The 72,089-nt window shown below is 41.5% G+C and overlaps 1 protein-coding gene across 1 annotated transcript; it reads right to left on the reverse strand.

Moving 5' to 3' along the window:
- Positions 1-5,299: 5,299 nt before the first annotated feature.
- On the reverse strand, positions 5,300-43,951 carry pcdh7a (protocadherin 7a). Its single transcript, XM_029432339.1, has 5 exons — positions 41,550-43,951; positions 38,841-40,017; positions 33,341-34,123; positions 8,024-8,225; positions 5,300-6,081 (listed from the first exon to the last, which is right to left on the reverse strand). The coding sequence occupies exons 1-5, from the start codon at positions 42,971-42,973 to the stop codon at positions 5,543-5,545; spliced, it is 4,125 nt and encodes a 1,374-aa protein (XP_029288199.1). The 5' UTR covers positions 42,974-43,951; the 3' UTR covers positions 5,300-5,542.
- Between the last annotated feature and the right edge of the window lie 28,138 nt (positions 43,952-72,089).

Here is a 72,089-nt window from a genome sequence, read left to right on the forward strand (position 1 = left end):
GGTTCTTTCCTGAAGACCTAATACTGCGGCTCGTGATTCATTATTGTCAGTTGAAAACAGACTTTTATTGGATGTGACACATGCTGGCATTTTATCACAAGTGATATACTAATTGCAAATAATGATACACAATTATGTTTCCTTGAAAGCCATGAATTTCAACTAAACTCCACCAGCTTAGAAAAACACAATTCAACTATTTCAAACCTTTCCTCAAACAATATAATTCGTTCAACCTGCGGTCTTGAATGTTAAGTTGGAATAGTTTGAAAAATCTAATTAGTAGGCAGGAGTGGATCTGCATTAAGCGATGGGCCTCTGGACAAGTACAAAGTGCGGACCAACTTCCTGGCCTGTTAAAATTGAAAACACTGTAGACCTTTTGGTAGATAAAAGGTAATTGCGCATTAAAATATGTTTGGTTTGTTGGAAGTCTTTGCAGTTTTGGTTTTGCTGTACATGAAATGAATGATTACCTTGCTTATTAACCTTTTTAATATGTTATCCCTATATGGTTGATGCATGCAGCATAACATCCAAACCAGCTCCCTCAATTCTTCTCAGATTTACACTTCATCCTCCACCTACTATCCATTTTTATATATCTGATATGACATATATTGTGAAATAAAAAGAGCCTTCTACTCATAAATGATTATTTTCCAGATTGCTATAAATTAAACTGACAGGTGTATCTTCCAGCTGTCAGCTCAAAAGAAATGGCCTTGAACTGAACATGCGAAGAAACATATTTATAGCTCTTCAATATTGGTTGTAGTTTCAAAATTATATTTAGATCAATTATTTCTTGTCATTCTGCTTTTCTCGTTCTATCCTTCCCTATGAACAAAATGAATTTGAAACAAAGGAGAACCGCTCATATCATGCTACAGAACGATCATGTGCACTGCCAGACATCTTATTAATACTGACTCATGGCCACATGGTGTCACTGTTGCTGAACAAAAGAAAATACAGATTGCGGGACTTCTTTGACATTTTTAGTCCTTCATACTAATCTTTGCAGCAGTTAACACCTCTGAAGCATTTCCCGATAAGTCTAAGTCCACATTGCCCAGTGCCCTTGCCTTCTTGCTGCAGGATCCAGTTCAGAAAATTCCCCTTTTCGAAGATAAAGTTGAGGGATTGCAACACATTTTAGTGATATTCTAGAAATATATTATAGTCAACACATGTATCAGACGGGTGCAAATTGACATTACACATTAAAATAAGAGTATCAAGGTGTCACTCTGCTAAATAGAAGGACTTCTGGTTCTGTTGATTGGGCATTACAACTGTTTTAAAAAATGAGCTTCACATTTCATTCTTGACCTTGGAAACAGAAGATGTCAATACGACCTCCACTCAGACGCTTGGTCTGAAGCTTTTTAACTGTATCCCATGGTCTTCATTGTCGGATGAAGTTTGTTCAGTTGTCATGGAAGTGTGAGTTTATACATCTACACTCAAAAGCTCCTGAAAAAGCGAGCAAGATGACCTTGAGCAGTTTTTTCACCAGCTCGGTACCACTTTCTAATAAGGCCCCCTTAGGTCACTTGCAATTACAAATGTCAAATATTAATAACGAGTTTCTTCAGCTATCCATCAAGTCTGCAGTTGAAAATACTAATGGCTTGCTAATAAATAGATTTTGGTCCAGGCGCCTGTAGAGGTTAGGTAAGGTAAGTGGTCGAAAGTTTTATGCTGGAAGACGATTTTCCACAACCTGGCAACCTAAAAGATTTTCTTATTAATGGGTTATAACATTTTCTATAAATCATTAATGAATAATTTATTAATCATTAATCGCAGCCTATAAACCCTTTTTAAATAGCGTTTCCCATTAGTGTGGAGACGCTACCAACAACTGATCCCTTGATTGATTCTTGAGGTAAGGTATTTGTCATAAGTGTCCCAATTATTGTTTTTTTCTCATGTGTAACTGTGTGAGACATTCTTTTCCAAAACAAACAGACAAACAAGAGTGTTTGAAGTTTTTAATGTCAAAGTCAAACTTTTACACGATTCATCTTCATACCAAACCATTCGTCGACAGCTCCTCTTCTTCCTCGTCATAGCAAATGCAATTAGTTCATTATGTAATTACAGGAAGGGAGCAGCAAAAAAACAGAGCCAGCCCCATAAGAAAAGAAAACAAAGAAGAAGAAAATAAAAAGAATTGTTTTTTTTTTCTCAAGTGCAGATTTGAAGACCTTAGGCATGCCATTGTCTGTTATGGTTTCCAGTTGTCTGTTCTACAGTGTAGTTTTATCTGTACATGGCTATAAGGGTAACAGCACGAGGGGGATGACAGGTACATGATGTGCGCTGAAGTGTCCGTTTTTAAAAATGTCCCGATTAGTAGGTGATAGATCTCACACGTTACGCTCTTCTCAGTTTGTCTCCCCTCTCTGTTTTGCAGTAGACTGAAAGATATTCATGTTTAAACGTGCAGTATAAAAAAAAGATACACACCCCACACAGATTCATGTACAGTAAGTTCCCTTAAATCTGGATGGGAGGGTTTGAAAAGTGCCATAATGGAACTGCCATAAAACAGCAGTTTGAAGAAATATCTGCCTCTTTGAAGATGCAGGGCTGTGTCGAGAGTCTCTTTCCAAAACTCACAAGATGAACGTTAGATCTTCAAGACCTTTCTGGCCTCCAAGGGATGGAGTCAAACTTATCTCAACTCTTTCTCCCAGAGAAAGAGCATGTGTCCTTCTGTCTCTCAGTGTACGCTCCGATTGTTTTCACCAATCCCTTTTCAACGCAAACTATCCATGAACAGATTAACTCCATGCGTTACGCCTTGAGTTCCTCAGCACAGTCCATTAATAACAGAGCTCAGTAAACAGCCATGTTGGGGATTTGGGAATAATGAAGGCTTAGGGAGTAAGTACATCAGTGGCCTAAAACAAGCTAAAGGGAGTCGGTCACAGAGTTGTAAAGTTCAAGGTATATACAGGTATACAAAGTGTAATCACAAACATGGAGCACACCCATTTCTCAGGACGATTACCATTGTAAAATTAATGTACAGGACTCACTACTTTACTGTTTCCACACGTTGAGTTACCTTTCAGTGAGGGGACAGTCAAACAGCAACAGTGTGTGGCAAAAACCACAAGTAGTTAGTTAACAAGTTGAACATTGTCGCACATCTTACCTGAGTGTTGCTCTACTTTCTGACTAACTCTATGCTCTACAAGGATCTATGAACTAAATTGTAACACATCAAGCACAAGCATGTCTTCTTCGCCTAGTCTGATCCATAACCCCCAGAAAAATGAAGAGACACAGTTACTGGCAATATCCAGCAGTGTTACATTCACCAATCCAGACATTAATGAGATCAGTGCAGATCAAGGGAGGAGAAGAGAAGAGAAAAGAAACTCATTAAGACCACAGGGACGACCTAACCCTATTATTCCTATCACACCACTGAACCACACACTGATGATGGGAATTAAGATGTGCTGGCCTCGATCCACACCCACTCTTCAGCCCAGTGCAGCAGAGTGTGTCTGAAGTCGTGCGGTAGCTGCTAGAAGGACGAATGTGAAGGAGTCTGTTATCTGTGCAGTTCAGCACAGCAGTATGGGCGTGTTCAGGTCGGCACTGTGCGGTGAAAAGAGTGCAGCAGAACTATGCGCTGCCACTACATTGTGTTCTTTTTTGTTGCAGCCTGCGGCACACTTTGTGCCAACTTCAGGCCGTGGAAACTGAGAGAAGGGCCCAAGGTTACCCTAAACTCACTTCATGATAAAGTAGGAACAGTTTAATCCACTGAAACTAACTCCCTTGCTGCCATCATTATCTCCATTTCCCCGTAAGCACACACATATAATACAGATGTATCCAAATAGGCGTGGTATCCAAAAGGCGTGTGGTTTAAAAAAGAGAGAAAAAAAGTTATTATCTTTCTTTCATGCAGAGTCCTTTTTTCTTTTCATTTTTTTCCTTACAGAAATTTGGTTTTTCTATGATTCCTACTTACAGTATCATTACATACAGTAGATGACGTGTCTGAAATTCCCTTTAATGGAGCCTACCACACATCAGTCAGAGAGATGAATAATTATTTAAATACATTTCATGTTTAAATAGTGTCTGGGGGAGCAGGCAAAATGCTACAGCTAGTTCAATGAGAGGCAATATGTTAAAAAAGTATGATTAAGAGCACATACACACATAGTGCATATGAATTGCGCATTGCGCAAATCTTAACATGGGTTTGTGTCTCTACTTATGTTTTATTATGCTGTATGTGTATGTGTGTGTGTGCCTAATGTTTTCAGTATGGAAGTTAATGTAAGTTATTATATACTTTATGTTACATGGCCACTGAATCATGTCATTAACTGTGGCCTGATGCATGTACACATTCTGCAAATGCACTGTATGAGTGTTTACATGCTTAGGTCTGTGTGTGTAAGTGCGTGCATGCGTGCATGTGTATAGATATGTCTGCATGTGTGTGTGTGTGTGTGTGTGAAAGAACATTTATGATACATGAACACTGTTAGGATACTGTAGGTGTGTAGTGAACTCAGCACCTCAGTCTACTCTGAAAAGATGGACAGTAGCAGAGTGATAACACTGCCGTCTTACCAAATACACACATACAATATATACATACAGACTGGGTGTGAAGGCAAAATAATAAACACATATTTTCACACACGCCGGAATTCTGTGGCACTACTGACACTATGAGAACCTTGTATTCTGAATGGTTACATTTGATTACTGTAAAAAAAAAAGTATTTTCACATTGTTGCAGTTTGTTTTTAAACATACCTGATTTTAGAGATCAGCACATTTTTTTCTACCGTGTAACTGTACAGTGACCAGACTTTTGTCAGTCCTTATGATACTCTGTTTATGACTTGTTAAGGTTCTCACAAGATTAGCAGTTTGATTGGTTAATATCCCCGTCTTGCGTTATAGAGTAGATTAGGCATGAGAAAGTTTGATTGGTTTGAATTAGATCCAAATAACTCAATCAAAGACCCGTTACTTCTTTTTATCTATTTTGACTGGATAAGACCTCGGTGGTTTTTCAGCAGATGGTTCACCAGATGAGTCCAAATCTTGCCTGCTGTAGCCTCAGTGAAAGTTTTTATATGCACCGAGGCATTTGTAGCATTAGGATTTACTCAGTCTCAATCTCTCTTCTTCACACAGATCCCTCTATGGCAGAGGGTCAGGCATGCATTGGATTCAGCTAAAAAGAAGACGAGAAGAAGTTGTCCTCCTCCACATGGACATAATAGGATTTTTGCCTGTAGGCAACTTTCAGTAGTAGTTAAAAAAGATTTTTCCTTTTTTTTTTTTTTTTTTTTGAAAGTACTCCTGGAAGGAGCTCTCGGAAGAGTTAATCCATTTACTTGCTTAAGTTTAGGTGCCTATAAATAATAGTCAGAATCCAAATGTTCCAATTTGATATACGGCTTTTGGGAAACATCTTTTCTTAACCCTCGCTGTTTTTCAGAAAATGGAGTGGTGTGGTGATGATTGATCCATTGCAAGGCTGTCACAGGTAGACCTCTCGGCGTGACAATGTGAGGCAGGACGTGGTCTTGTAGTCCCCTCCTGTCCGCGTCAGTGGTATCACCTCAGGTGGGTTCTGGCCTTCTCCTCCTTCTTCGTCTTGCTGGCGCCTCCCGAAGCCTGCACTGCTAAACGTGTCATAGGATGCCGAAGTCATCTTGCGGTTCAGAAGGTTGCGGTTGTGATCGCCCATGTTCCTGTTGCGGTCTCCACTACCCAGGCTGCCGAGAGGATCCCCGTTGGCTAAGGGTAATCTCTGACCTTCTCCGCCAACCACCACCCCGGGTTCTGAGCTCCCTGCACTGCCAGCGCTCTCGCTGTCACTCTCGTGGTCGTTACCACGGAGATTGTTATTATCGTCTCCGGGGGCGAAGGTGGAGAGTCGTGGTGGGTCGCTGCCGTGGCGCTGACGCTGGCGAGGCGAAGTGTGGACGGGCATCCAACAAGTGTCAGAGTGGCCGAACTCATCACACTCCCTGGTACACTTTCCTGTCAGAGCTACGTCTGGCAGCTGTCTGGCATCTGGACACAGGAAAGAGATACAAAAAGAGGAATTAATGGGTGTAAAGAAGAGAAAACATTAAAGGACAAAGGAGAGAGGGTTGATATGAAGCTAAGTTACACAAACAGGATCAAACTGGGAATGCTGCAATTATAAGGCATGTGTCCAAACCACTAGGACACACCACGAAGAGACAATTAAATAAGAAAAGTACATGGATAGAGAAAAAAAAAACAGATGAGTTAAAAATTGGAAGACAGGAAAAAGAAAAATGGTAACCCCCCCCCCCACCAAGAAACGAAGTAAGAAAAGGCAAATAATCGCTGTTGGAGCAAAATGGAAATTGCTGACTTCAAAAGAATGATTAAAAAGATTCCAGCTGCGCTCAGCATTACATGAAAGGTGAAAGGTGAGGTCAAAACAAACAACTATCGTGGCCCAATAGAAAACATTTCTCAATTTTTTTTAAGATTAAGTTATATATCGACCCTATTACATCCCATGAGTGTTGGTTCAAAGGATTAGTGAGGCCACCAGAGATGCTGATGAACAAGGGAACGTGTCAACAGTTCTGATTATTAACTGTGTAAATAAGTCATTTATGAATCAATACTGACATCATGTTAAACAGAGACAGGAGTTATAATGATGATCGATGATAGATGAGGTAATAACTACAGAAATTGTGCAGATGTCATGTTACAAACGGCAAAGTAATACATTGCAAAGAGGTTTTAGTGTACGCACATGCAAACATATTTTACAGGTGCTGGATCAACAAATCAAACTATGGCAAGAGTCAGACAAAATATCCACACTGTGATAAAAGCACGTCAATTTTAAATTTGCAACGTTTCGATCTCATAGAGATTTTCGTCGGGCAGTTAAATCACCATCACATAGCAGTCAATCTACTCTCAAATTGGACCAATCAGAGCAGAGCTGAACGACACTGTCTGATACTATATATAGACTTTTAATACAGTTTAATTGAATTTTTTCTTCGATTTTTGCCAAAGTAATACATTCCATAAACATCTATTGAGTACATTTAGAATAAATGTATTCACCGTCTGATTTTCTAAATTCTAATTTACTTGAATTAAACTCAAGAAATTAAATATTTCTCTTGCATTCTAAAAGCTAAATCCAGTTTTGTTGCCTACGTACAGCAGCAGCAGTACATTCATGTGCAACCAAACAAGCACATCATTATACCGTATAATTAGAACCAACACAACCAATTATCTGTTCAATTCCTCTCTCCATCTGACCGTGAAGGAAATTTATTAAACGCCACAATATCCTCAAGATTTCACACATCGGTAAAAAAGCAGCATTTAACCTCAGAAGTTCATGGTCATGTGACCTTGGTGTGTTGCTTTAGTTGTTCCAGCTCTTGCATGACCATATCTCCTTGACAAAGACCCGGAAGAAAAAAAGGTAAAAACACAATTATTTGGTGAATGGGAAGATTTGGGCTACTGACTGAAGGCGAGGCCATTGATTAGCATCTGGCACACCATACTGCTTTTCTAAGAAGCTCTTCACATAACACACACACACATTCACACAAACATAGGTGTAGCCCCATGCATACACACACACAGGACAATTGCTTTATTCTATAAAACACATTCCCATCACATGAAGAGAGGAAAGGCTCCTGAAACCTTGACACAAAGTCAAGTTTTCAAAGTGTTTGACTGTGTGTGTGTGTGTGTGTGTGTATAATCAAAACATGGCTAAACCTTTCACAGACTAGAGGGAGGCAATCTGAAAGTATATAAATCTGGTAACCTCTTGACTGCAAGTCTGAATGAATTCAATGCATTTTTGGCTGTTTACTGTGTGACGTGTGTGTGTGTGTGTGTGTGTGTGTGTGTGTGTGTGTGTGTGTGTGTGTGTGTGTGTGTGTGTGTGTGTGTGTGTGTGTGTGCGTGTGTGTGAGACTGCTCTGACCATTCTCCACATGCTCCTCCTCCCCCACGCTGCCCTCCGGTGTGGTGCGCTCGTAGCCTTCCTCGGGCAGCGGCAGGGCTCCCAGGCGCGGCCCTGATGAACTCTTGCTGCTCGGTGTCTCCGAGTCCTCCATGCCACTGTCATAGCAACCGCCGTCCTGGGGCTGGCTGACTACAGAGAAGGTCACCCGGCGAAGGGTCCCCTGCAGAGAACACACACACACAATATGGGATTAATCATCCTGGATTCCTAATCTGAGATTCTAAATCTGGGGATTAGACTGGTGGGCAGGGGTGTGCAAAAACATATTGAGATTATCTGATCGTGTTCGCCTTGATTATGAGTTTAGGAGCTACAATGCAGGGTAATGGTCATCAACCAATCACGGTAGTCTTTCAAAGTTTCCAGTTGCCGTTTAATCCCGGTAAGATTAATGCTGCTGGATATGGGGGATGTTTACAAACCTCTGGCCGGCCTGGAGACCCTTATTTTTCATCTGGATTGGTGCCCAGCAGTAGCAGCTGGGTAATATTAAATCCATTCTCAAAAACACTAATTTCGTGTAAAAAATAAATGAAGAATGTTAAATAATAAATCTGGGGATATTTTATATTTCTATTATTGGGGCTGTTGCGATATACCGGTATTGATGATAACCGTGATATTTGAACAATTTAAATATTGATATTGTGTTAATAATCCAGCGACTCTTAAATAAAATCATTTCTGTTTCCTTCTATTCTTGCTATGTCTCTCTCCACCGATGCTACACACACACAAATGAGTGTAATTCATTTCAAAACGCACAATAAACAAAGTCAAAGATGAATTTGACTGCTAGCATTATCATAATTCTTTGAATTTACTTATAGATATCGCAAAAATATCGTTATTTTGAATTCTTGTGGCCACGTTAATGTTGTAGTGAAAATCTGATATTGTGACAGCCCTATTTTCAACAAAACCATAAATGTATTGATCTTATTAACAAGTCTTAACACAAGGATCCAAAGCCTGATATACTGTAGCTCCATCCATCGTTGTCCATTCAACAAATCAATGAGCCAATGGGTGACATGTTCCTTTATAGCGAATAACATGGGTACTATGGTTTATTTTAAGTCAATCCCAACTATATCGCCCAGCTGTGTATACAGGATGCTTATATGTATAAATACTCACTAGTTGACAAAATGTGTATTAATTCGCAGCTCAATATAGTTCCCAACGAGAACACTATTTATTTATTTAAGTTTACCAAAAATAAAGCAAATGATGATAATTTAATCTTTTTTCAAAAGTTATTTATATTATGGCCTGTTTTTAAAGATTTACATCTCCAGAATGAACAAATGGGCTTTGGGCTGAGAGCCACAGGCGGGGAGGGAAGTTGGAAACTACTGAGAGGCGGATTAATGCATTGTTGGTTTGGGTCTTTTCATTGGATTTGTTAACAACAAAAAATCCAGACCATCATCAGCCTTATCCTTTCAGCTCTGTTTTTTGTTTTCAGTTTATAATTATTGTTTACTCTTTAGCAACCGTTTTTTCAAAGTTAATTGGAATCTGAAAAGAAAAAGTACTTTTATTTGTGAAAGCTTGAAGTGTAACGATGAGGCTTTGAAAAGCAGACTGCACCCATCACTATTAGCACAAACCAACAGGCCATCTACCACTGACAAATCTTCCAATCCTGCAGTGGAAGTGGTGGTGATTCAGCAACGAATCACATCATTCACTCAAACGGAGCATCACACCTGCTGCGATTTCAACGCACAAATCACCCCAGTCTCGTTAGCAGACCAGTTTGGAGAGGAAAAAAAGACTGTAATAAGTCCATGCTGAGAGAATATCAGAGGGAGTTAAATGACTCCGTCTGGCCTGAAGGGATCACTCTGCAACAGGAAACCCATTTCTATACAACACCCTTCCTATCTCCTCTCATACTCATTTATCTCCTCGCAAAATTACAACCCTTTCAATTTAGATCTGCTTTGAAACATGCAGCGTATAGCGAAGTAAGGGAACAGAGGGAAGACGAAGATTAGCGCGGGAAAACTTCAGATTGGAATGCCGCCTCAGGATAATATTTAGCGAAATGGATGGACGCCTGGCATAAAAGCCCAAACTCAACCAATTTTTTATTTTTATTTTTACAAAACACCCAAATAAAATAGAACATTTAAACATTTCACCTAATGAACATGCAAGACAAGAGGAGATAGGAACACAGCTTAATTAATTAAGCAGGAGGGGGAAATTAAAAGAGCACTTTCTTCTGCTATTCTCAAAACACTTAGATGAAAAAGGGATGAGAGAAAGTGACTCAGACAGCAGAGATTGTGAGCACAAGCAAGACTGAGTAAGATATATTAGATTCTAATGGAAAACAGCAGTTCTTGGATTCTCAGTGGTTCATCTTTACTCTCCACAGAGAGCGATGTATTTTTAGAGCATTAGTTTAGATGAAGCAGTCCAACCTCTTTTACACTCATTCAGACTAGGGGCAATGACACAGAGAGGAAAAAGTGGATTTATAGTATTGTTGGCCCCAGAGGGCATGGGGTTTTTTTTTCTTGTGAAGAGAAAGACGTTAATTTTGTAATCTCAACATAACTTTGTTTTTTGAGATCGGTGATGTCAGCATTAAAAGCATTTCCTTTATTTCTTGACTTAACAGGCTGTGAAAAACTGTTTTCTTAGGATCAAAAATGTTTAGGTAGTTTGTGTATTTCCATTTTATGGTACATTATACTTTTACTCCACTACAAATATTGTACTTTTTACTCCCATACATTTATTTGACAGTTTTAGTTACTAGTTACTTTGCAGATTTAAATTATTAATACAAAATAAATTGACTAATAAATGATTTTATTTATTATATATTATTGTAGGTTGAGGTACCTAGCAGTATATACACTCTAAAGCTCCATCTTTACCAGCTGCAACATTAAAGTGATGAACACATTATACATCAATAACAATAATCCAGTAATATAATATGTATACGTTTAGTGTGTAAGCATGCTAACATTTGCTAATTTGGCACTAAGCACGATGCACAATGTACAGCTGCGGCTGATGGGGATATCATTAGTATTAGTACTATACATATTGAATGTTGTCCTGATGATGCATCAGCATTGCTTAAAGGCGTCTTGATTTTATAAACATCACACATACAGTTGTGGTCAAAAGTTTACATACACTTGTAAAGAACATGTATGTCACATTTTTCTGTGATAGATTGATTGGAGTACATACTTCTTTGTCACAAAAAAAGATTTGGTTATTTTATCAATTTATTATGAGTCTACTGAACATGTGACCAAATCTGCTGGGTCAAAAATATACATACAGCAATGCTAATATTTGGTTATATGTCCCTTGGCCATTTTCACCTCAATTAGGCGCTTTCGGTAGCCATCCACAAGCTTCTGGTTGAATCTTACCACTCCTCTTGACAGAATCGGTGCAGTTCAGCTAAATTTGTTGACTTTCTGACATGGACTTGTTTCTTCAGCTCTGTCCACATGTTCTCGATGGGTTTAAGTCAGGACTTTGTGAAGGCCATTCTAAAACCTTCATTCTAGCTTGATTTAGCCTTCCTTTATCACTTTAGATGTGTGTTTGGGGTCTTTGTCCTGTTGGAACACCCAACTGCGCTCAAGACCCAACCTTCTGGCTGATGATTTTAGGTTCTCCTGAAGAATTTGGAGGTAATTCTTAATTCATCATTATTCCATTTACTTTCTGTAAAGCACCAGTTCCATTGGCAGCAAAACATGCTCAGAGCATAATACTACCACCACCATGCTTGACGGTAGGCATGGTGCTCTTGGGGTTAAAGGCCTCACCTTCTCTCCACCAAACATATTTCTGGTCATTGTGGCCAAAAAGCTAATTTTTAGTTTGATCTGACCACAGAACTTTCCTCCAGAAGGCCTTTTCTTTGTCCATGTGATCAGCAGCAAACTTCAGTCGAGCCTTAAGGTGCCGCTTCTGGAGCAAGAGCTCCCTACTTGCACGGCAGGCTCTCAGCCCATGCCGATGTAAAACACGCTTGACTGTGGACACTCACACCTGTGTTCCAGCAGCTTCTAGTTCATAGCAGATCTGCTTTTTGGTGGTTCTCGGTTGAATGTTTACCATCCTGACCAATTTTCTCTCAGCAGCAGGTGATCGCTTACGTTTTCTTCCTGATCGTGGAGGTGACACAATTGTGCCATGCACCTTATACTTACAAACAATTGTTTGCACAGTTGATCTTGGGAGTCAATGATCCACTTTTTCAGATCCGTGCTGAGCTCCTTTGACTTTCCCATTGTAGCGTTTGTGGCTGAGTCTAATGATTGTATCAAATGAGCCTTATTTAAATGGGCTCACCAGCTGTAGTCAATCATAATCACTCACAAGAAGTTAAGAGGCCATGCCACAACGCTAATTTGATTGACACAACTTTCTACATTACCAAAATTAATAATTCATGTTGCTGTATGTATATTTTTGACCCAGCAGATTTGGTCACATGTTCAGAAGACCCATAATAAATTGATAAAAATAACTTCAAAAATCTTTTTTGTGGCAAAGAAGTATGTACTCCAATCAATCTATCACAGAAAAATAAGAGTTTTAGAAATTATTGGAAACTCAAGACTGCCATGACATACATGTTGTATATATGTAAACTTTTGACCACAACTGTAAATATACATGTACTTGATTGACACAGAAGGAGCGAGATACTACTATTGGAAGCCTGCTGCTGGTTGCTCTCGTTGTGTGTGTGTGTGTGTTCTACAAATTTCATCTGTTCAGCCATGATTCCATCTAATTCAATTTCCCTCTAACCCTCTTTCTGCCCAGAGCTGCCCCCTTTCATTCCTTCATCCTGATAATGTTATTTTCTATTTCCCTCCTCTATCCACCGTTCCTTCGGACGATCCTGCAGTCAACTCTGCTTTTCACAGCTGTAACTCTCCCTCTTTACCCAAACCACCCCCGCCTCCCTCGTCCCTTCTTCTCTTGGCCGTCAGCTTTATGATGTGCCGATCGATGATGTGTCCTTGACCTCGTTATGAGTCCCTCTCCCCTTCCCCACAGCAGACTTTATTGACCCATAACTCCACAACACTCCCTAACCCCTTTTCCCCTCTTTTTCACCCTCCGTCTTCTCTACCTCAAAGTCTTCTGCTCATTGAAAAACCTCTCTTCTATTCTTTTGCCAAATTCCATATTTTGGCATCATTTATTCATTAAATTAAACTAATTGTGCAGTTCTACACATTCTGTCTCCATCTCTCTGGCCTCTTATTATTGTTGTCTCATTTTCTTTCATCTCTAATACGCCATTCATTTACATCTCGTCTTCTTCGCTCATACCTTAAAAAGTTCTCATTTTATATTCTGTCTGCTTTACCAGCTTCTACTGTACCTTCCTCGAAGAAAAAAACAACTCTCTGCATCCCATGTGCCCCTTGGTGTTTTCCAACTTGACTCACAAGGCACAAAGCATGTTTGTGCATGTGTTCTATTATTGCAATTGCAATAAAAGCTGATTACTCACCACCCCGAATATCAACCGAATGTCGACACACATTTATATATGTGAGCACACACACACACACTTTCGAACACAGACACATACGGATGAATTGGCTAAGGTCCAGAGTGGCCAATGAATTCATGCCTGATGGAATATTAATTGAGTTTGACGGAGGACATAAAAAACCTTCCCCTTAATCTGACACGGGCCATTACAGTTCAATACTGACATGGGAGCTTCACACTTTTGCAAAGCGCAGAGAGTGTGTTTGAGTGGGTGTGTCGAGTGTGTTTGTGTATGTGTGTGAATGCACTGCAACTGTACTGTACAGGACATGTAAGCATCCTGATACAGTGTGGGAATTACTGTGAAGTTATTTGCGGCAGATAGGTGTGAATCAAACAGATGCCTGATGGGTCTGAACTCAGAATAAACTTCTGATACCTTGCAGCTCTGAAGGAGCTGTGAATTTCTTTTTCCTAATATAGCTTTCATTTCAGGGCAAGACTGTGTTGTGCATTTGATTATGCGTATGAGTGAGACTTCGCACCTTTATGTTTGTGTTTTACGGCCATGTATGAGTGTGAGACTTTCAAAGCCTGCAAGATGTGTCAGCCTGTGAGAATACACGTGTGTGTGTTTGTGCGTGTGTGCGTGTGTTTGTGAGGAGGTGCATGCGTGTGTGCGTGCACAGGTTGGCTCAGCCATCAAGGTAATTAGTGTGTAAACCTCCTTGCTGTCGGTTCAAAGAGAATTAACGAGCTCTAGTTAATTAACAGTCTCCCTCCCTTCTCTATACATGTGTCTGCATATTCAACACGTGTGTATTTGTGTGTGCATGTGCAACATCTGCTCATCTGACTGTTTGTGCACGTGTGAGCACATTTGAATGTGAGTGTGTGTTTGTGTTTGCCTGCTGCACTCTGGTCTGCATAATGAATTGACAGGATGCGGCTTATGCATAAACCAAAACTACAAATATGGTTGTAGGACTAAAGCCACATTTCCCTTTTGCTCTCTGCTCAGTCTCATTTATTTTTGATATCATCTAGGTACTAGGGGAGAGCCCCCGTGTAATGGCTGATTGTATTATGCAGTTTGTTACGTATAAATTATATTGTTTAGTTCCTCTTTAGTACATAACCAGTATTTTGATCATAACAGAGCTCAGATAAGAGGTCAGATTCCCACTGCAGACAATTGTTGTTGATGTTTCATATATTCGCTAAAATCACGTTGGATGTCATGCATAATCCATAGCTGCTCCCATAGACCAACTATATATGCAATTTTAGATATACCACAACATACTGTATACTTTACATTCAGCATACTAAACGCAGACCAAGTACACTTATAATAATTCATTTTCTGCACCAAAATATAATTGACTGATATGACTTATTTAAGCTGATACCAACATTGTTTTACGATCAATATCCACTCACAGTGTGGGGTAGCTTTTTTCTTCTGAATTGATATTTGAAAGAAATGATTTAATCAAGGCTGTTCAATAATTACATTTGGATGAAACAGCTCTTAGATTTCAATTAGATAAGAGATGTGTTTTTTCTTTCCCGTTTGCTTTTCTTTATTCAAAATGTATCGCACTGTGGCAGAAAGATATACTAATATTTTCCCAATGTTCATCAGTTGCGATGCTGCTTGCTATTTTGATGGAATAGAATAGATTATGTGTTCACATTCTTCACCCACGTTACTCCTGCATGTTTGCATTTGTTACTGTGCTGAAATATGAAACAGGAGGCAGAAATTTTTTTTTTCTTCTTCCTGATGGTTATGTTTTTGTGTTCAAACAGGCAGAAGCCGGACAGTTGTATGAGCCAGATGTCAATCAAACAGACACCTGACATCCAATTTGTAATCACTCCCTCCAGACGCCTGAAATTTTCCTATCGTTGACTGAGGGGTGTAGCTTTGCGTGTTAATATCCCTGCCAGTTGTCTGTCAATGGAGATTTCAGCCTGTGGACACATGCAATTTAATGGCAAGCATCAATATTTCTAAATGTGATTATTTTCATGCAAGAAATGGGATTGACACTCATGGGATACTGAAAGTCTCAATTAAAAGGCCAAATGTATGGAATTCTTTAATTGGCTTAGCAGCTCAAGTGGGCAGGATGACCTATTGAATGATTAGAGCAACCCGGGCATTAAAACATAACATTTGTTTTTTTATGAAATAATTAGTTCACAGAAAATGGTTCTTAATACAAATATTAAGAGCATATCTATGATTGGGGGATTACCTCCACACGGCATCTAACATGGCGATTGCTAAACTGGCGGCTAGCAGCTAACAGTGCTAACAGCAAAAAGAAACAGTGCACACACCAGCAACAGAGTTGACAGATCTAACAGTGGTAACCTGAGGGGGAGCCAGAGGGTGGTCGTTACGCTACCGCAATGATGCCGTATGTCAGGATGGTGTTATCAGCGGAATGAGCGCACTGTAGAGTGGCGGCCATTGGCTAGCCAGTGGGGCAAACACACAAGGATTCACATGCCCTAACATGCACGCACAGCCGGAACGGCTACATAAACAAAGACACAGAAAAGCTCAGATTACATCCCACTTTGCTCAGGTAAACATTACTCTACTATATCTTTACATAGCAAACAGCTGTTTGCTGCTATATTAATGCGCTGAATGCCGTAGAACCTTTAACGAGTGAATACATGTTTAGAATATTTTAATGTAGCTTTCGGGAAATCTCAACTGTACTGGGCAGATATCTGATATTCAATGCAAGATCAATATCAACAGTCTTATACCACTATTTATATTATCAAATTATTATGCCAGTCAGCCAGTTTCTCATAATGTGATAGCTTATTTACTACCTAAAAAAAAATAGAGCTGATAAAATGTCAGTCTTCTGCATATTACAGCTATAACTGTGCAGAATGTGTAAGGTGATATTGCACTTTGCTACCACAACACACAATGAAAACTAATATGCCTCTGTTGACACCACATGGGTAGAGTCCCAGACTTCATATCTGGAATGCTGATCAGTCAAAATGACCTTTGCCTTTGCTCTCTTGTTTAGCCTCCGTTTGGAAATCGTGTTGTGCTAATGCAGCCAGCAAATGAGTATGTGCTCATACTGTGGAGCGAGGGTTGGAATAAGTAAACTCAATAAATGCAAGTTTAATACAATTCAAACATTAACTGATAAACGTTTGCATTGACTCTTTTTCTATTTAGTTAATTATTGGACCATTTTAAAGCAGGAATGCTGTCACTGATTAAACTGTAAAGATGCTTTGTGTGGCGACACTTCTACATGGATCGATTCACACTATTGTCTCTTTCGTATTTTCAAAGAGAAAGCTCCACTGATGACTTGTGTCAATACTTGCATTTACTTTAATTTTCCTTGCCACTCTTCACTATTTTTTTCTAACATTTTAATTGTGTTACCATGTAGATTCTCATATCCACACCAGATGTATTCCATTATCATTTAACCCATTTTTTTTTTAAAGCACCTAATGTGTGAAAAATCACATGAATATTGTCTCAGCCGTTTTTAGCTCATCTACATAAATAGAGAAAATAAACATTTTGTTCTATTACTTGTTTTCCCCCGTGTTTTATCACAGTACCAATGAGGCCAAATAATACAACTAAACTAAACTTTGACAAAGCGATTGAGTCAACTGATCAAATGTCTCTGTCCTAAATTTAAATTTGTTCAAAAATCTCTGAAACGTTTGCTGGAAAATATATTGAAACCTTTTGCTGTCGACTGTTAACTTATACATCAAAGGCAGAGAGTGGGGGGGGGGGGGGAGAAGTGAAATATGCTGACAGAAAGCATCTCACAGGGGCTGTGTGAACAGGGCAGATGTGTTAACAATTCATTTGACGATGATATATTTACACTGGTAATTTAAATATAGAACTGATCTAAAACAGTATTCAAGATTTTCTTGCCGTGGAATGTGTTGGAATGCAGTTTCCTGAGGCTGTGCTGAAACACAGCAGATGTGGTGTTTACACTGTGGGCCCATTAGGTCAAGCAGACAGGTAAAGACAAGTGTCGGGAGGCCAACAGGGAGAGAGTGGGCGACAGATGATGAATAAAACAACTGATATATGGGTGAATGAGCAAAAAAAAAAAAAGACAAAGGAAGGACTGTTAATCAGCATGTGTGGCAGAGAACAAATGTTCTAAGAAGAAAGAGACAGATTTGTAAAACTCTTGACCACAGATTGTCTGAAGTAGAGATGAAGAGACAAAGAGAGCTGTTTAGGGGGAGAGACGGTGGATTGTTGTGGTATCTGCAGAATGCAGAAAATGGCTTGGAGCAGGTTGAAACTCAGCTCAGGGAGGAATGAAGCGATATGAGCAGCATTTCTTCAGCTGTCTGACTCGCAGACATTCATGAGCCAAGGTGCCTTGTTACCATAACACACGCCGCAGCTTCCATGCAGATACCGTAAATCCACACATTAGGCACACCTGCTTGCAGTGCTCATACTTGCAGGTGTGCATGCACTCACACACACACACACACTCACATTTATAACTATGCAGTATGTTGCAGTGGGACCACCTCTGCAGTAAGAGCAATCCTCCCTTCTCTATGCTGCTGCTTTCCCCTATTTTTCTTTCCCTCCCATATTCCTGTGCTTACTCTCACCCCTTGTTCACTCTCCCTTCTCTCATTTCCCCTTTGTCGGCTTTCCTCTCCTCTTTCCCCTTTCATCCCTCTTATTCTGCAGTCCACCCCCCTTCCCTTCTCTCTTTCCTCTGTCTCACTCACTCTCTCTGTCTCTCTCGCTCACTCTCTCTCCATTACTCCCTCTAGAAGCAGGTGATGTAGAAGGGTGCTCAGCAGTATCTGACTATCAGGCCTGACTCTGTGAGAGGAATGATAATCACTGTGCTGCACTGCAGAGAGAGAGAAAGACGAGAGGGAGCAAGGGAGAGACAGGGAGAGAGAAGAGGGAGGGAAAAGGGGGCATGAGATAGAGGGAAAGGGGGGCAAGTGCGGCAGTAGAAAAGAGGGGGCAAAATAAAGCGGGGAGGGGGTGAGAGGAGAAGGGCAAGAGAGTGAAACAAAGAAATAAGCGAGAAGAAGGACAAAGAAAGAAGGAAAGAAAGAAGGAAGGAAAGAGAGGATTACAGACATTGAGCACTGCTTTTGTAACACATACCTCCTCTGTGTCATGCACCCTCTTTCCTCTAACACAAACACCTTTTCCACCTCCACTCCTCCTATCTTTTCCCTCCTGCATACACACTCACACACCTCCAACAACACTACCCCTAACACCACAATAGCTTGTAGTACAGCAGCCCTGCGGTATAAGGGAGAGCCTTAGCCTTGTGTCTGAGCGCCAGAGAACATTAACTGCAGCAGCGAGGTCATCTGATCGGCACTATGCGGTCCCTCTCTCTCTCTCTCTCCTACTCCTCTTCACACTGCTGCAGTCTGCTATCAGCCCTCCAGTGGCCACCAGCGGAACTACCGGCCAGGCTGCCTCCCGCAACGCTTGTCCGGAGAAAAGGTTTTATGTATGTAATTTGTTGAAGCTCTCACTCTCTCTGACTGGGAGCAATTAAAGCAAAACTTTGCGGCCACTGCTCATTATCACTTCCCTAACTAGTTACTGTGAGTGTGTGGGTGTGTGTATTTGGTTTGTAGGTACGTTGTGTATGTGTGTTTGTGTGGAGGGACAGAGAAGAAGAGACTGCTCCACTGCATCGCCATCCACTACAGCTTTGTTACCATCAAGCTGTCCACTCTGGCAATGAGCTTTCTCCCTGTCTCCATCTGGGCTCTCCACCCTGCAGATACACATTGCAAATCACTGACTCTATTCACAGCAACCGGCCTTTGAAATGTTTATCCTTTTGTGTAGCCGAGGCTGTCTATAGGGGCGAAAACAAAACAGAAACAACAAGCTCATAGAGTGAGATGTAAAGCGAGGCTTACCGGACAAATGCCCATGATTCAGATTAGCTCCTTTGTTGGTGTGTATTGTGTGTGTGTGTGTGTGTGTGTGTGTGTGTGTGTGTGTGTGTGTGTGTGTGTGTGTGTGTGTGCGTGTGCGTGTGCGTGTGATTGTGATGTTCACTTTCTACAGCTAGTCTCTAAAACAGTCATCTCTCTTAATATCCATGACAGCGGTCATTGTTTAGAAAGATGCAAACAGGATGGTGGCGTACAACTGGCCTTCTGTGTGCATGCGTGAGTAAGAGAGACCATACATATGTATGACTGCTATTTAGATAGCATTTTACTGCCCATTCTGTGAGTAGATCTGTGTGTGTGTGTGTGTGTGTGTGTGTGTGGACCATTATACTAATAGTATGCGTGTTAGGAGCAGGCTTTTCCCACCCACTGCTATTGTCCATTAAGGTTGACCAGAGGAGAGTGAACAATGGCTTCACTGTGGGGGCCAGTGTATAAAATAGTAAAAGTGAGGATGAGGCTAACGATACGTGGTCTCACAACACACAAGGCTGGTGGACAGGCACACACACACTCACAAACTCACACACGGAAACACAACCTCCCTGTTGAGAGTGATTAGGAGTGCTGCTGTGAACAATAGACAGAGTCAATAGAGGACCTCGGAGACAACCGGATACAAGCGCAAGGTCTCTATTCCTCCACACCGCCTCCTCCTCCACCTCCGTTTCCTCCTCCATATTTTCTCTTTCTCTGCATCCTGTACACTTTCTTCTCTTTCTGTATCCCATTTTCTTTTCTTTTTTATCAGCAAAGAAACTGCTTTTTTGATTTTATTTATCATATCTGACCCCTGCTTACTCTCTATCTCTCATTTTCTTGTTATCTTCGTCTTCTCTTTCTCTCTCGCATATACCCAGTCTCCTTTGTGGCGCTCCTGTCTTTTGTAAAATGGGCAGACGAGCTGAGCTGACAGAGGCTGACACCGTGGAACGCCACGGCAAACTGAAATCCATCCTGTCAGTTTAATATCAGTGTCACTCATTTTACAAGGTTAAAGATAACTTTGCCTAATGTGCTGTCAGATGCAAACAAACACATACACCACATAAGGCCTTACCACACATACACTTTCACAAACACACATGTACACGTTCACAATCATACATTTAAGCTATGAAGTACGCTCACATATGCATGCTCTGCACTCCAGGAGTAGACAGCATTAACTGCTCCACCTACATGACCTAAAATGGTAATACGGCATATCTGTGTATGAGAATTGGATATGTTTATGTATGTGTGTGTGTGTGTGTGTGAGTGAACCCCATCTCAGCCCTATCACCCCCGTGACAGACACAGTGCCACATAAATGTCTTGGGGCGCCTCGCCCAATGTCTTGACAATAGTCTCAGTGTGTGTGAGTGACAGAGAGTGACTCGGGGACACAGAGGGGGCGTTATACTGGGTAGACGATACGCACGCACACACACATACGCAGACACACACACACACACATTAAAAGAGGGAAGACAGGGCACTCTTTCTGTCCCTCTGCGCTATTTCTCATTCCCTCTCTCCCTGACGCAGAGACTCAATCATTCTCACACTCTGTCTCCTTTGACGCAGAGGAAAAACATAAAACAAGTGCTCCCTCTCTCTATCTTTTTCTGTGTGTGTGTGCGTGCGTGCACGAGCGCAGACTGTATAATTAATACGGCTTTCATTTTCTTTGAGCTATGAAGTATGCTTTTGGTATGCAAACAGACTTCTTGCATGTGAGTGGGCGTACTTGTGTGTGTGTGTGTGTGTGTGTGATTGCGTGTGTGATTGTGTGTGTGTGTGTGCGTGTGTGTGTGTGTGTGTGTGTGCTGTTCGATACACCAGAGACTAAGTGCAGAGTCAGGCCATTGAGCGGAAGGAGAAGGAAGGAGGAGAGTTAATGAGAGAGCAGGGTAGATTCCAACCCGCTCCCATCGATAACCTCACACCATACTTCAAGCATAAATGTACACTGGCTCCATTTTTGCAATCCCCTTTGAAAATTATGGTTCAGTATTAGGGTTAAGAAACGACTTCAGTGAAGTCATATCCAGCAGAGTTTCAGAGAGCTGAGCCTTTGCTGAGGGAGTCGGCCTGATGATTATGCGACTCCTGGCATTAAAAATTGTTTAAAAATGCAAATTATTCCACAGCTACTGCAGTAAAGTAGTTAAGCTGCAGCTGAAAACATGTTTGTTGCACACTTAAACTACAGGTAAACACTGCAGTAATCCCCTATCATGAGTCAATGTATATTCTCTTCTATATAATATGCCTCAGCTGATAGCGGTTGAGTTTCTATTGAGAAAATGTAAAAATGATCTCCAACGTGTTGATTTTGCATAAATTTCAGACCATGTATTTTTTTTTTAGATAATCCAATGACTTTTAAAAGCTTATGAAGTGAAAAAGGAGATTTTTCAACTCATTAATCCTCAACATCATCTGAAAACCAAGATATATGGTTTTGATAGGAAATCAACAAGATCTCCCATGTACATAACACTCGCATGACTCATTTGTAGTGAAAAACCCAATCTGTGAATGGAGCACTTAGCAAGTAGCTAACGTCTACACAAGTTAGGACATGCTGTGTGTAAATTGGTTTCCGAACAATCCAGATCTGAGACTCACATCCTACATAAAGTCCCATATGGGAGTAGGGAATGAATTATTAAACCAGCCATAATAATCATGCCATGTGAGAATAACACCGCTTTGTAAAAGTCACGCAGAGCCATTTTCCTGCAGCAGCGACTCAACACGTACATGAAAATAACACCAGCTTCTTTGATATTCAATTAGTAGTTTAGTCAATAATTTGGAATTCAACGTTTGATCACCCTTGAAACCACACTGCTGCCGCTGCTGTGTGGCCAAGCAGCACGCTTGACGTCTGCCTTTTTAGAAAAACGAGAAAAGGGGGAAAAAAAGAAATACACACGGAGCGCATGTTGAGGTGAAATCGTCGATTCAACACATTTTTTTGATGGAAGGCTCCCTGTGACGGCTCTGCTGGATTTAAAAAGGCCCGTCGTCAGCAAAGGCCGGCATTAAGAAACACTCTCACACATCTAATTCTAATCAAAGCCTGCTCTTTTAAACAGCCGTGAAAGCTTTCATGTTAACACGACACCGCGACCAAAGCTTTATTCACGCTTTTAAAAAGCAACTGACCGGTCAATGAGAGCGTGTGTGCCTGTACCTGACAATGTGCCATATCTGTGTCCACACACTCTATCCTTGCTTCTCATCTTACCGGTGATACTGTGTGTGACTCCCCCAACCATGCATACATTGCCAGTGATCCCTACTTACACTGTGTACGCCCGTGTGTATGTGTGTATGTGTGTATGTGTGCATGAATGTACACAGGGATGTTTATATTTTCCAAGCCATCTCAGGTTTGTCGGCTCAGATGTGAGCATTCTTTTATCCAGCCAATTAGAGGTTGCCATTTCATCCCCATGGAAACCTGTTTGGAGCTCTAATTGGCAGAAAGATTTGCATGACTTTGATTACAATTTCTTTTGCGTGTGTGTATTCGTGTGTTAAGTCTTCGTGCATGTCTGTGAAACTGAGTTAATGTTCAATAAGAGTGTGTTGTTTTGTTTTTGTTGGTTTCACATCCTTTTTTTCCTCAAGTGCTATTAGTTGCCATCTTCATAATATCTCTGTATTTGTGAAACAGGAGAACACAGTCTTTTAAATAATGCATGTCTGACTTTGTACCTGTGCAGTGTTGACCCATTAACATCCAGCTTTACCCTAATGCTGTGCAATTACTGTGCAGTATTAGAAGCGAGCCATTCATCAAAGTTCAGTTTGTTTTGGTTTGGGGGGGTGTCTGTGTATAGACGGGTAAAAATGAATCTTGTTATCTTACATACAGGTATTATGGATTATGGTGATAGTTGAAGTTATTCATTTGTAATGGCCACAGGAGAGAGATTGAAGCAGTGCGGTGTGAGTTTGTGATTATGTAGTCCGTGTGAGTTTGTGTGTGTGTGTGTGTCAAACAGGTCAAACTATTTTAATGCCTCTGTTTGAAGGCACCGGGGGGATTTCTCTCCAGCGGCTTGACCGGCTAGTTCTTGTAGTTCACTTCTACCTTTCTGTCGGGGTATATGTGTGTGCATGTACTGGTGGGCGTCTCTTATCTGGTCTATTTCTGACATGAACAGGCAAGTGGGGATGAACAAGGATAAAAACACACACACACACAAACACACATACATTGAAAGTGGTATAATATGGGGCATCGCTGCAGGCAGAGGCCAGCCCACTCGGATTTATGTAACTTTTTTCGATAGGGCAGGTAGAAAGCTCTCATTCTCTCACACACACATATACTCACACCAAAATAGCCCGAAGAGGTTGAGCTGAGTGAAGCCCCCCCCCCCCCCCCTCTCCTCCACTCCTTTCCTGTCTTCTAACCCTAGACCCAGATACCTAATTTAAATCTTTTTCATTCCATCTCCTTCTTCATTCTCTCCATCAGCTTTCCACCCTTAGGCGATACCTAAGAACACATTTTCATCTTGTAGCTTCTCATCTCCCCCTACCACTCACTGAAGAGTCCTCTTTTACCCCCAGTTGCCTTATTTTCCCTCATCTCCCCACCACCACCATCACCGTTTTTTCCTAAGCCATGGGTACTGCCCAGGAATTTCTTTTCTCCTCTTCCACTTATTTTATGTCAACTCCTCTCCCCCTTTCTCTTCCTCTATCTCCATCTTGATCTTTCGATTTATCTATCTTCCACCAACAATTCTAAAACAGATGGCTACACCATGCCTGGGGCAAAAACATTGGCTTTGGACTACAGCACTACCAGGGCCGGTCTTTCACACTCACGCAAGATCTAATAAGCTGATATCCGGCAAGAAATATGCTCTGATTCGCCAGTAGCAAAAATGCATTAACCATATTGCACAGTGCAGAAATTCACACCTAAGGCTTATTCCTTGGTAGCGTGCTTAATTTTATCCAATCAGAAAAAATGAAAAGCAAAGATTAAAGCGGACTCTAAATATGGTGTAAAACAGAGCGAGAAGGGGAGAGGAAAATTGAGAGGGTTGTTAAGAGCCATTTGTAAAAATGTAAAGAAACTATTAAGTGTTATTAAAAAAAAGTTTGGAACCATTAAAAAACACATTTTGAAAAGATGGATCCAGATGGAGAGTGATGAAAAGAGATGAAACCACTTAGGGAGAACAGAGAGATCAATCAGAGGGAAGACAGACGGAGGATGTGTGTGTGTGTGTGTGTGTGTGTGTGTGTGTGTGTGTGTGTGTGTGTGTGTGTGTGTGTGTGTGTGTGTGTGTGTGTGTGTGTGCGTGTGTGTGGTGGGAGGGGGGAGCAGACAGACATTGGGGATGGAGGGTTGGAAAGAGACACTTTTTTATTGAATGAGTTACAGAGCAATGCGTTTAGAAGCAGACAGTGAACGCGACTAGTCTGTGGAATATTCAATCATTCATAATAGTGTGCTTAAAAATTGATTCCGTGTCATCTTAGTTTTATAAGTTTGTATGTTTAAATTTTTACCATTTCTTCCTCCCTAACATTTAGATCTAACATTTATTGTTGTTGTTGTTTTTTGTTTGTGTGTCTTGTGAGGTCTGGTATGCATATGTTTTGAAAGACAACAGAAAGCAGAGGACATTAAGCAGTTTGCATTAAGCTGCTAAACCGCCAATGTAGTTGGTTACTTTAGTCGGCCAATCATGTGTCAGTGAGACAGCTGCTGATAGATATCTATATGGGATCTCGTAGCTAACTAATGAGGTCACAGAACCAAGTAAAAGACCTGACCTTTTATTCAGAAACACCCTAAACATGTGACTCATAAATCTACCGACAGTATAACGGAGGGAAGTAAGGCAACATTATGCTTACTGCAAAATTAAATGCTAATTTGATTGATGTTAACTTTCGAAACAGACAATCTGACAATCACGCCCACTGTACGCATTGATTGGATAGATGGGCGGAGGTGAAATAGTTATTCAGAGCTTGAACTTCTCTGTCAAGCTGAATTATATCAGTCTTCACACTGCTATATACCTTTGAGGAGAGACTGTCTAAAAGTGTGGACACTTATTTTACTATTTTTTAACAAGTGGTGGCAGATTCGGACGACGCCATGGATTCATCAACACACAGCACAGTTAGGCTACTGATGTTTCCGAGCCATGGTCGGGGACACAGATTCTAACTTGCACAAACCTCAGTCAGATAAAGGATCAATGAGTCAGGCAGATTAGACTAACATGGTCAACTACACAAACCCTCTGCCCCTGCACTATCTCTGCGACATGGAGATGGATTTAAGGGGTGGCAAGGTTAACAAGGGGCATGCCTCTTGGTCCATTTGCTAACAAGGGCGACGGCATCGACACTCATATTAGATTCATAAAGTGTTCTTCGAGAGGGATCTGAGAGACATTTGGATACTGCCTTACACAATTACACAATACGAAACACAATTTGGCCTTTAGACGGTATCGGATGAGACTTTGTACGACCCAGTTTGCTTCAGGCATACAGAACCCCTTCGGAGGTGGACAAGAGCACTCGTGTTATTTTATACCGCGCAGCTTGAAAGATTAAGCTTGAAGAAATAGAGGCGAATGCACAAACTCACAAGTTTACAGACAGAAACCTTAACGCTTATTATAAATTAAGCCTGAAAGCACAGACATGAATATATAAACTTTCAGAGAAGAGTTTACAGCAACAAACTTAAAAGTACAACGAATATACAACTAAAAATAACAAAGTACAAAACTTTTGCTTTCAGCACATAATGAACATAATGAAGCTGATAATATGTTAATCCACATTTCAAATCACTCACATACTGCAAGGTAAACCAATTCAAAGCACTGCGGTTGGATTCAATGCGAGTTGACTAGATCCGACTCGGAGCCACACAATTTGATTTATTTAATTGAGCTGCGTTGGACCGAGTCCAATTCAGTTCAATTCAAAATCCATTCAATTCAATTTAATTCAACCCGACTCAATACCACTTAGTGCAATGAAGATTCTTTTGTGTAGGTGGATAAAACCAGTCACAGGGTTACTAAGCTGTCTTGAATCCCTGTCTAGTGTGAGAGAGAGAGCTTTTGTTTAGCAATATTGGGTAAAATTGCTCAACCCACAGACAGCCATTAAGGTAATGCTGGAAGGCAGATGAGCTGAATGCAGAACTGTTCAATACAGAGCAGAGTCTTCAAGAAGCAAATAAAAGGAAGCATCTCAGCGAGGGGCTTGCTATGTAGGTCTTTGTGTGTGTTGGAGTGTGTGTCAGGGAGTTAAGAGAGAGTGTGTTTGTAAGCCTCTACGGATGTGTGTGATTCTAGGAGACAGAGTGTGCCTGGGCTTGCGCATGTGATGCGATCCGGAGGGAATGGAAGAAGAAACTGATGTAAGAGCCGGAAAACTTTCCTCTCCGCTCGCGTGTCATCATATTCTTATCCGAGTTCGTCTGCTTGCGGTGAAAAGTGTATATGCATAAGGATCTTGGAGGGTGTGTAATTATGTGCTATTATGTACACAGAAGAGCGTGTTTCACTGGGCACGTCTGTGTGTGTTAAAATCACACATCTGACAGTGTCTGCTGCGAGTGTCTTCGCCCCAGCTTGTCTGCGCGTGTGTGTGCGTGTGTCGGAATGACATTCCCACATTCCTGCCATTTCACAGAGAGCTTGAAACAAAAGCTGAAGGGAGGAGTTGTTAACACAGTAACATTATCAGCTGAACAGCCTGTCTGTATTATCTTGTGTGGTAAACAGCCAAGACAGACAGGGGACTTCCAATCACATTCCAGCTTTGGGTGACCTTGATGTGTGAGGAAACAGACAAATTCTCTCCCTCTGCCTACCGCAATCTCACTCCCTCTGATTCTCCCCTCGCATTGTCTTTCTGGCTTTGTCATGAGCTCACACACGTAGAAACACACCCACACACATCTTTGATTTAATACATTTTTGAGGACATTCCACTGACTTTCATTGCATGAATCCTAAAAAAAAAAACTAACTTTAACCCTCAGCACTGCAGCATGCTTCCCCTTACTTTAACCTGAATGCTTCTATGATCACCCTCAACCTTTCATGTGAGGATGACAAAAATATGATTTTCCAAACTGGAGGACATCTGAAGTTGCACTTCTACTCTTGTCGCAGAGTGAATGCAGCATGTCTCACCACAGCAACAACAGCTGCAGTCGCACTTTCTACTCTCAGCTGCAGCCCTTCTGCGCAATTGAAAAGATTTTGACTGTGCTTAAACCCTAATACACAATCAGTGGTGTTCAAATGCAATTCAGAAGAAAATAGGAGGCAAAATGGTTGCTTCGAGATGCGGCTAAAACAAGTCCAGTGTAGATAAGTGTGTTGTGTTGTAGAGTGTGTGCAGTTTAAATCTCACAGAAGTTCAACCTTCATGACAATTGTGCAACCACAGAGGAAGACTGTGAGATGCGACCTTGAGTTAAGATTTTCTTGTCTAACTCCAACAGATTATGTAGCTGAGCATATGTGACAGTAATATAAATATTAATAAGATTAACTAAACAGATTTACAGGATTTGTTTGGTCTGCTGATCCTAGCACGTGTGAAATGATCCATCTCCTACATAGTTATCAAAGATTATTAGGTAAACATAGTCACATGAATGCAGTTTCTTTCCGACCAAAAACTTAATCGCGACTATGTTTAAGGGATCTTTGTGACCACCAGAGAGGATGAATAAAGACACAAGTTGCGACATCATTTATGGTCAGTTACCAGAATAAATGTTTCTTTCTTTTTTCTTTTTTTAGTGGGCTCACATATCACTGAAGGATCAGGTCACAAAACTGTCTAATAACCAGTCCGTCAAAGTGATTTCATGTTCTTACGTTTAACACACAAAGCACTCGAACTAAAAGGCACCAATGTGTCTTTCTTTTTTTCCAACCCTGGACCAATGGAATTTAGTTTCACCTTTAAACAGCATATTTGTAAAAGTATCCGTATGATCCTGGTCAAGCGTAAAATCAATATTTACAGGGTGAGCATGTGTTCCACCTTCACAGTCGAACATCTAACACAAACACACATCTGTCTCCATTCTCCCATGATGTTTGAACCTTTCTTCATCTCCTCTCATCTATACCTCTTTCACTCTCTCTCTCTCTCTCTCTGGCTCATGTTCCCTCTCTGATGCTCCCTGACTCTCACCTCCTCCCTGTTCCCTCTCCTCCTTCTTTGTCTCCAGGTCAGTAGATCAGTTTTCAGTCTGGCTCGTCGGGCGATCCCCGCTTTGGTTACCTCGTCCTTCTCACCTCTCGCTTACCCGCCCCACCTCCTCACCTCCCCCGCCTACTTACCCCGTGAGCATATGGTCGGCTGAGCGACCTGAACTCTTGGTGGCTTTTAATAAATACATCAGTGCGTTGGCATCATCATGACAGGGGTCACGGTTCGATTACAGTGTGTGCGTGTGTAACAGGGAGAAGGAGGGGAGGGCAGGGGAGGGGAGTGTGTGTGTGTGTGTGTGTGTGTTGTTGTTTCTGCTGGTTGACAGTGCCTTCACCCCTATGACCCTATTGCACGCTGCATGACATCGCAGGGGGTGTATGCGTGGATTGCGAGCCTGACTGCATGGAGTGGTGAGTGCGAATCTATGACAGACGCTCATCATATTTAATCCTGGAGGGATTTCGTTGAAATGAAAAGCTGCTTTTCAATTTTATAATCCAGTAGTCCTAATCTCTCCGCCAGCGCCTGTCCATACAGTCCAATTAGATGGACAACACAAGCCAGATGAGTCATATTGACGACAAAGTTATCTACATAGCCTGTCCTTGCGGTTTTAAAAACACTGTGGCACCCTGTGTTGTTAGAGCCAACGCTGACCTTCACAAAGCGTTGCGAAACTGTGCAATGCACAAAAAAACTGCGCTGTCAACCCACCTGTTTTACTGCAGTCTTGGCCTTGTTAACTGTGCATTGATTAGACTTTGGATGCGTGTGTGTGTGTGTGTGTGTGTGTGTGTGTGTCTGGTTCGATTCAGCCTTTGTGGCACCGTGCTCACACCCGCCCCCACACACAAGCTGGGTCCAGAGTGAGAAAGTGCTCACTACAGTAAAAGAAGAAGTCACACTAGTGAAAACGCTGAGTCGATTCATTCTCAGAGGTCAGTGAGGCGCACAGAAGACGCAGAGGTTGGGTGTTTAGATTTATGGCCAAGTATATGGCAAGGAAAGTGGGAGAGCGACAGAAGAGGAACAAAAGGGTAAGAGTCAAAAGGAGAGGTAAAAAATAAAGAAAAGTTATTTTGTCGTGAAAGCTAATTTAGACACTGCATAAAAAAAAAGGAAAATGAAAGATCAAAACCTGACAAAACTGAAACTGAGAATCTGAGATGAAACAACCACGATGACCTTTGTTGTGGTTGATTGAGGACAACAGACAGAAAAAACTGTTTTGTGGTGGAGTGTGTCTTATGTGTGTGTGGTGGCGGTTAGAGGGTAGAACGAGGCCCATATTGACTGCAGTGCCATGTGACTGCTGTGATCATTAATGTGTCCTCCTGATGCCAACGGGTATCCTGATGACCCACATCTCAGCGGTCCACTCTCACTCTCTGGCTGCCACCCAAACCAGACCGCTCTGTCTCTCTCACTCTCTCCCTGCCTCTCTCCACTTGGAAGCACATACTCCAACCTTCTCTTTTACCCTTTTCTCCATCAGCATTAAGGCTGGGCATCGAACATCAATACTGTTCTGGTACCGACCAAAATGTGCTAAACTATTTATTTATTTGTTCCCTTATATTAGATGACAGATGAGAACTTTAGCTTCTTTTATTAAATGAAGCAACAACCTTTTTGTAAGGAGAGAGAGTACGGCATATAAAAAGAGTAGCATTTTGTTGTCTTCACTGAAACTCTGGTATTATAATGCACTAACAATAATCAGATGATACACAAACACAAACACACACTTTTCTCCTCTTTCGTTTTATTGGCTCACACAGTCCTATTACTGCCCCTCTCTGACTTGCACATATCTTTACTTGTCTTTTCCTGTTCAGCTAGGGATGGGAACTCAGGCTCTTTTTAGTGAGCCAGATCATTTCAGCTCAGCAATAAGAGCCGGCTCTTCCAGCTCCCAGACGGCTCTTCATTTAGTACCTCTACTGGCTTTTATAATTCAGCCGGGGACCGGCACAACATACAGAAGTCATAGTGCTTGGCTTTTTATGTTAGCAACAAAGTGAGATGTTTCTGCATCCTATTCAACAAATACATTATAAGATCATTCTATTATTTTGTCTTGTATTCATTTAAAAAAAACATTTAAAAAAAGGAAAGTCAAAGAGAAATTGCACGGGAGCTGGCTTCCATTGTTCACATAACATTGAAGCTACTGGCTGGATTACATTTCACAGAAATTGTACATTCTATAGTTTCATTAGACAAATTAACTCGATTGATTGATTGATTGATTGATTGATTGATTGATTGATTGATTGAAAGGAGCCGGCTCATAGAGCTGACTCGGTCTTGCCTGACACATTACTACGTTCAGCTAACCTTAATCACTCAATCCCTCAAGTGCATATCCCCTTACTCTTTTAAACGCTTTCCTCTCTTCTCTTGATCATTTTTATATTTATTATTAAGCGTTGATATGGATATTCTTCCTTTTAACTCTCCTCCGTGAAACATTTTGATTTAAAAAAGACTCAACACCATTGACTGAGCTGTTTTATGAACTGTTGCCACTTTCATGCAATCTTGCTTTTCATCCATGACGCCCAGTTTTTATTACTTGCTTTTTTTTCATACATTTTTTCCCCTTTTTGGAGCACCCTAGTTGGTCTGATGATGTGCTGACTTCAGAAGAACAGTTTTTGGAGTTTTCACTGACCCAGTCAAGTATTTTGAAGTGTTATCCCCCAGCCTACCCTTCTCGTTTACTCTATCTTCCTCCTCTCCTAACCTCCTATAATTCTCTCTCACTCCTGATCTAAGGCTATTCCAGATTCTTTAACCATCCTAATCCCTACATTTGGCACAAACTCACCACCTATTACTCCGAGTCTATCTCTCACTTGCACTGACATATAAAATACATTAATGCATATGCCTTTATAAAATAAGCAGTCCATCAAGTGCAGTGACAGAAACCCACCAACACAAACCCTCTCATGCTGCCAAACTGTTCGAGTTAACACATTTTGACACGTATGTGAACGTGGTCACGCACGAGCACACACACACACACACACACACACACACACACACACACACACACACACACACACACACACACACACACACACACACACACACACACACACACACACACACACACACACACACACACACACACACACACACACAGAGCTGTGTATGAAATCACTAGCTGTTGAATTTTTTTGGGAGTGGGCACACACACCACTGCAGCAGAGGAGTTAATTACCCCATGCGATCAATAATTCATTACGCTGTCAGTTTGTATGTCTACGTGTTTTGAGTGCACGTAAGCATGAACACCAAACTCTCCCAGTAAGCATTTTCTTTCCCTGGGAATGGCAGATTAAGAGGATTGACTCCGTAATGGATTAACCTCTGGTGTGTGTGTGTGTGTGTCTGTGCAGATGCATGTGCGTTCCTGTGTGTGTGTTTGTGTGTGTGTTGAGTAGGATCAGAGAGCGCATGTATGAATTGATTAGCCTAAGAAGCAGCTCTCCTTCCTTTTAAATGACCACATCAGCACTTTTTCTCCACCTCGAGGATAAATGTAGATCTGTCTGTCAAGGAAATGAGACACCGCCCCTTTAAGAAGGGTTAGCTGTCACTCAAACATCACTCGTGGGAGCACTCGCCAGACTAGGGAGACCCTGCTGTGTCAGTGTGTCCAAGATGATAGATGGTGCATTTGAGTGTGTATTAGTGTGTGTGCGTGGGTGGAGGGGTGAGTGACCGTCTCTATGCAGTATTTATTTGTCAGCAGGACTTCAGTTTTTAACTGCAGCTTCTTGTGCAAACACCAATGTCAGTGCATTCATTATCTGTGCAACTAATATTGTTTACGGAATAAACATATATGCTAAACTGAAGACAGAAAACAGCTTGACAAGGGAAACAGAAGTGCAAAATGACCAATTACCCTGTGGGAAGCAACTATTCGCCCACTCCTTCTGTGTCCTTACTCCAAATGAACTCCTCAGGGGTTTCTACACACAGCATGTGTTACAGACGCACACGCAGTCATGCATGTATACACAAAAGCACATTCACATATTGTTCGGCTACAGTAGGGGTTGACTCATGTACCCTGAATTAGATCTTGTTAAACTGGGCTGATGTTTGACACAGAGCACACAGACTCTCTGACAGGGTACCGTCACACTGCTCACAGGCTTAGGGTGCTGACACAGAAACATGAGCGTGTGCGCACACACTGTCAGCTATTTTGTTGAGATAAAATGGTGTTTAGACGTTAGCGACGGGGTGTGCGGTCGAGTATGTCAGCAAATGTGTGAATAAGAAGAGGTGAAGAGGCAAAGCCGGCGAGGAGGTGACAGAGATCAGGAGTCAGAGTGGACGAAGTATCAGAGAAAGCTGACTGAGATTATTTTTAAAAAGGGAGATTTAAAGAGTCCCCTCGTGATTTAAATCTTTAAATATATCGTTGCATTTCAAAAAACATTTTTAAATTGAGGACCCATAGAGACTTTACAGTTATTTTCCCAGAGCTCCTACCTGTTTGCTGTACTTGTTCCCAGTCTGGCAGCCATAGTCTGAGCACTGGTCAGATCCCAGGGACATGGCATCTGCGTTGCCACTGCCCCCGCTGCTGCTGCTGCTGGAGCCGGCACTCCCCACACAACCCCCACTGCCCACAAAGGTGTTGGAGGGAGGCAGGTCCTGGACCGCCTGGTGCTTCTTTCCCTCAGCTGGGGGGGAGTGGGGCTGTAGATTCACTGCGGGGAGAGGTGAGCTGGATTTGTAGTGCCTGGCCAGATCTGGGCTTGACTGGTGCCTTCTTCCACCGCCCATCCGTGGGCTGCCGGGGTCACCGTCCATAGCACAGTAGCGGGCTGCCAGGCGATCACTAGCACTGCTCAAATCCTCCTCATCGTCTTCATTGGCATGGCGACGCAGCCCGTTGACTGTGACAATACCACTGTAGAGTGATCTGTCTGCCTTCCCTCCTCCTACAGCCACACTGACGGCACTTCCATTGCGTTTGTCTCGTCGAGGTTTGCGTCCACGATCCGATCCCCTGCTGCGACCGGTCGGCGGTTGTGCCCCCGGAGGACTGAAGAAGTCCTCCTCTGGCTCCTTCTTACCTGCCTCGTAGCCATTCTTGCCCTGAGCACCGCATTGCCGAGCTGTGACTACAAGTAGGATAACCAGGATGACCGCTGCAGCTCCCGCCAGGACACCGATAGCTACACTGAGGCGCTGTTTGCCTAATGCACGCTCGCTGTCTGGGTCCCCCGCAATGTCCAGTGACAGTGGAGCCATCAGACTTCGGGCCACCTGAGGTGAGAGATAGACAGAAGAGGAACAAGAGAGAGCGAGAAGATGCAGAGTAAAGGAGAGAAACAAACAAGAAGAGACAAACCATCAATGAGAAAAAAGTCCAAAACAACGACTGTGAATGATGACACAGTGGGTGTGAGTCACAGAGAAACATCAAACAGCATCTTCCACTTAATTAAACTCATCACGGTGTTTTAGTGGGTGTGCTTCTCTATTATTCCAAGAGACTTAGAATGTCACTAAATATATAATTGCTCTTGCTTCCAAGTTGCAGCATATAAAAGTTGTGCCTGTAATTTTCCATTTGTGATCTCACATCATCTGCACTGGTGCAGGAAATGCTGTCTGGGATTATGCTGTTTAAAGCTGATTAAAAGAATAAAAGGAAACTTTAGGTCAGGGACAGTTGGAAGAGGAAAAGTAGGAGAAACAGTCAATAAATGTTCAAATAAAAGCATCTACTGTCTCATCATTGAACAATGGGTCTATTGTAAATGATAGCGTAGGCGTGGATTTGTTAAGGATTTGCTGTCATAATTTTTTTGCACAGAGAATTGGATGGATAGACAGATAGAAGGCTACTTTAAATACATGTGTGCTGTAAGGAATAATATTTAGAGCCTTATTCTTTCTGTCTCTTAAGGTTGTTGTTCGGCTAAGCATAATAGTTTTATTTGATGGCAAATCCATATTAATTCAATTTGACCAATATATTTTACACTTATGAAAAATGTTGTATTTTGGTTCAAGATAGAGAAGACAAATATAAATAATTATGAACACATACAAGGCTGAGTTGCGCGCGCGCACACACACACACACACACACACACACACACACACACACACACACACACACACACACACACACACACACAAATAGAAGGATCATTAAAAAGGAAAGTGGGTTATGCTGAAGCACAAACACAGCCATTACTGGTTATGGAGCATTGCTCTAAAGGAGACAATGAGGCTGTGGAGTTCTGATCTGCAGAGCCGTGCTGCTGGTAATATGGGACAGGGTCATGAATCTGAACATATCTAATCAATACAAAGCAACTATGTTAGGAAAATCATTATGCAGAGGCCATACAGGCAAACACAACGCATGCACACGCTGAAATGTATGCATGCACCTACACAAAGGCACAAAGTGTCTAATCTGTCCTGTTACTGAGAGAACTCATTCCGCAGCAGACATTTCATTCCTTTGGCCTGTCAAAGCTGTAAATTATATACTCGTGTAATCCCTGCTGCTTTAAGAATGGTGGGTAATAAGTCTTGAAGGAATGGACGGGGCAGAGACAGAGAGTGAAGGTGAGAGAGAAGTTATATTGACCCTATGGTTTGCAAGAGCCAAATAAAATAGAACTTGGAGTATTGCAGTAATAAAGAGTGCCGCTCACACAACTGCACTGTTCAACTTGATTATTACAGTATCCAAAGAATAGTATGAGGTCTACTCAAATGGAGCCACATTATTCAATCTCACTTGTCAATACCCCCAAGCTAAGAATGAGGCTGTGTGATATTTCATTGTTTTATCACCAAGTATCTCTGGGTTAAGTTTTATTGTTTTTGACTCAGTTGTGTTGGTTTTATTCCATTATTCTCCTTCCACTGCAGAGGGCCTCTCCACCAGGCTCCGCTCTCCCCTCAGCCCCATTGTTCTGCTATTGCCTGCAGTATTCCTTTCCATTCTCATTCTGCTGGGCATCTCTCTGGCTTAGCGCATCCCTGTACTGTCTGCCGTATTGTTGTGTTTGCAATACAGAGAGAGAAAATAGTAATGCAGTGCCATATGTGCATATACTGTGTGACAGAACAGCCAAGTTTCTGTGTGTGTGTGTGTGTGTGTGTGTGTGTGTGTGTTAAGAGTGTGAGAGAAGCATTTGAAAGGGCAAGGTGTATGATTGTTAGTCAATAAGTCCCCATGCTGACAGCAAGCTATGTATAGCTGTCCAAGTGCAGGTGTGTATAATATATGTGTGTATAGGCAGACACAGGACAGTTAAGTGTTCAGCAGGATAAGCGCAGTGGCCAACTCTACCGCATGTAGTCGAGTGCATCACTCTGACGCATCCCAAACTCCCCATGGAATCCTCAATTCTGCTGCATGAGCTTTGTTCCGGCCGGGCTTAACACCACCATCTATCTGCTCCACTCGCCAAGGGCTCTGTTATCAGCGTGTCACTGCAGATGCCGATGCAGCGAGCAGGGCAGGGAGTTCTCCCTTGACCACACTATTGACCCAAAGTGACTGATCTTAGTTGTTGCTCAGCATAAAAACAGAGAGCTGTAGTTGAGTAATTGTTATCCATTACCTCATATTCATAGAAAGCTGGCTGTACATATTTTTAAAGCGACGCAAAGAAGTCGACATCTCAAGATAAAAAAAACTCTTGAAATAGAAAACTGTAAGAGTGGGAAAATATCATCAGTAGTAAGAGCCTTAATCAGAATACAGTGTGCGTCTGATGTACAAAGCCATGACAACTATGTCTAAAGTATCACAACTGTTTCCAATTCGTTCTTCCTCTAGCTCAAACTCTGCAGTATCATATTGTAGCTAATTACCCAACATGTGGTTTACCAAGTACTGTAGGATAGAAAAGACCGGAGTCATTTTCTGCCGCGGTGCTGCAGCAGTGGCAGACGTTTTCCTTCCCTAATTACATCTGGCATCCATCCACCGCTCAGTTTGACTTCATTATGAGATGGAGGTATTCTCTCTTCGATGACTTCTACTCAATTACTGCGCCAAGTTCCTCCTTACAATCAAACTAAACTATGCATATTGTAATCAAAGACGGCTTTTATATTGGCTTGGACATATTACACCCTATTGTTCAATTCAATGGCGCTGGTCATTTAGGCACATTGCAGTTAATTCCACCTGTCAACACCATTGTTCCGCCGCTTACCAAGTGTTCTGTTCTAATCCCCACCCTCTTGATTGTTCAATTTGTACGTTTCATTCTACACTTAAGTGACAGTGTTACATTCATGAGATGTTATACATACTGGCTAGTGCTCAAATACTACACCTTCTATCTGTGCTCAGTTGTTTGTCTTTAAAAAAAAAGAAAGATGCTGTGAATCACAACATTTTTTGGATGCTAAGTTATCTCCATATGAGGAGAGTCAAAAGTCTCAGGCTGTAATTACATAGGATGTGTTCTTCTCCTGCCAAAAACACAAGATTTAGCTTTATGGTCAATCAAAACAAGGATACTGATAACTCAAGGGGGCACACAGAGCATAGAGTTATTGCAGTTGGAGATTTCTGCCTCTTCTCTGTCAGAGCTAACTTTGGCTCACAATGTTTACGTCATGTTACATGCACAGACCTGACAGTGTAAGACCTTTTCCTCAGACACAATTTGAGACTGTGTTCTTAACCAAGTTTCAAGTGGGGGTTAAAACCACAGGCTGTTAGTCTCTTGAACAAACACTGTAACCACAAGGCACTGAGACGATTTAATTATTTGTCAATACAAATGACTTTGCCCACACCAGAGACCAAGTTTTAGTAATTATTACCTGCCAGAATTTATAGCCTAGCCATTTTTAAAGCATAATGAGAAGCTCATTTGATTAATACAATGAGAGCAGAGAAGAGAGGAAGATTTCTGCCAGCGAAACATATGCTAAATTTGAACTCATGTTATTTCTGGTATCTCAGTAATGTCTTTGAGTCTAGTCAATTACCTCTTCGCCTCAGTGTGGGTCTTTCAAGCCAACTCTAATCCAAACCACCAAGATTTATTCAATAATAGCAGATGTGTTAGTACACACACATTTTACAATTCCTTTTATACTCCATATAAACATTATTCATTGAGAGTTTATAGTGGTTTTCAGTTACTTTCCTTGAAGTTTGACCACTTCTGTTCAGCTCAGAATGTGCTGAATGACAAAATGAAAACTCCCAAACTCATCAATATGCAGGCCTGTAGTGAAGAGACACTTCTAAAGTACAACTTCTATTCAAATTAACATACTCCAACCTGCACTGTATTAAAAGGCCAAAACTGGGACAAGGCCATCTCTTTCTCTCTACCTCTCTAACACACTCACCCCTAATGCTTTTTCTCTCTCTCCCTCACTTTCACTCTCTCTCACACACACACACACACATACACACACTTACACTTAATACTATCAGCTCTGAGTTCAATGTACCATAAAGACGAACCACTTCAGTAATAACAGTTATTTTAACCACATAGTCATTATAAGAATGCGTTCTGGACAAAGAACATTCAAACTACAAAGAAGCAGGCATTGCCAACAGCCTTCAAAAGAGAAATGGACTTCTTTATCTGGGACAAATATAGACACAATTATTTCCTCAAAAATGGGCAGAAAATTGCAACACTATGTAGACTCAAATTGTGTATTTATTTCATTCTATCAAGAAAATAATCTTCTTACCAGTTTAGTTTAAACTGCCACAATCTGTTGCCATTACCACCCTCCTCCATTGTAATGTGTTATCAGAGTAGCCATTATTTGAATGGTTTAAAGGACAATATCATCATTATGAGTTATTATTACAACCTCTGTGGAACTATAGAAGTCTGCACACACCAAAACAGTAGATTTCATTACCTCATCAACTTCAGATGTATTTTATTTAAGTTACATGTGTTTTAATATACTTTACTTGCTGAAATTAGTTTGAAGAGTTTATCTTTATAAATGAAGATTACCTGTGCATCCACTAGGGTGGCGTTGACCAAGCTCTCATTGATGAAGACATGAACCAGGGCAGTGGCACAGAGGGAGGGGGCCCCACTGTCATTGACCTGGACCACCAGGCGATGCAGACCTCTGTGGCGCCGCTCCAGAGGTTCTGCCAGAGTGATCACTCCATTGGTGTGGCCAATCTCAAACAGTCTGAAGGGATTTCCCCCCACTAGAGCATAGTGAAGGTCTGCATTCGGACCAGTGTCTGTATCTATGGCTGTTACAGTCCTGACGATGGTACGGGCACTGCTGGCAGGTGGGAGGAGGGTGTAGGACTCATTGGATGGAGATGTGATTGAGGGGGCGTTGTCATTTTCATCCGTCACACAGAGAGAGACAGTGGCGGTGGCAGTTTTGCGGGGCTCCCCTCCATCCACAGCCCGGACACGGAAGATGTAGGTGGAAAGCTTTTCACGGTCAAACGATGCAGAAGAAAAGATAGTTCCTGTGTTGTTATCAATGGAAAACATCTCTTCTTGCTCCTTCTCGCCATCTTCTCCTTCCACCTTCTCTACCGTCTTCTTCTCATCAACTCCATCCATCTCTACAAACAGACTAAGTTCTGCATTCTCGCCTTCGTCGGCATCGGTCACAGTGACCATGCCAACTGGGCTGTTGGCAAGCAGGTTCTCTTTCACGTAGAATATAAAGATTTCCTGGACAAACTTTGGCGCATTGTCATTGCGGTCTGTCACCTGAACAACAACAGTTGCAGAGCCTTGCAGAGAAGGTGTTCCCTTGTCCTTGGCAATAACCCGGAGTTCATACCTCTCTCGCTGTTCACGGTCCAGAACCCCAGTGGCACGGATATCTCCATTATCTGCATCTATGTAAAATGGTCCGTTACCAGCAGGGTCCAGGGAGTATGCAATCTCTGCATTCTTGCCGCTGTCTGCATCTGTGGCTAACACAGTGACTACCCTTTCACCAGGTGAGTTGTTCTCAGCAAAGTGGACCTCCACAACGCTCTGGGCAAAGGTTGGGGCATGGTCATTGATATCTACCACGCGCACCATCAGTGAGCTGTTGCTTGACAGACTGGGGCTGCCAGAATCTACTGCCACTATGGTAACACTGTACTCTTTGGTGGCCTCGTAGTCCAGCAAGGCGGAAGTATGCAAGAAGTATTTTTTCTTATTCCTGTGAAAATAATTAGAATATACATTTCACGAATGTGTTTTCTACCCTAGACAGAAATAATACAGATCGTGTTTGCAAAGTAGTCAAACAAACTACAAGCTACTCCCTTTTAGTCAATTAGCAGACTTATCATTCACAAAGAAACATTTTACCAGCAGATAGTTGGTATTTTTATGGGAATTTGTTTATTATATGCTTACAAAAGGTCAGAGAATTATGAAAATTTCTCGTTTTAATTTCACAGAGGTCAAGGTTACATCCTAAAATGCTTGAAATCAGTGCATGCAATCAATTTTCTGGGACTCCACTAATAAATGAATCAGGTAATCATTCAGCTCTATTGTGCTTTGGTCTTTATTTTAGGCTTTTATCTTCCTCAATGACTGCAGACATCTGCAGAAAGACAATAATACTGGAGAAACTGTAACGGATTTGCTAATTAAATCTACTAATCGATTTGCTGAAGACCTCTCATGATTATTACTTTGACTCAGAATGTATTTATTCAAGGACAACCCTACAGTCAATACAACAAACAGCCTTTAAGGTGGCATATAGAGCCTTCCCCATATCCCTCACTCCCTCCATTCAATAGCATTCAAGAGATATCGTTACAATTGACTGAAGAGCACTGACATTTGCAGCCTGCACTGCAGTCATAGTATTCTTGAAAAGTCTAAAACACTTGACTTTAATGAATATTGATGCCCAAAGTTTACAGATTGTATGACATTCGAACTACTCTGTACACTTTGTAAATGAGAGGCACCACTTGAACAACATCTGCATGCAACAACACTTCACTCTTCTCTGAATTCTCTGTGAAATTTTCTTTTTTAAATAATTCCTCCTTTAGTATGGGGGGAGACTAATAGCAACTGCATGCTGGATGTGTAATCGTCAGGGTAAGAAAACATATGGGATAAAAACAGAACCAGCCACTTGTAAAAGAAAATATATATATAAAAAAGGCATACAGTACATACCGTTTGTCTATACATTATGTTAAGTTGAACTTTTTTGTAACACTTTACAAAAATGTATACTAACCCTGGAAGTTACCTAGGAATGAGTCAGGAACTATCTTCAAATCAATGTATAGTTCCTGAATAAAAGGATTGTATTAAAACAAATGTCTAAATGGCATGTTAATAAACCAGAGTCTTATCATTATGGTCTTTTTCTTAATGAATAATCACCAGTTTTAAATTAATTGTTTCTAGTATCTGTGAATCAAGGGCTTAATGGCACACATCCAAATATTAGTTTCTTAATATGTACACAGTTGCTTTTGTCCCCTCTTAGGTAACGTGGTGCAATATTCAAAGCTGTTATTTAAAATGCATCTTCACTTCATGATTACGTAATCATTCCTTACCATTTTTGTATTCCCATAAGAAAATAATTGCATCATCCTATCCAAATGACGTTTACTGGTTCATTTCTACGGTGTATAGCAGTCTGTTTTTGTTTTGTTTTTGTAATGGCTTTCTGTAAATTACTGTGAGGGAGTTACCTTTGGCTCGGCTTACCTGTCAAAGGCTTCATCTGCAGGCAAGGGTGGGAGCGCTGTTTCACCAGCTGGCTTCAATGTGAATGGGACGTCTCCTACAACTGTGCACGTCACAGCTCCATTCTCTCCCTGGTCTCGGTCTGACACCTGTACCAGAGCTACTGGTGTGTCCACCAGAACATTCTCTGGTACCAACGCTGCTCCATCTCGAACGGGGATCCGTCCGATCTTTCGGATCTCTACGACCGGGACGTTGTCATTTTCATCCCGTACAGCCAAAATTACAGTTGTGCGGTCAGTGCGAGGTGGCTGACCCCGGTCTCTGGCCGTTACTGTGAACCTCAGTTGTGCCACATCTTCCCTGTCAATCCTGTGAAGGACGCTCAGCCATCCAGTGGCCTCGTCCAGCCGCAGGAGTCGCCTGACTGATTCAGTGGCTGCTCCAAAGACATACTCAACCTGCCCGTTGACTCCAATGTCACGGTCTGAAGCTCTGACCTGGAGGACAGGTGTACCTGGAGGAGCGTTTTCTGCCATTTCTGCCTCATATGTGGACCTCTCGAACTGTGGGCTGTTGTCATTCACATCGGTGATGGAAACACGAAGCAGGGCTTGGGAGGAACGTGGTGGGTTCCCTCCATCTCGAACCCTGAGGACGAGCTCATATGAGTCTTTTAGCTCACGATCTAAAGTGCCTTTCACAATGAGCTGTGGTTGTTTTTCACCATCTGGTATATCTGCAACTTGTAGTTCAAACACAGTGCTCCTGGGTCCTCCTCCATTATCTCCACTTCTACCCCTTCGGTCCCCAAGTCCGTCCACTCTAGCAATGGGGTTTCCTCCTGCTGTGCGTCTTGTTGAACTTGACCCAGCTGCACCATCTTGAATCAGCTCATAGCGGTCAATGCCATTTCGGCCAAAATCCCTGTCTGTTGCTGTGGGCAGCAGGTAAAGAGTTCCTATTGGGCGATTCTCCTCAACGGAGAGCTGAAGCACAGGTGAGGGGAAGGAAGGTGTGTAGTCATTGATGTCTGTTATGACCACTCGGCCTTCAAACAGGTCTACCCAGCTCTGCAGCGGTCCAATCACTGATACCTCAAAGTCCAAGAAACACTCATTTTCATCAAATATCATCTGGCACTGTTGGAGCTTCTCTCTGTCAATGCGCCGTGTACCTGTTGTCAGCTCACCTGTCACATTGTCAATCTTGAAGAACTCTGAGCCACTCTCCAGGGCGAAGGTGACATCCCCGCTGCCTGTACCTGCAGTGAGGCCCAGGTCGGCGGCCACGTTGCCAATCTTGACGTCAGGTGGGCCCTCCTCCGCCACTCGGTACCGGAGAGCTGAGTCGGCACCCGGTAGCTGAGTCAGCAGCTGCAGCACTAAGACCACGAGGCTGAGAGCCTGCGCCGCGGAGGAGTGCACTGCACCAAGTCTCTGCATGGCTCCTTCTTCCTCTCGCCTCTCTCCTTCCCACTGTCTGCCTCTGAGCAGCCGCTTGTCTTTTCTTTATTGGTGTTTTGTGGTCTGGTGTAGCTCACAGCGTGGGTGTTTGATTTATCCTTTCTTACCCTATCTCTCTCTGCGGACTGCCGCTTGAGGTCCGGGGAAAAGCTTCCGCACTCTCACTGTAGTTCACTTCAGCGGTGCAGGCTCCTTTCTTTTATCCTCCTCTTATACCCAGAAGGGCTTTTTCAACTTCTATAATAAAACTGGTGTTGTTTTGCCGGGCTGTTCACGCCACAAATATATTAAAAAATCCATCCTGCTGCGAAGAAAAGAAACAACTAATTCATCAGCCTTTAGATAATCCACTTCACTCTTTCTTTCCCGTAAACTGGAGATCTATCCCGCTGTCACACGAGGATGCTTATCAGTTCATAATGCCATTTTTTAATTCCAGTCAGGCTTTTCTTGCGTTTTTCACAGTTAGAAACTGCAATGCAGCACCCCACGAAAGGGGGAAAAAACACTGCTCAGGTCTCCGGACGCCGAGGAACATTAACCCACAGCCTCAAAAGAGGAATGGAAATCAGTTTGAGAAAAGTCTTTGGGATGCTGCTACTGGATCTCCTCTTACCTTCAGATCCAGCTGCGTTTTCCTTTTTTCCCCGCAGTGGAGCAACGTGCCAAGCCGTCGAATTCCTTCACGCAAGTTATGAGGAGACAAGAGTGCTTTTCAGAGCGAGTTTCTCACTGTTTTTTCCCTAATAAAACAGAGAATTATAGCCTCTCTTGATGGGCTAACATTGAGATTCCAACATCATCCTCAATTAAGCGTAATCCATGCAGCCTGTGTTCAGGATAGATGTCTCGTGATGGACCGAGTGTAGATGCGTCTTTTTCCAAGAGTCCCGCATTCTCTCTCTCCTCCACATGCGCCTCCTCCTCCTCTGGCTTTTTTTTTCTCTCACCTGCACTGCTTGGGACTGCTGCTGTTGCCGGTCTCAAGCGATGCTGCAGTCTCTCTCTCTCTCTCTCTCTCTCTCTCTCTCTCTCTCTCTCAGCTCTCTCTCTCTCCCACCCTCTCTCCCTCCCTCTCTATCTCTCTCTCACTCCCTCTATCTCTCTCTCTCCTCGCTACTGCAACATTTTCCCCGGCCGCGTAACTCGATCGCTGAGCTGTAACGGGAGAGGCAGCAGAGGCGGTGTTGGGTCGCCGTGTGTGTATGTCGGTTACCGAGGACAGACCTCACCTCCCCCTGTCATATAGGAAGATTAAATGGCCTGGTGTCCCGGCTGCTGACAGCTCCTGGTGGGAAAATATCTTTATTCACACAGTTATACAAAGGACAAAGAGAGACGGGAAGAAAAGAGAGTGATCTTGCTCTAATACAAGTCAGCTCAGTGCTAAGTCATATTTCTGCTGGTGCAGCTCTTTTGCCGGGGCAAGTGTAGAAGGATTCATTCATCCTTTTCTGAAGGAGACATACATTGTCACATACTATTGTCACATACTCTCTAACGTAATGGGAAATTGCTAATATGTCTACGTCCTACAGTAATGTATACTTTAGGCTACTGGTACACATAGTACACTGTCAAATGGTCTAGCCTAATGGTACTATACTCCACTACTGCAAGCAATAGTGTAATGGGCAAATAAATAAAAGAAAGAAAGAATACATAACAACAATGAAGAAAGTAGTCTAATTGAAGTATATTCAATTAGAAGTATAGAAATATTGTAATGGCCTAATCAATCAATAAATAATAAGAATAGAATAAGAATGTAGTCTATTTGAGGTGTATTTGTAACTATTATATATATATATATATATATATATATATATATATATATATATATATATATAGAGAGAATACTGAGACATGCTTTTTGTTTCTTTGTTGGCAGTACCCTCCACCTCATAGGCTACATACACACACACATGCACACACTGCTGTGAGGATGTTGTCTCTCAGCGGACCGACCTGCTCGGTGAGGAGCGCAATGCAGCATCGGTCTGCTGCTATTGAACACTGCCGGGGCTTCCACGCTGCCGCTCTGGTAAACCGCCTCTGCATTTCTAATTTCCGAGCCAGTCAGGACCAACTGTTTTTGCCCTGCCTGGCTAGAAAGTAGGGAATTCCCCCCCCCAACATAATGTTATTGACCGAGAGAGTTCTGTTGTGTCTACCAGCCATTAGTGAACAGTTGGCTGGCAGAGAGTAAACAAAGACTGACAAACTGCAGAGAGCGGTCACATATCTTTCTTATCTCTCTCCCTCTCTGACTTTTCCTCTATGTTTCCCTCTGAGTCTTTCTTCTCCATCTCTCACTCTCTCAGCTGCACCAGGAGAAACTTGTGTGTGTGTGTTTGTCTGGAGTTTGTGTTTATGGGCCGTTATGCTTAGCATTCCAGAGGCATCGGCACGCCTCCGCTCCAAGCGCACCCACGCCCTCTGTCGTTCGACCTACGCGCGCTATTATTTCCCTCGAAATCAATCGGGATTTGCCCCGTAGTGTGTTTGAATGCGTGGATTAGCAGCCATGTGAATTTCAAATGTGAGAGAAAGAAAGTTTTTGAGAAAAACATGTTTGTGCATGTGTGTAGCCTTGGCCTGGGAAAGGTCATTTCACTTTGCAGTTGGTTTCAGAAAATGTAAGCCAGATTCGACCTAATGAAAAACATCATCTAAACTAAATCTGTTGGCCTGAGCGTGCTATTATATCCGACCCATTAAGATATAATTATAATATATAATATAATATAATTGAGCATGAATCCTCATTCATCAGCAAATGAACTGCAGTACAATTTGCATATTGAATGAAAAGTCAACTGACTGCTGTGTGTGTCTGTGCACTCCAGCTTGTGTGTGTTCCAGTTAAAGTAAGGATGTTCTTTGTAGAAACGTAACATGGGTTGACATCCGTTATAGCCTAAAGGCCTAATCTACTGTTTGTGCCATCACAAAAGAGGATCACAGCTTCACCACATGGTCTACTCTACAATGATAACTGTGGCGAAAATGAAGACAAGCTTGGCATACATATTTGATAGCATTTGGCAACTGCAACTGTTATTCAAGTATAGTATCAGGGATTAAGTTTGCCAGATATCCTGAAGACATTCCGTGCTCATTCTGCAGGCTTTTCTTTAAGTATAGGTCTGAGACAATGCACTTGTGGATATGTAACATGAGACATTCAATATATTAGGTTTTGACAATACAGGCGATACTTGTTAGTATGAATTCAAATTTGGAAATGTTGACAAAAATAAAAATGTAGAATGTCTTATCCTTTATTTGTGCTTTAACCCTCATCTTACATACACTGCGTATGAACTATTGTAAGGAAAAACCATCATAGCAAAATGTTAACTTATTACTTCTCAAAACTTTATTATCATTATGTAATTAATGTCATCAGACAAAACAAACAAACAGATTTTTTCTATTTTAGCAAAGTTAATTAGCATATTATGTAAATGGTAAAAATTGAAATCTGTGTCTGCTGCATCTGCGTCTGTCTCCTTCAAAATGACGGACTGAGTAGCCCTTCCCTGCTGATAGTGTGTACTTTAAGTTAGGACCAATGGAAAACATGAACTCAATAAATCTATGAAAACTGCAGAGGCGGAATTAGGTGCTCTTGACTTGAAGTCCCCTAGGACCCTAATACCCTGGTATTATTTCCAAAAGCTCTAGTTAAAACAGAATCAGACAACAATGATATTAGTTCAGTAGGAACCAATTGATTGACAAAGTCATGACACTGGAATGATATAGTAAAGCACCTGCTTTTTTCTTTTTTCTTTTATAAAAGGAGTATTCAGATGGGTAAACATAACAGAAGCGGGAAACTGCTAGGTTCCTCTCCTGCAAACTAAAATGGATTGTCCTTTTGATTGTGTCACTGAACCTGTTGTTGTTGTTGACTGTCAGGAGATCAAGTCTAAAGTTTTCAACAGTGGTACATAGTGAGAGACTACTATTTCATAATCCATTTCATTTACATTTCAGTGAGTGCTACAGTTATAATAATCTATGTTGCAGTGCGTCTTAATCTTCCATTTCCTTGAAAATTCTTTGTTTTCCTCTCATTTTCCGCATAAATGAGCATTGCTAATTGTCCATTGATTTCTGTTTTGGTGCAGGCAAACATGTGAAGTTCTGCTTGTAGATTTGAGGGGTTGTCTAGTGACACAAACCTAATTGTAGTGTACGTGTGGCACATTTGGTTGTTAGAGCACTAACACTAATGATGGAGCCTCTAAATTAGTTGCTCTCAACCGTGGTAGTCCAATCCATGAAATAGACATCAAAGACCGTAATGACTACAAGTCTGTCGCCGTGATGACAATGGTCAAAAAGTCCTTTGACAGTCATGTGTAAACTCACAGAACATCTACTGGATCCTCTGATATTCACCTCCTACGCAGACCAGTAGATACATGTGGATCCTGCCTGGTGGTGGACTTTAGCTCAGCGTTCACCACTTTGATCCATGAACTGCCTCGCACTAATCTCTCCCAACTCACCATGCCTGCCATGAGATCAGCAGATTTCTGATAGGTAGGAGAGAGAAAATGGGTCTGGGAAAAGCCAAATCCAATACACTGAGTATCACCCCGGGTGAACTCCAGGGTTGTGCGCTCTTTTAGCTTTGACAACTGCATTAACCATGAGCAAAATGTGGCTCAAAACAGGGAAGATGAGGGTTGAGAAGAAGAAGGATCTCCCCATCTTTGCATGCCTTTACCTGAGTTAGAACAATTATGACATGGCCTGTCAACCATGGTTTAAGATGAAGTAGAACGCCTGATACTCGATTGTACAAATAGCTAGGTGCAAACTACACTTCTTGAGCTAATGGAGGAACTGTAACTGTTGGTTATGTTCTACACCTAATTACTGAGTCTGTCCAAAACCATCTATGTCTTAACTGTCTTGTATGGCTCTGCCACCAAAGAGGATACGAAGAGTTAAGTTAAAACAAAAAAGACTGGGGTCAGAGCAGGCTGTGATGGAGCTCAGAGGGCTAGGACTCAGGGTCGGGGCAAAGTTTCCGTTTGGGTCTTCAGGCCAAATTGGCTAAGGAAAAAATAAATAAAAGGGGTAACAGGAGCAGGATGTGAGAAGTGGAAATAAAGACAGCGCTTGTTGTTTTTTTAACAAGCAATAAAGGATGGACGGTAGATCCCTCACACTGCGGCCACATACTTGATTTCCTTCCCTCTGTCAAGGGCTTCAGATCACAGAGCACCAAAAGGATCAGACATGAAAAGAGGTTTGTTATACATGCTGTCAACTCATGAATGGTTAGTCTGAGTGACAATGATTTTATTGTGATATATTTTTATTGCACATATTATGTCTTTGTACAGACAACTTGACTGCATCAGTTTATTATCCTTTGCAATATATAAAGAGCACAGAAAATAAAAGCACAAAGTAGGCAGGTGGATCATGTCCTTCACTGTAGTCAAAACCTTAACACAGGATAGTCAGTAGCCAGTGTACTCTTCTTTATGATGTGTTAAAAAGGCAGCATCAAGGTTGGTCAAGGTAAATGGCTCAATCACCCGGTCAAGAACGCCAACAGCTCTGTTGTAGGCCTGAGTCCAGATTGTTTAGAGCTATTTTCTGAGAGAACCAAGGTTAAGTCAGTCCCGCATGACCCCCATCCTCCCTTTAGTCATGATGGACGCAACAAAGTAACATCATCAACACCAACGTGGATCACAGGCTTTCCTTCAAACCTACAGTACATTTGGTATGTAATACTCCTGCATGCATTTCTCATGTAAACACTTCATTAAATTGGACTGCCAGCTCAATCACAACTGCAGACACTTCTACAGAGGTGGACAGTATCAGGTGGATTGCCAATTAGTAACTTTTTGTCAGCTAGATAAAGCCTGGTAATCAGCAGTTTCATGTCTTCTCAAAGACACATGAAACAACTGCTGTGAAAGAGCTCTAAAGAGGCCAAATTATGTGCGCTCTAACTGCAGGAATATCAGTCAAAAAAAACTGTTGAAATATTTAATATGTCCAATGGAAGAGTCGCCAAAATCGTGACAGCACATGCCAACCCTAACAAACTGCAGTGACAAAGAGGAACAGCAGTTTCAAGCTGAAAGTACCCAACAGGGATATGACACATTTACAGTACAGGGGGTTGACAAATACTAATACTAATTGTCCTGCAACCTACTATGGCCAGCTGTTGCAGTATTCAGTTACTTCATTAAAATATATATTTTTGAAGTGTGTCTTATCCTTTCCTATCCTATGCTGTTCCTATCAATGTAAACTGAACTTCATCTTGTACTGCTGAATCCACTTTGCAATTGTTGTTGTTTGATTGCTGACTAGCTGTCCCGATATGCCCCTGTATACAGATATATGTACATCACTGTTGTTATACTTATACTCCATGTTGATTCTGTATGTATAGGCATATCTGGCTCCTACATTAGGATTCTAACTGTGATTCTGTAACTGGGTTGTTTTTACTATAATCGTTGGGGTATTTTCAACATTTGTATTTACATGTAATGTAGTGATGTTTAAAATCAGTGTACAAAGTTAGTGATAAGTGATAAGTAAGCGAACCTGCATTTTTTTATTATATTTTTTTATATTATAATTCCACCGAGAGGGAGGAAGAGGAATTTTGTTTTGTTTCCTTGCCAAAAAAACAAAAATAAAACTGAGCAAGAGAATGCTTTTTCCTTTATTTAAATGTTTTTATTTGGGCCTGTATTTAAATTAAGTTGTGGCTTCAATATATTGTTTTATGTGGTTTCTTTTTACTCTTTACTTTTTTACCTTACTTACAAGGTAAGCGAGGTTGAATCAGTTAAAGTTCCGACTGAGGTGGAGAGAATTTGCTGCTTTGAGTCATGTCATATGAGTCATGTTTTTAGCATTTTCTGATAGTTTCATAGGCTCAAACATGAACTCAATAAATCTATGAAAACTGCAGAGGCGGAATTAGTGCTCTTGACTTGAGTCCCTAGGACCCTAATACCCTGGTATTATTTCCAAAAAGCTCTAGTTAAAACAGAATCAGACAACAATGATTATAGTTCAGTAGGAACCAATTGATTGACAAAGTCATGACACTGGAATGATATAGTAAAGCACCTGCTTTTTTTTTCTTTTATAAAAGGAGTATCAGATGGGTAAACATAACAGAAGGAGGAAACTGCTAGGTTCCTCTCCTGCAAACTAAAATGGATTGTCCTTTTGATGTGTCACTGAACCTGTTGTTGTTGTTGCTGTCAGGAGATCAAGTCTAAAGTTTCAACAGTGGTACATAGTGAGAGACTACTATTTCAATCCATTTCATTTACATTTCAGTGAGTGCTACAGTTATAATAATCTATGTTGCAGTGCGTCTTAATCTTCCATTTCCTTGAAAATTCTTTGTTTTCCTCTCATTTTCCGCATAAATGAGCATTGCTAATTGTCCATTGATTCTGTTTTGGTTGCAGGCAAACATGTGAAGTTCTGCTCTGTAGATTTGAGGGGTTGTCTAGTGACACAAACCTAATTGTAGTGTACGTGTGGCACATTTGGTTGTTAGAGCACTAACACTAATGATGGAGCCTCTAAATTAGTTGCTCTCAACCGTGGTAGTCCAATCCATGAAAAGACATCAAAGACCGTAATGACTACAAGTCTGTCGCCGTGATGACAATGGTCAAAAAGTCCTTTGACAGTCATGTGTAAACTCACAGAAACATCTACTGGATCCTCTGATATTCACCTCCTACGCAGACAGTAGATACAGTGGCCTCCTCTCTATCTCTCTCTCACTCCCCTAATCTTCTCTCTCTCCTCGCTACTGCAACATTTTCCCCGGCCGCGTAAACTCGATTCGCTGAGCTGTACCGGGAGAGGCAGCAGAGGCGGTGTTGGGTCGCCGTGTGTGTATGTCGGTTTACCGAGGACAGACCTCACCTCCCCCTGTCATATAGGAAGATTAAATGGCCTGGTGTCCCGGCTGCTGACCAGCTCCTGGTGGGAAAATATCTTTATTCACACAGTTATACAAAGGACAAAGAGAGACGGGCAGAAAAGAGAGTGATCTTGCTCTAATACAAGTCAGCTCAGTGCTAAGTCATATTTCTGCTGGTGCAGCTCTTTTGCCGGGGCAAGTGTAGAAGGATTCATTCATCCTTTTCTGAAGGAGACATACATTGTCACATACTATTGTCACATACTCTCTAACGTAATGGGAAATTGCTAATATGTCTACGTCCTACAGTAATGTATACTTTAGGCTACTGGTACACATAGTACACTGTCAAATGGTCTAGCCTAATGGTACTATACTCCACTACTGCAAGCAATAGTGTAATGGGCAAATAAATAAAAGAAAGAAAGAATACATAACAACAATGAAGAAAGTAGTCTAATTGAAGTATATTCAATTAGAAGTATAGAAATATTGTAATGGCCTAATCAATCAATAAATAATAAGAATAGAATAAGAATGTAGTCTATTTGAGGTGTATTTGTAACTATTATATATATATATATATATATATATATATATATATATATATATATATATATAGAGAGAATACTGAGACATGCTTTTTGTTTCTTTGTTGGCAGTACCCTCCACCTCATAGGCTACATACACACACACATGCACACACTGCTGTGAGGATGTTGTCTCTCAGCGGACCGACCTGCTCGGTGAGGAGCGCAATGCAGCATCGGTCTGCTGCTATTGAACACTGCCGGGGCTTCCACGCTGCCGCTCTGGTAAACCGCCTCTGCATTTCTAATTTCCGAGCCAGTCAGGACCAACTGTTTTTGCCCTGCCTGGCTAGAAAGTAGGGAATTCCCCCCCCCAACATAATGTTATTGACCGAGAGAGTTCTGTTGTGTCTACCAGCCATTAGTGAACAGTTGGCTGGCAGAGAGTAAACAAAGACTGACAAACTGCAGAGAGCGGTCACATATCTTTCTTATCTCTCTCCCTCTCTGACTTTTCCTCTATGTTTCCCTCTGAGTCTTTCTTCTCCATCTCTCACTCTCTCAGCTGCACCAGGAGAAACTTGTGTGTGTGTGTTTGTCTGGAGTTTGTGTTTATGGGCCGTTATGCTTAGCATTCCAGAGGCATCGGCACGCCTCCGCTCCAAGCGCACCCACGCCCTCTGTCGTTCGACCTACGCGCGCTATTATTTCCCTCGAAATCAATCGGGATTTGCCCCGTAGTGTGTTTGAATGCGTGGATTAGCAGCCATGTGAATTTCAAATGTGAGAGAAAGAAAGTTTTTGAGAAAAACATGTTTGTGCATGTGTGTAGCCTTGGCCTGGGAAAGGTCATTTCACTTTGCAGTTGGTTTCAGAAAATGTAAGCCAGATTCGACCTAATGAAAAACATCATCTAAACTAAATCTGTTGGCCTGAGCGTGCTATTATATCCGACCCATTAAGATATAATTATAATATATAATATAATATAATTGAGCATGAATCCTCATTCATCAGCAAATGAACTGCAGTACAATTTGCATATTGAATGAAAAGTCAACTGACTGCTGTGTGTGTCTGTGCACTCCAGCTTGTGTGTGTTCCAGTTAAAGTAAGGATGTTCTTTGTAGAAACGTAACATGGGTTGACATCCGTTATAGCCTAAAGGCCTAATCTACTGTTTGTGCCATCACAAAAGAGGATCACAGCTTCACCACATGGTCTACTCTACAATGATAACTGTGGCGAAAATGAAGACAAGCTTGGCATACATATTTGATAGCATTTGGCAACTGCAACTGTTATTCAAGTATAGTATCAGGGATTAAGTTTGCCAGATATCCTGAAGACATTCCGTGCTCATTCTGCAGGCTTTTCTTTAAGTATAGGTCTGAGACAATGCACTTGTGGATATGTAACATGAGACATTCAATATATTAGGTTTTGACAATACAGGCGATACTTGTTAGTATGAATTCAAATTTGGAAATGTTGACAAAAATAAAAATGTAGAATGTCTTATCCTTTATTTGTGCTTTAACCCTCATCTTACATACACTGCGTATGAACTATTGTAAGGAAAAACCATCATAGCAAAATGTTAACTTATTACTTCTCAAAACTTTATTATCATTATGTAATTAATGTCATCAGACAAAACAAACAAACAGATTTTTTCTATTTTAGCAAAGTTAATTAGCATATTATGTAAATGGTAAAAAATTGAAATCTGCGTCTGTCTCCTTCAAAATGACGGACTGAGTGGCCCTTCCCTGCTGATAGTGTGTACTTTAAGTTAGGACCAATGGAAAACATGAACTCAATAAATCTATGAAAACTGCAGAGGCGGAATTAGGTGCTCTTGACTTGAGTCCCCTAGGACCCTAATACCCTGGTATTATTTCCAAAAGCTCTAGTTAAAACAGAATCAGACAACAATGATATTAGTTCAGTAGGAACCAATTGATTGACAAAGTCATGACACTGGAATGATATAGTAAAGCACCTGCTTTTTTCTTTTTTCTTTTATAAAAGGAGTATTCAGATGGGTAAACATAACAGAAGCGGGAAACTGCTAGGTTCCTCTCCTGCAAACTAAAATGGATTGTCCTTTTGATTGTGTCACTGAACCTGTTGTTGTTGTTGACTGTCAGGAGATCAAGTCTAAAGTTTTCAACAGTGGTACATAGTGAGAGACTACTATTTCATAATCCATTTCATTTACATTTCAGTGAGTGCTACAGTTATAATAATCTATGTTGCAGTGCGTCTTAATCTTCCATTTCCTTGAAAATTCTTTGTTTTCCTCTCATTTTCCGCATAAATGAGCATTGCTAATTGTCCATTGATTTCTGTTTTGGTGCAGGCAAACATGTGAAGTTCTGCTTGTAGATTTGAGGGGTTGTCTAGTGACACAAACCTAATTGTAGTGTACGTGTGGCACATTTGGTTGTTAGAGCACTAACACTAATGATGGAGCCTCTAAATTAGTTGCTCTCAACCGTGGTAGTCCAATCCATGAAATAGACATCAAAGACCGTAATGACTACAAGTCTGTCGCCGTGATGACAATGGTCAAAAAGTCCTTTGACAGTCATGTGTAAACTCACAGAACATCTACTGGATCCTCTGATATTCACCTCCTACGCAGACCAGTAGATACATGTGGATCCTGCCTGGTGGTGGACTTTAGCTCAGCGTTCACCACTTTGATCCATGAACTGCCTCGCACTAATCTCTCCCAACTCACCATGCCTGCCATGAGATCAGCAGATTTCTGATAGGTAGGAGAGAGAAAATGGGTCTGGGAAAAGCCAAATCCAATACACTGAGTATCACCCCGGGTGAACTCCAGGGTTGTGCGCTCTTTTAGCTTTGACAACTGCATTAACCATGAGCAAAATGTGGCTCAAAACAGGGAAGATGAGGGTTGAGAAGAAGAAGGATCTCCCCATCTTTGCATGCCTTTACCTGAGTTAGAACAATTATGACATGGCCTGTCAACCATGGTTTAAGATGAAGTAGAACGCCTGATACTCGATTGTACAAATAGCTAGGTGCAAACTACACTTCTTGAGCTAATGGAGGAACTGTAACTGTTGGTTATGTTCTACACCTAATTACTGAGTCTGTCCAAAACCATCTATGTCTTAACTGTCTTGTATGGCTCTGCCACCAAAGAGGATACGAAGAGTTAAGTTAAAACAAAAAAGACTGGGGTCAGAGCAGGCTGTGATGGAGCTCAGAGGGCTAGGACTCAGGGTCGGGGCAAAGTTTCCGTTTGGGTCTTCAGGCCAAATTGGCTAAGGAAAAAATAAATAAAAGGGGTAACAGGAGCAGGATGTGAGAAGTGGAAATAAAGACAGCGCTTGTTGTTTTTTTAACAAGCAATAAAGGATGGACGGTAGATCCCTCACACTGCGGCCACATACTTGATTTCCTTCCCTCTGTCAAGGGCTTCAGATCACAGAGCACCAAAAGGATCAGACATGAAAAGAGGTTTGTTATACATGCTGTCAACTCATGAATGGTTAGTCTGAGTGACAATGATTTTATTGTGATATATTTTTATTGCACATATTATGTCTTTGTACAGACAACTTGACTGCATCAGTTTATTATCCTTTGCAATATATAAAGAGCACAGAAAATAAAAGCACAAAGTAGGCAGGTGGATCATGTCCTTCACTGTAGTCAAAACCTTAACACAGGATAGTCAGTAGCCAGTGTACTCTTCTTTATGATGTGTTAAAAAGGCAGCATCAAGGTTGGTCAAGGTAAATGGCTCAATCACCCGGTCAAGAACGCCAACAGCTCTGTTGTAGGCCTGAGTCCAGATTGTTTAGAGCTATTTTCTGAGAGAACCAAGGTTAAGTCAGTCCCGCATGACCCCCATCCTCCCTTTAGTCATGATGGACGCAACAAAGTAACATCATCAACACCAACGTGGATCACAGGCTTTCCTTCAAACCTACAGTACATTTGGTATGTAATACTCCTGCATGCATTTCTCATGTAAACACTTCATTAAATTGGACTGCCAGCTCAATCACAACTGCAGACACTTCTACAGAGGTGGACAGTATCAGGTGGATTGCCAATTAGTAACTTTTTGTCAGCTAGATAAAGCCTGGTAATCAGCAGTTTCATGTCTTCTCAAAGACACATGAAACAACTGCTGTGAAAGAGCTCTAAAGAGGCCAAATTATGTGCGCTCTAACTGCAGGAATATCAGTCAAAAAAAACTGTTGAAATATTTAATATGTCCAATGGAAGAGTCGCCAAAATCGTGACAGCACATGCCAACCCTAACAAACTGCAGTGACAAAGAGGAACAGCAGTTTCAAGCTGAAAGTACCCAACAGGGATATGACACATTTACAGTACAGGGGGTTGACAAATACTAATACTAATTGTCCTGCAACCTACTATGGCCAGCTGTTGCAGTATTCAGTTACTTCATTAAAATATATATTTTTGAAGTGTGTCTTATCCTTTCCTATCCTATGCTGTTCCTATCAATGTAAACTGAACTTCATCTTGTACTGCTGAATCCACTTTGCAATTGTTGTTGTTTGATTGCTGACTAGCTGTCCCGATATGCCCCTGTATACAGATATATGTACATCACTGTTGTTATACTTATACTCCATGTTGATTCTGTATGTATAGGCATATCTGGCTCCTACATTAGGATTCTAACTGTGATTCTGTAACTGGGTTGTTTTTACTATAATCGTTGGGGTATTTTCAACATTTGTATTTACATGTAATGTAGTGATGTTTAAAATCAGTGTACAAAGTTAGTGATAAGTGATAAGTAAGCGAACCTGCATTTTTTTATTATATTTTTTTATATTATAATTCCACCGAGAGGGAGGAAGAGGAATTTTGTTTTGTTTCCTTGCCAAAAAAACAAAAATAAAACTGAGCAAGAGAATGCTTTTTCCTTTATTTAAATGTTTTTATTTGGGCCTGTATTTAAATTAAGTTGTGGCTTCAATATATTGTTTTATGTGGTTTCTTTTTTACTCTTTACTTTTTTACCTTACTTACAAGGTAAGCGAGGTTGAATCAGTTAAAGTTCCGACTGAGGTGGAGAGAATTTGCTGCTTTGAGTCATGTCATATGAGTCATGTTTTTAGCATTTTCTGATAGTTCATAGGCTACTGTAGCCTACGGTCATTTTAATGGTAAGCCTGTCTTTCAACTGAGCGTAGCTCTGTGTCGCTTTACTCTGTTTGATTTTGGCTGCCTTTCATGTCATCGTGACTGAGCTTTGGTCAGCAGTCTGGAGAAAAGCATGTCTTGAGACGGTCTCTAGCCGCTGTTTCATAGTGACTCATACATCATGTAACAGGTTACATTTTCTCTGATAATAAGACCAGGTGCTTATTGGTGAAACCTGTGACTTCAGGTCATCAACTCTCATTTGAATTTACTCATTGTAAATAGTTAGATCGGTGGTCTCTATAAGGGGCCAATCACAAGAGCCGATCAGATGACGCAAAACACGTGAGACAATTCCTCCACACGCCACTAAAATGGCCGAACTGCAGTTGTGAGTTGTGTCTCACACATGCCTTTTCATTCATATCAATATCAATATAAAGGCACACAATACCAAACAACAAATAGTTTGCATATTCCATATAAAAATGTATTGGAATGTTTTAAATATTTTTTTGAGAAGTTTTTCAATAGAGAAAGAAAAAAGAAAACAATTTACTGATAAGGTCAAGCACCTCTGTCTCAATTCTGCATGACTATCATATTATATATTTGTTTCCAAAGGACTGAATAATTTCCTCTTGCCTCTGTGTTGACTGAAGCATTTCTTAATTCATGATGACACACACACACACACACACACACACTGAAGTCAGTCATTTGCTTTATTTCCTAGTGATCCTTCATCTCTCTGAATCCCTCTCCAAGGCTTCTCTCCTAACACCCTCTTATGCCGTCTATAAAGATGTCTCCCATTCTTTTTTCATTCTTTCTCTAACAAGACATTGAGAAAGGTTTCATATGTTTCTCTCAGTCTTTACACTCAGGCTTACACACACAGGATATTATAGGTCTTATGTCTCTTTTAAACAAGAAATAAACACAAAGAAATCCCTCTTGATCCACCACAGTGGCCATTTCCTTTGTTAATGCATTATAAATCAACCAGCTTTGCTGCAGTGAAAGAGAAAATAGTGCTGGGCAAAACTGTCAGCATTATTTTAAAAATCCAGTCTTTGTCAGTCTTTCATATACACCTGAAGTTCCACACCATCTGAGTTGAAACATTTATATAGTTTTAAACAATCGCTCTGTTAAATAAACTGTAAATACATTAGCAGCAATTAATTATTCAGTTCACACTCCAAATAATCTTCAGTCACAACAGAAACAATCTTAATGCAGAATAAGACTTTGGAACATACAACGCTGATGCTTTTCAACAGTTTTATAAAATAAATGCCCACAACTTTCATTTCCACCCAGATATTATTTTGTTTTGTTAATCTTAAAAATCTACGTCATAATAAAATTGATATCTCTATATATATTGATTTATGTTTTAACTCTTGCTTCTTTTTAAGTCAGCTTAAGAATATTAATATAAAGCGCTTTTGACAAGTTCTTAGTCTCTGACTTTGCCTTTTTATAGTCTCCCCGACACACACACACACACACACACACACACACACACACACACACACACACACACACACACACACACACACACAAACACACACACACACACACAACATGTCTATCACTCTTGCCGATAGTAGTTTAATTCAAGCAGCAGCAGCCTAAGTCTTAAAACTCTGGGCAGCCTTAGTCTTAAACTCTCAATTCCTATGTTGAATAGCTCTCCCAGCAGCGCCCCTGGAACGTCATCAGCTTTAGAAATGCTGACAGACTGAAAAAGCAGCTGAGTCATTCTTAATGAAGATCAGGAAGCTTTTCCTCCTTTCCTCCTTTCCCTCCATCATCAGAATAACAAGCATGCTGGCACAGACAGCACAGGCTTACCCCACTGGAAATGTACTGCTACAGCACTAGCTGTCAAAAAGTTACAGACCGTCGGCAAATAAAAGGCAGGACCAGAACAATTTTTTACCTTCCACACTTCACCTTTATTTTTCAAACCAGGTTCTCGCCCCTCCATGAATGTCAGTACTTTATTTGCATCGTTCAAAATCTCATAAGAGCTGCTGTTGAGTCAAACCATTCAGCATGGCCGCAGAGTGACCACTAAAGTAATACCAGGGGAGAAGTAGCAAAAGAAAAAGACTCTATTAAAGTATCAGCAGGCTCTAAATCTTTTGGAGCAGATATCCTTTGCAGCAGAAATTGTTTATTGTAGCCACAATCCCTTGAGGCAAGAGGAAAACTGTTAACACCTGGCTGCAAATAACTTATATTGACATCTGCGCAAATATTATCCCAGGCATGAAACCATGTTGCAGTTAAACTCTGAAATTCCGACATTGTGTAGATCAAACTACATGTCACAAATCTAATCATGCATGGAGCACAAACTAAGCGCGGTTGTCAAGCAGCATACATGAACTTTGGACAATGTTTTGAGAAAACAAACTGACGGAATTGTCTAAGAAGGCAGATAATGAGGGACATTCCTGCGCTCTATAAAGCAGTTTATACATTTGGCTCTGAGATGCTTTGGATTGGATTTCAATTTGCCAAATACTTGATATGATATTCAGCTCTCAACTCTTGAGGGTTGAGGCTTTGGTGTCAGATTGTGTAACTCAGCTTGAACGACTTACTTTTTTTTGTTGCATTTGAACCATTGTGCTACCAGGACGAGTTTGCCAAATATGCATAACATGCGACACTGCAGTCAAGATGCAGTTTCAGAAAGTCACATGCTAGGAAGAGATGTTCTTGTCTGACAAGGAGTAAAAGAAAAGAGTCTGCGGCTGAGGGGAGCATATTAAGGGCTGTGATGAATGTGCCGTAATCTTGGCAGTGTTGATCTCATTATTTGTTTATTTCTCCTCACACCTGCCTAGACATGCCGTTCCACAATGTTTCCTCTCTTCATTAGTAGGGAGCTACTGCTGAGCGCTAATGCATGTACTCGACTGATGTTCATGTCCTGGGCGTTTTGTGTCTGTTTGTGCATGTGACTCAGTGTCTGCGTATGAGTGAGTGAAGACACTGGCAAATCTTTTCCTTCTGATTAAACTCCTGCGGTGAAGCGATACCACCCGTGTCTCTGCAAACTCCTCCTGTTTCTGACCTTTCTGTCGAACGCGTGAACACACACATGTCACGTGCACAAATGTCCACACAAGCTGGTGATGGATGGTGTTATTACCTGAAGCTTTTAAGGGGCAGGAAGGTGCTTAAGAGAACAAACACACCTGCCTATTTGTGCTTTATCATCAGGAATTAACACTCTGATGCACACACAGGCGCGCACACACCAGCAGGGGTACACACATATCCAACATATGCAATATTCTTTGAAAACATTAGCATTTAGCAAGGGAAGACAATATGTTCTCACCCAATTTTGTTTTCAGCTTTTTCTCACGCACACTCTGTCACCTGTGAAAATTATTCATTAATGATTTATTGAGACTCACACGAGCTACCCATGCTTAAAAAGCTGAATTAAGCTTTGCATTTCTAACACAACATTACATAGAGATAAACACACTCACATACACACATGTATTTTTTCTGGACTCTTTGTTGCAAGAATGGATCTGCAATAGGGCATTTTAGCACTTGGGATGACCTTGCTTTGCTGCTGGATGTAAAAAAACACGGCAGTGAGGAAAAGTTGTTTCTGTGGGATGCTCGTGGTAAACATGATGATTTGAAATGCATATCATTTTGCTGGCAGTCCACACGTCACTCCAGGACTGGTAATAAAAACGTATTGCTTTCATCCGTCTCTCTTTCTTACTTTCCCCCTTTCTGTCTCCCCCTCTCTTTTTTCCCTCTGTCTCCCCCATCTCCTTTTTTGCTGATTGCTTTGCACCATTAATATTTCATGTGTAATGTGGCTCTTTTGGATAGTGTGAGCATGTGTATGTGCCCCCGTGAGCCTGCGTACGTGCGTGTGCGTGTGTGCACACACATGCTCTGCGTCTGCACATGTGCGTGCGTGCACGTCTGTGTTTGTGTGTCTGTGCCGCAGTATCAAATTCTGCTCTCACAGCTGTCGGCTAGTCTCAGCTTGGTTGTGATCTGTCTGTCTACCTCTCAACCTTCAACCTCTACTGTTTCACTCCCTTTCTTTCTGCGTCTGAGTTTTTCATCTGCATCCGTCTGTTCTCCATCCCTCTGTTACTCTCCTCTTATCTTACATTTTTCACTGCTTCCTTGTTTTTATTTTCTTCCGCAGCATCCTCCTGCCTCTTTCCCTCGATGCCCTCTCCATCCCACCCTTTGAGCCATTCCACCCCCCCCCCCCCCCCTCCCCCCCTTTATTTTTCTTCTCTTGCATTACTTTCAATCTCTGGCTTCACTCTGTCTGTTTTCACCTCTCAGCCTTTTCTCTTAAAATATCTTCTCGATTTGGCTTTTACTTGAGAATGTGAAAACAAAATGTCATGAAACATACAACATAGGTGTAGTTTCTATAAAAGGTATTTTATGCAGTGGTGGAGGAAGTACTCAGATCTTTACTTAAGTATAAGTCATTTTACTTAAGTAAAAGTACAAATGTATTAGCATTCAGATATACTTGAGATACTTATGAAGAATAGCCCATTTCAGATAAATTATTGAATTATAATTATTGTTGCTCTAATATGAACATCACTTTAATAATCAAGCTGGTAAAGGTGGGGCTTATTTTATGTTTGTTTTTTACCATATATATATATATATATATATATATATATATATATATATATATACTACCAGGTACTGTGAATACCACTAAGAAATCAATATAGTCTTATTTTAGATATCATGTCATAATTGATTTCTGATATCTAAATCTGCTAATGAACTAATCAAATAAATGTAATGAGGTAAAATGTGCAACACATGCCTCTGAATTGTAATGGAGAAAAAGTATAGAATAGCATAACATGTAAATACTTAAGTACAGAACAAGTATCAAAACATTTGACTTAAGTATAAAACATGAGTAAACGTACTACTTATTATATATATATACACTTATTTAATGAAAAACATGTTCAGTCGGATTATTTTTCGTTCTGAAGGCTAAATTGGACGGTGAAGATGGATACAGTGGAGAAAAGGATAAACAGTGGGGATCCGTGATACAAACGATGACAAGGTCTTAGAGTCGATGTCAGTCTCCTGTTATTAGCCGTTGCGTGACAGCATCCCTGTCCGATTCTTGATGGAGTTCTGCTAGGAGAGCAAGGAAGCGGCAGCAGTCGAGTGACAGCTTCATATTTAACAGGAGTTATAATATAGGATCAGGTTCGACCTCTCCAGCAAATGAGAGGGGACAGGATATTTTAGAATATTCTTGGAGCGCAGCAAGAGAGATATAGAGTTGGTCAATTTCATATGCAAAGTTCTCCTCTTAAAATGCTGCGACAACTCCGAAAAGTTCAGAGGTTGGAACGGCTTTATATTGCCTGTCATAAAGCATCTTTAAATGTCTCCTCAGGCAGCCCTCTTAGCTGGTGTGTGTGTGTGTGTGTGTGTGTGTGTGTGTGTGTGTGTGTGTGTGTGTGTGTGTGTGTGTGTGTGTGTGTGTGTGACAGTGTGTGTGCTCCAACAGCCTCCTGCTGGTTACAGGCACACACTGTTCCCTGCACCTTAATGAACAGAATCACCACTGACACACACACTTTCCATTTATTACCCTTGTCTCTCATTATGGAATTTCCGTGCATGCGCTCCTGTAAGTGTGTGTGTGTGTGTTCCTGCAAGTGTATGTATAGATGTGTGTCTGTGTGTATGCATTAACTCTGCTCCACCGTGGGCCCAGGCGTGTGATTGGCTGCGGATGAGAGCTACGGTTGGCACAGCAACATTTCCGCAGAAGGCCGTAAAGCAATAGGCCTGGAGCGCAGGCAGCATCTGCCCCTCAGCTGTTGCCAAGACAGACACTCACACACATACACACACTCTTAGATGCATAGATTTGAATAAATATGTACACATATTGACATACATGTATTGACTCACACTTTTCACAATATCTCATTTAGCCCCTCATGCCAATCTCTCCTTTCTCCTGGCACTCGTCCGGCATTCTCTCACTCTGCTGACCTCTCCGTCTCTCCTGTTCCATCTCTGCCACAGCTTTGTCCCTCCATAAGCCGCTTCCCTCAGTCTCATATTTAATTCTCTAGTCCTCCACTCTATTTGTCTTTCCTTTAAGCTGTCCTTTTCTATCATGCGCACTGAGGTAAACTGTATCTGTCAACCCACTTCTCCAGCGCGAGGCTCATTTTCTCCTTCTTCACCTTTCCTGCCCTGCGACAGCACCACACACTCATTACGGGCTGTGCCCCTGCTCTTGCTCTCACACTCAAGCGCACACACACATGGAAACAGGCATTTACCAAACACCCCTCCACACACACACACACACACACACACACACACACACACACACACACACACACACACACACACACACACACACACACATACACACACAGTCACTGCTCTGCCACCCACGCTTGGGCTGTTGTGGCCAGGAGATTCTGTCATAACTCAAAAGGCTGACCTTTCATAAGCCACTGCTTCAGACAGATGAATAGCCCTATAGCACTGTGTCTATGTGCTGGTGGTGGTGGTGGTGGTGGTGTGTGTGTGTGTGTGTGTGTGTGTCATAAGGGCTGTGGCCTGGGTGGAGATAGAGAAAGGGGTGACTGAACAGTGCGGATAACAAGAAAGTGTAAGAAAAAAGTGAACCAGAGCTATAAAACAAAAACCTTCCATGCTGCTCATCCGCACTCATTGTGTTTCTATTTTTTATCCCTGCATTGATATTATAAATAAATGATTAAATTAATAATTAAAATGGGTTTGTCCTTTTATTTTTGCTTTGAATACCTCAAAACTGCGTGGGCTTGTTTATCTCAGCGTGTGGAGGGCACATTTACTGAGACTCTCTATGTTCTCAGAGGCCCTCTGGACATGTTAGCACAGTATTGATAATCAATACGGCTTCTGTCCCACTATTTCTAAATCAAAGGAATTTTAGATTCTCTCTCTCTTTTTTCTGTCTCTCATTTTTTCTGTACTCCACATACAGACATATACGCAGGCACACGTAGAAACCCAAGTGAATATACTAATCTGCACACTGATGCACACACTCAGATATGAATCTGCACGTACACACACATGTAAATTTAAGAGACTAAGAGCCTTCTCTTGCGATGTCGCTTTTCTTTTCCTGAAGAACTTAAAAGGCGTGTGGTATCTAGAGTGCTCCGTCATATCTGACTTTTACTTTGGCTCGTTTTTTCTTGGGAGGATTATGAGCCTAAATGTTTGCACCTGCCTGTTGTTACTGCAAGTCTTACGTTTTTGCAAGAGCTTAACACACTTTTCTTTTTATCCTATTGTTTGACAATACCAGGGACAATCCTCGCAGCACGAAACAATAATGTATGTCAGGTCTATCTTCTTCTGTCTCCATGATATCTACACGAGCCATGGTAACAATGTTGCCATGACCACCTTAAACCGCTGGCAACAGAGTACACATTGGGAAAGTAAAGTCGAAAAATGATGCTAGAGATTTATTTCCGAGGACACAGTGTGACTGATATAAAATGTCACTTTTTTAGACTTTGTTTAGGCAGATAAGCACGCACATACACAAACACACACACAAACACAAACACACACCACACCCTGACAGACCGTCTGTTCATGAGTACAGATAAATTATAGATCATGTTCCCACTCAGAGCTTGTGCATGTGCCAGACATAGTTTTTGGGCTAAAATGCTGATACAGTGTTTCAGCGTCTCATCGCGGTCTGAAGTGAGCTAAAACTTGTCACAGATGACATATATATTGACACTTGAACACTTACCCTGTTACTTCAGTATTGTGTGGGGAAAGTTGCTTTTCAAACTAAGTTAGCATATTGGATATTGGATAAGTTTCCAGCGTTTGATTGATATTTCTTAAGGCATATACTGTTTTTTCTTTATTTAAACTTAATCCAATCATCGAACACATTGTAATATACAGTATACCGTGCACTTTCCACTGAAGACATAGTACTTATATCTTGTTATGCATGTGACATACTTAGCGACATGCTTTTTTCTTTTCTAGGATGAAAATAGCCAGGTCAGGTTCTTCAGCCCACATGTTCTTCTCCATCTTGTGATTTTTAAGGTATATTAAAATACACACTAGGTAGGAGTTAAAAGTTAAAAGCAGAGATTTTGTTTTGCAAATGTATTGGGAATAAATCTCCATAAATCTTGTAGATACATTTATTTTGTTCTTGTCTTGACGTTAAATCATTTTGAGGGCTCAACTTTGGTTTCTTTCATCATAGATTTGGAGCAGGTGCTTGTGGAGATCAGGTGTCATGTTATTTGGAGTTGGATCATTGTTTTGGACCTGTACACATTTTTATCTTTGTCACTGTACTTTATATTCTCTCAAAGAAATGGGTGTAGTTCCACGTAGAGAAAGAACAATGCCCTGCCATTTCTCATCCAGTGTGAGAAGACAAAGCCTAACTGTTCCAAGAACAAACCCCAGTTTTAGCTTTGATGTATTTATCTAGGTTGAGAAGGGTAATTGTATATTTTACAGCGAAAACAATACTTTTTAGTTTAGTTCCGTTAGTACCTTTTAATTAAATCCCACCATCCTTATCCAAATGTCTTTTTCCTTAAGGGAATTGTTTTTTTTAAATTAAATAAAGGTTTGCTCTCTGTCCCTTGTTGTAAACTCATAAAGTTGTTTGTCTAACAGAAGGGAAGGATCCTCTAACCTCGTCCTGTACACAATTATTGATTACGTTTATTTAAAATTTGACAACAATAACAACATGTTCTTTCTTTCTTTTCTGCAGAACAAATCACAGTTAGATCAAAACAAGGACATGGACATCGAGATAGAAAATAATTACCCACATAAACAGAGAAAATAAAGATAAGTATCCTCAAAACACTACATACCGTATATTTACACAAACACTATATATATCAAGTTCCACACAACAACCGTACTTTGTCACTGGATACTCTCATCCACCATAAAACGAGCCGCTCTCTTTGCACTTGGGAGTCGTCGGTGATTTAAATTACACATAAAGACAATAATGTAGTGGCTCCCTCTTTGCTTCTTGTAGTAAAGGACTGAAAGAAACCAGAGAGGTCACATGATAGCAGCCTAATACGATCTCTCCGTCTCTATTTTCTAGTAGCAGAGAGGGAATTACTGATAGAAAACAGAGAAGTCGCATAATGGTAACTTAATAACGCTCCATCCTTCTGTGCCTCTCTCCTGCGTGTCTCTCTCTAAGCTGCTGACTCTGCAGAGCTTTACATTGACCAGTGATCTAATTATAGACCATACGTGAACTAGTTTGACTGATATGTGATTGTGTGTGTGTCCTTTTCTGCGTACCTTTCAAGTCCCAAAGAGTTTAATCAGGCATATCTGTGTGAGGTACATCCATGCACTAAGCTTTGTGTGTATGCAGCTTGCACGTGATATACATGGACTTTTAAGTGTAAGTGCATCTGCCTGTTTCTGTGCATGTGTCTCTACGGATACATGTGAATCACTTTTGGCCAGAGCCTTTTTATTTTTTTATTTATCGCTAATCCCAGTCTCTTGCCAAAAATACAGACTGAATCGTCTTTATCCATGGGACTGTTGGGAGGAGAGGAAGAAAGGAGGAGCGAAGGGACAAGAGAGAGGGGAGAAAAGTAGAGAAGGGGATTCAGAAGAGATGGGAAGTGACTTAAAGGAACCAGGGAGAGGAAGGAGGCAGGAGGAGAGGGGAGCAAATGGGACTCTAGAGGGTTATTTAGGTGAAGGCAGAAGGGGAGGGGAGAAAAAAGTAAAAAGAGAAGGAGTGATGCACACAGAGGGAGGAGAGTGGGAAGAAGAAGAAGCAGCAGCTCTGAGGAATATAGCAGCTGAGGCGTTGAAGCGGTTTTATGCTTAAAACCAGTTTGTACAAAATGTCTTCCAACCATGTCTAAAGGCAAAATTGTGAGTATAGCTTTTCCAAATGGGCACACTCAATGGTGGGGCGTAAAACCTGCCGTCATAGAGAGAGCCCATGCAATAATCATTCCAATGGGGATAACAGTGCACCCTTTCATACAGTAGCCTGAAGTAATTGTGTGACCGCTGGGCTGTCGTTTCTTTCTTATAGATACAGAAATAGTCAGAAACAGTGTCTGTGTGTGTGTGTGTGTGTGTGTGTGTGTGTGTGTGTGTGTGTGTGTGTGTGTGTGTGTGTGTGTGTGTTGGGGGGGGCAGCAAGTTGCAGCAGCACAAATCACATCAAATTTGATCTTCTCTTTAATATGCGGTCCTAAATGTTAAGACGGTCTGATTTAGGATCACATAATAAAGCGGTCCTAAATCATATACGGGTCTGATTTTTTTGCAGTGCGACCTCAGTCTTAACAGTCGTATCGGAACTCATGCGACTTTTGCATCACTCTAGATTGACATTTTGTTGCAATTCTGTGCTGCCGAGAGACTGGTGGAGAGGCTCTGACAGGTGTAGATGAAATGAGCTCTTCTACATCCTGAACATTTGGATGAGATCTGTTGTTTTTATTGTTTCTTTGTGCATACAGGTCAGTTCGGACCGTGACCGGTTCATACTGGAATCTGATATTGGCTACATATAAATAATGCTGTTCACAGCCCAAACTAAAAAATTGTGTCTGAGCAATACATCACAATTGAGCTCTAAGGCCTGCATAGTGAAGGTATAGCTTAAGGTGTGTGAAAGCCAAGTCAATTTTAGAGGCGACATGTTGTGCCTGTGTCTTGTTATTATTATGCCGAGGCTTATTACACCACTTGAAAAATGAGACAAGAGTAAAGATGAGAGAAACTGGAGGACAAACTGTCATCAATCTTAATCTGAACTGTCACACAAACACTCATATAATCATTCAAAAGTACACACGGTAAGACTACACATGGCCAGCTGGTTCCAGGTAATGTCTGCACAGCTGACACACTGGCTGTTTAGACCAATAAATACAGACTGGCAGATATTTGCTCCCCTGTAGGAGAGAGAGGAAAGAAGCAGCACAAATAGAGGAAGATGAAGAAAGACAGAGGGGCCTGGTGTGAAGCAAAACTTTGTCACGGGTGAAAGTTGGGATAGCAAAGCCCACAAGTAGACCTCCTCTCACTATGGAAACAAGGTTTGAGCTCACTGAGTGCAGCTTATTGTTGAAAAAAAAAGAACTTTCAAATACTTGAGAGGGGAGTTGGGAGAACGAAGGGAATTCACCATGAGGGCAGAGAGAGATGAAGGAGTAAAAGAAAGAGGGAGGGAGAGGAGAGAGAACAGGAGAAAAGAAAAGCCAAAGTGGGAGGCTGAAGGAAGGAGAGAGATAACAAAAGAAAAGAAAGACACAATGTAAGGATTTGGGGGAGAGAGGAGGGTGAGAAAGTTTGAAAGAGAAGGAGAGAGGGAGGAGAAGAGGAGAGAGGGCTGGAAAGTCAGAGAGAAAAAGGGAGGTGGAGAGAGAATCAGGCCATTCATCCATGCCTCTGGAGACGGACGCAGTCTGAATTCAGGATAACTCATTCAAAACGCCAACTCCACTTTGTCCCACAGCACCTCTGTCAGTCTCTGCTATAGTTACCAAGTGCCTGGGACACATCCAGAATACCTTAACACCATGACTGACAGCAATTTGCAGTATGGGACACCCGCAGCCACACACACACACACACACACAAAACACACACACACACACACACACACACACACACACACACACACACACACACACACACACACACACACACACACACACACACACACACACACACACTGTGGGTTCCTCATGCAATGCTGTTCACGTTTTTGGGGCAATAAACATGATCAGAGCAACCCCTTGAAAAACCATGTTTGTTACTAATGTGTAAGCTAATGGGGTCTGATAATGAATAATAAACACATGTGAACATGCACACGCACACACAGGACACACAAACACAGTCAGTGTGCCTGAGGAAACATGCTGGAGTGTTGTCAGAACCCCACAATCTCTCTTCTTCACTAGAGAGTTTCCTTAACCCTGTCAGATAATTGGTCTCCAGGGATAGAAGGCTGCTTAAAGCTAAAAGCTAAACCTGAATAAGGCTGTAAATACTGACATAAACAAACACACAACACACACACACACACACACACACACACACACACACAAAATAAATGTTACAGATGTATGCAAGATTGAGGCGCACAAGATAGAACCACGTGTACACACAAACAGGGATGTAAATCATTTACGTCTGTGTTGTTACAACCAAAATGAAAGGTGATAAATGCCAGAGCAATAAAGAAACAAGTCAATCAATTCTGCTGCCTTTGCATTTTAGCTTCTTAGACAACAAGAGCGGTGCAAACACTGAAACACTGGTCTTGTTATGCTCTGGTTTTTCCACCCAGGCATGAATGTTTTCTTCTTCTTTTCTCCAGTTTTGCGCTTTGCAGTTTTATGTTTTAGAAACAGCGGTACATCCCAAAGGTGTTTTGACCAAGCTCTCTGCGTGTGTGTCTCCATGTGTGCCTCTGTGTGTCTAAATGTGTAAGTCTGTGTGACCTTGTCAGGAGTGTTCCTATTTAATCATCTCGGGGAAATCTCAAACATTCCTTTAAAATTGAACATGAAAGGTAACCTTCTCTATTTTTACTTGCTGTCTCTCTGCAGAGAACCAGGGAATGATCTTTTTCACTCTGCCTCGGATCTGTGGAAGGCGCATGAATAGGATGGCGAGAGAGGGAGAAAGGAAGAGAAAATGACACACACACACACACACACTCAGAGGAAGATGGGGATAGAAGAAAGTAAGAGTGAGTGGGTAGACAGAGAAGGAAAGAGTGACTGAAAGAGGAAGAGTGACAGCCAGACAGGAAGTGAGTAGAGAGAGAAAGTGAGGTGATAAAGCAATAGCAAGACAAATATTTAGTGCTGTGCAAAATCCTCCAGTCCTGAAATGCAGAATAAGATGCCCATTTAACAAGGAGCAGGCAGAAGATACAATAATGAGGTAGTGGTTCACTGTAACAAACAGGAAACTCCATCTAAAGACTGAGATGAGGAGCTGCGGCTCTCAACAGCGGTTTAATGACAACTTGTCATAATGATATGCTGGTCTCCACAGATGGATGTTACCAATGCTTTCACATGTTCACACCCTCAAAGGTGTGTGTGTGAGCACTATGCACACAAATGAATTGTTCACCCACGTCAGACTCACTCTTAATGTCTATCGGGCTCTCTTTCTTTTCCTTGCTCTCTGTCACAGATGAGGGCATCCGGCTAAGTGGTGGTGGAGGCTGAGCCTGAGGCGAGAGCAGGGAGACGTCACGTTCGGCTGGGCTGAAATATTTAAGGAAGCCATCCAAAGCCTGTTTCACTCAGTCAGTACCCAGTGGGTCAGTCCCATCAGAGACCAATTACAACTACCGCTGAGCCACGGATGAAAAGAATGATCAAAGGAAACAATGCACAGATTGTGCACATTCCCGGACATGTGTTCATAAAGGGACACATGCGAGCACATGAACGTACAGTGCATGAATATTAAGAGCAGGGACACATGTATGCAGCAGGCACATGCTCAACCAACTAAGCCCATGTAGGCCTACATTTCTTCCCTTTTTTTCTTCTATTTCTATTATCATCTCTCTCACCAGCTCTGTCTGTGTGTGTTTCTTGATCCTTATTTCTCTGTTTCTTAACAAACACAATAATCCTTCTGTCTTTTACAGCTCCACCAAATCCCAAAGGCTTCACAGTAACAGTCACAGAGACCCACATACCAAATGTTCTGCTCCCAAACAATATTTATCAAAAAAGTTCCTTCCATGAATGCAGAATTAACCAAGGGCAGTGAGAGGTGAGCGGGTGTGCGTTCACAAAGCACGCACACACACAGTCTGTCCATTGTTGACTCACTTTGTCTGCAGCACGCATTCACGTGCACATTATTTTCTCATAGTGAAATGCAGACACACACACACACACACACACACACACACACACACACACACACACACACACACACACACACACACACCAGTAGATTATAAATCATTCTTAATGATCATTAAAAGGAGAGAGAGGGGGGATAGGTAGGTGGAATAAAAATCGCTCCTCTTGCCCGTTCTCTTAGTCACAGTGATGTGAACTGACAGGCCACCAGATAAGAAGCAATTACCCAGACTCATCTGGGCCAGTGAGCATACGGCATGGACACACACTCCCATATATACACTCACACACAGGTGCACATGAAAACAAAACAAAAAACCTCACACACACTAAGTTTCTGTGCGGCACAGTCACATGCAGATCGACCGACACGTATAAACACACACAGACGCAGATGATCTCTCTGACTCACAATCGCAGTACGCTTACCTTGATTTATTCCTCTTTTTCTCCCTGGCTAGAGGGGAAAAGGTTCTGTCTCTCTCTGTCTTCCTTTTCATAAGCCCCAGGGAGAAAAGGCACTTAAGATAACATAGACACGACACATGTTGAACTGAGGCTGCTGCTGAGACATACGGAAGCAGAGGCGTGGGGGAACAAAAGAGCTCTATTCAAACAAAGATAAAATACCTCTTTTTGACTGGCAAATGACAAGCCTAGAGGCTGGGACTGCATTGGGACAGTTTAGCATTCACTGTACTTACATTGTAGTTGGCAGTGATGAATTCCATTTTAATGGGAAAACCCCTTTATGGAGGGATTTCCAGAAATCAACACTTTTTCACACGTCTGCAACAAACAAACACAAAGAATTACAAGACACTAAGGTTATAAGTCATTTTGCTGCAGTTGACGTCAGATGACCTCTATTTCAATTTTAGCGAGGGAGTTAATTAAAATCAAATATTTCTTAGCCTTTTCAAATCAACATGTTTTATATGCTTGGCACGATGAAATATAAAAGCATGATATCAATGTCTAATTTTAGGCAGTCCACTGAGTTATCAAGTTAGACTTGGCAGATTAAACAGAGGGTGAGTCAACGGCAACCTTATGGGCTGGATGCAGTGTAGCACATACTGAAAGACTAAACAAGACAAGACATTGTTGTATCCATGTGTGTGTGTAGCACAGCCTGCTTGTTTTTAGGGGCTTTGCCAAGATCTGATCTAACCTGACAGATTTTTTTTTCCATTCTACACATGAATGCCATGATCTCATAAACACTTTTAAGGTCATTTTGGTGTATTTAAGAAAAACAGGAAAGTGCTATAAAAGATAAGGGCCGATCGGTCTGGGCTTCCTGACCTTTTCCATTGAAGATGCCGGAGTTGAGCTCACACAGCGTGATTCATCACAGCTAAATTATTTCCCTAAATTCATTGTAAGGCTCATTAAATGAAGCCTCGGAGCCTTGGAACATCTGCAGTCAGTGTGAAAGA

The sequence above is a fragment of the Cottoperca gobio genome, chromosome 1 (genome assembly GCF_900634415.1).
Source record: "Cottoperca gobio chromosome 1, fCotGob3.1, whole genome shotgun sequence".
Lineage (NCBI taxonomy): Eukaryota > Metazoa > Chordata > Actinopteri > Perciformes > Bovichtidae > Cottoperca > Cottoperca gobio.

Coding starts and splice junctions, on each gene's coding strand:
- pcdh7a (XM_029432339.1), bottom strand. CDS start 42,973: ATGCAGAGACTTGGTGCAGTGCACTCCTCCGCGGCGCAGGCTCTCAGC. Junction 40,018..41,549: donor GCAGATGAAGCCTTTGACAG/GTAAGCCGAGCC, acceptor TTATTTTCACAG/GAATAAGAAAAAATACTTCT. Junction 6,082..8,023: donor GGAGGAGCATGTGGAGAATG/GTCAGAGCAGTC, acceptor TCCTGTGTCCAG/ATGCCAGACAGCTGCCAGAC.